The 59,626-nt window shown below is 46.0% G+C and overlaps 3 protein-coding genes across 6 annotated transcripts; all 3 read right to left on the minus strand.

Moving 5' to 3' along the window:
- Positions 1 to 1,693: 1,693 nt before the first annotated feature.
- On the minus strand, positions 1,694 to 9,308 carry LOC135918115 (ubiquitin-conjugating enzyme E2 Z-like). 2 transcript variants are annotated; one of them, XM_065451775.1, is made up of 2 exons: positions 9,116 to 9,308; positions 1,694 to 2,692 (listed from the first exon to the last, which is right to left on the minus strand). In XM_065451775.1, exons 1-2 carry the CDS (start codon positions 9,243 to 9,245, stop codon positions 1,824 to 1,826), a joined length of 999 nt encoding a protein of 332 aa, XP_065307847.1. In that variant the 5' UTR covers positions 9,246 to 9,308; the 3' UTR covers positions 1,694 to 1,823. The 2 variants fall into 2 exon arrangements, with proteins under 2 accessions (XP_065307847.1, XP_065307852.1); XM_065451780.1 differs by lacking the exon at positions 9,116 to 9,308 and adding an exon at positions 5,926 to 6,062.
- A 4,732-nt stretch (positions 9,309 to 14,040) lies between these two features.
- Positions 14,041 to 28,010, minus strand: LOC135918158 (uncharacterized). The gene is made up of 8 exons (XM_065451822.1): positions 27,906 to 28,010; positions 27,004 to 27,057; positions 23,551 to 23,637; positions 23,366 to 23,430; positions 21,348 to 21,383; positions 19,128 to 19,184; positions 18,903 to 18,953; positions 14,041 to 14,102 (listed from the first exon to the last, which is right to left on the minus strand). The coding sequence occupies exons 1-8, from the start codon at positions 27,943 to 27,945 to the stop codon at positions 14,079 to 14,081; spliced, it is 414 nt and encodes a 137-aa protein (XP_065307894.1). The 5' UTR covers positions 27,946 to 28,010; the 3' UTR covers positions 14,041 to 14,078.
- A 2,519-nt stretch (positions 28,011 to 30,529) lies between these two features.
- On the minus strand, positions 30,530 to 57,996 carry LOC135917614 (uncharacterized). Of its 3 annotated transcripts, XM_065451169.1 has the most exons (8): positions 57,839 to 57,995; positions 55,779 to 55,841; positions 51,680 to 51,766; positions 49,554 to 49,618; positions 48,422 to 48,457; positions 42,867 to 42,911; positions 36,841 to 36,897; positions 30,530 to 30,616 (listed from the first exon to the last, which is right to left on the minus strand). In XM_065451169.1, the coding sequence occupies exons 1-8, from the start codon at positions 57,876 to 57,878 to the stop codon at positions 30,569 to 30,571; spliced, it is 441 nt and encodes a 146-aa protein (XP_065307241.1). In that variant the 5' UTR covers positions 57,879 to 57,995; the 3' UTR covers positions 30,530 to 30,568. The 3 variants fall into 3 exon arrangements, with proteins under 3 accessions (XP_065307241.1, XP_065307261.1, XP_065307249.1); XM_065451189.1 differs by lacking the exon at positions 51,680 to 51,766 and having other exon boundaries at positions 57,839 to 57,996; XM_065451177.1 differs by lacking the exon at positions 36,841 to 36,897 and having other exon boundaries at positions 57,839 to 57,996.
- Positions 57,997 to 59,626: the final 1,630 nt, after the last annotated feature.

Below are 59,626 nucleotides of genomic sequence, written 5' to 3' on the forward strand. Positions count from 1 at the left end.
GTTATATTGGAGAATTTGCTATATTTGTTGCAATTTAGTGGCAAGCGTAGTGGTGCCAAAACACCACACATGAGGGGTGTTACATTTTGTGGCAGTACAGAAGGTTTAAAATAAATTTCTCGACATGTGTTTACTAAAACTGTAAACGGCACAACAATATAGCGTGCAAGAAATATAAAACGAGCCATGGCAAACGCATTATAATAGTCGCGTAACCTTGTTTCCTTGGCCACTAAGGCTGCAGCTGCATCGGGCGCAGCTTCAGTAAACACTTGTATAGGTATATTATTAAAGCAAAAACTATTCATGTGAAACAGTAAGTTGTGAAAAATGGATGGCCAGCTTAGCATTATCAGGTACAGTACTTGCAATCTCGGATTATAAAGGACACTGAAGCAAAGAAAACATCCGCCTCGCTTTCTGCGCCATCCATGCTAGGCAGCACCTAAAACTAAACTAATAAATTATCGCTGTGTAATTTTACTAACGTCCCTTGATTCCGCCCAGCAAAGCAAGCTCTAACAGCACAGAACAAGAATGATAACTGAGAGCCGCACACTTTTAGTAAACACCAGTGCGCTCAATCGAACGCCATGGACGTACATTTCATATGTCAGTGCAAAACCCCCGTCTGTCATGACATCACCATGTACCAGATAGTCGCTGATGCCAGTTATTGGTAATAAATTTGTCCGAGGCGTGCCCTCCGTATGCTTTGGAAACCAACATTATAAGCACATTTGGGGCAATCGCTACAAGGAACTTTACGGTGTTATGTGCTTTGTAGCTGCTTAAGGTGTGTGCCGCGGCCATGAGCTTCTTAGGGCGTTGCAAGAACACCTCTGTGCAATCAAGAATGCACGTGGTATCGCCATCCTTATATTCAATTAACGAATCTGGCATGCTGTTTTGAAAGTCGGATTTTGGCAGCCAGATGACAACCTTCTTCATGATCTTGCAGAGCAGGCTGAGCCTGTACGACACGTTGTTGCTAGCGCTCGACACATAGATTTGGAAAATCCGTGCAAGCTGTCCATACAGCAGCCCATGGTGAAGCCGGGTGAGGCGCGTTAGTAACTGATCAGCAAGTATAAGAACACTTGGCTTCTTCACTCGGATCGAAACTGCTATTAGAAATCTGTCAAACACCGTCTGAGATTGACCAGTGCAAAATAAAATGTCCCTGGATAGTGATTCTACAAGGGACTTTCCCTTGAACCAAATGGGGAGATGCTGGGCATATATGTGGTACTCATATGGATTGTCGTCCCGCTGATTCCGCTGGTCGCTTATTCGCACCTGTGGGTAACGAAATGAGCTTCAGAACCCCACAGGATCATTATGTTGAGTATATGCTTAGTATGAACCAGTATGACTCATTCAGCAGACGGAGGAAATACATAAACGTTGGCGATATAATGATGATGTACCGTATCCAGGGCTCATTATAATGTGAACCCGCTGTAATCATTTCTGTTGAGTGTTTCACTTACAACTGAACACTTCCGGCTTCCTGGCCAATCCCGGTGATTGAATAAGCGCCGTTTACGAGAGTTATGAAGCAAGTAGGAAAATAAAGAAGTTAAAATGACATAGAATCACTGGCATGAAGTTACACACAATTATCGTGCTGCATTAGCTTACTACGCGAATGAATAACAAAGAAACGAAAAATAAAACATCAACACAAGGAAACCACCAGTCATTCTCTTTTATTCGCACGTACTCACGTGCTCCCGTGCCATTGTGTACTTCACGCCGTTCGTCGGCTGGTTTAAAATTTTCTCCTCAGGAGTTTAGAATATAAGTTTGCTCGTAGGCTACTAACACAAAGGCATGTGAGTGGTTCCGTTTTGCTGCCCCGGGTGAGATACAGCAGTGACTGCAGCGGTGGTGTTGGTAGCGATGGCGTCCAATTTAAGTTTCACCTGCTCTTTCAGACCCTGCAGTCGTGACAGCAGCCTCTCGTACTGACATGTGCCGCCTTCTCCAAACAGGTCCATCATCTTCGAGCCCGTAAGGTGAAGCCGGGCCTTGACGATGTCTTCGTACTTGCCATACGCCTCAGCAAAAGACTTCAAGATCTGCTCCCGTAAGGGCGCGGGGCACTCGGCACTGTCCTGGAGAGCGGCTTCGACTTGACCACACACGGCGACCCTGATGGTTTCATGCTGGATGAAGTCGTTGTAGCGCTCGACGACGGGCGTCGGCGCGTGTTGAAACCCGGGCTCATTGGTGCATGGTACTTCGTTCATCAGTGATTGTATCGAAATGAGTACGCTCTCGATGCCCTGCGCCGGGCTCCACGGTGGTCCGTGCCAGGTGCCGAGGATGCTGAGGCACACCTTACCGTTGGCGTAAAGGGTCGGGTTGAAGCGCACTCGGCCAGCGTCCGTGGTCACTATGCGAACGCGCGGCGGGCTCATGGGGTACTGCGGCGGGAACTTCATGAAGAACAGAAAGAAGCCTCCTTCGTAGGGCGTGCCCGACGGGCCCACGACCAGCGCATGGACTCTGGTGATGTCCTGTTCCTCGGGCGAGATGTACAGACCCGAGGGCGGCTGGGCTGCGAAGTCCACGATGTCCCTTTTGAGCCGCAGCAGGCAGGCAGGCGTCGGCTCCTCGTACACGTACTTCAGCGGGTCCCATTGGTAGATAGGCTGGTCCAGCGTTTGCCGAAGCATCCTGTGCACTTTTTGGGGAATACGGAAGGAACATGACTATCATGCAGGTTCTCTTTACTAACGTTTCAGACGGGTCACTGAGGCAGAAGCCCAGAGAACCTAATCAAGGACAAAGCCGTGTGTTCCAAGAAGCAAGCTAAACATTGAATGCAACCGGGATGAAAAAATATAGAACACGCACTCATTGAAAAAATGGCTGTGGCTTAGCTAAGGTTAAGGCCAGGATGGGAAGCGTACTAGCCTTTATTTTGGTTGTTGAACCACTGTTTAGCCTGGTGAACTGCTGTTGCTTGGCTGGAGATACGTTCTGTATAAAAGAGTGCGCCGCTCTTTTATACAGCTGTTATGACGCCAGTGCCCTAGCGGGAGGAACGGGAGTTAGGCCGCAGCACCGGCTGTGCGACCGCAGGCGAGCGCAAGAGTTGAGCCCGGCTTGCAGCTGTTGTGACGTCAGTGCCCTAGCGGGAGCAGCGGGAGTAAGGCCGCAGTACCATCTGTGGTGCGCACTAGCGAATGCGAAAGCATTAGTATGCAATCGAACGCCGCTGAGTAATTCTTCGAGCTATGAACTCCTTGCGGACAAGCAAGCACGTTGAGACGCTTGGCGCGTTTTGATTTGGCTTTACCGAGGCGCTGTACGAGTTGAGCCTCCGCTTTTTCAGCTGTTATGACGTCATATGGTAGCTACGCGGCCACGCGCGGCGCAGCAAGGAAGGGCCTGGTTGTGCGGCTAGTATGCTTCGCATAAAAAATCATAAGCCATTCCACTCTGTGAAAATAGATGAGCAGCGAAGCGGCTTAGGTCGCTGGCGCGTTGCTCCTCGGGAGTCCGGACTACACGCGGCTACCCCATTACGATAAAGAAGTGGAATTCACAATGGAGAGCGGCTAGTTGACTTTCTGCTTCTTTATCTACATTCGCCTGGACGCCGGGACCACCACCCCGAGGAGCCGGGTCGGCTTCCAAGAACATTTATTAGCGAAAATAATAAACAATTTAGGAGCGCGTTCTAGTGCTGACAAGGAGTTGTCTAGGAAACATTTCAGAACGCGTTCTTAAATTTGTTATTAAACAGTTTAAGTACTGCGTACGATGCGTACGTAACGGCGTTGCGTACGCAAGATCGCTACGGCCTGCAAAGTGCGCGTGTGCAGAATGCAACACGAACGGTGCGTGATGCGTACGCGGCCGCTGCGTACGCACGCATCCGATTCTTGCGTACGTACGTGGGGAGCCTTGCGTGCTGCTCTTGTGGTTCTCGTTTGTTCGGGAATGCACGAGACAAAAGAGTTTCGCAAAATGGCAGCGTCGAAGGCGACCAATGGAAGCAGGCTGTACTTTTTAATGGCCTATGATATGGCTTTGCTGCATGTAGTGAACGCGTCGAAGCCATTCGCGGATCCTGCACGGTGGGAATACATAGCAAAAAAAATTTAACTTTGTTCTTGAGGAAGTGTTCAGTGTACGTTGTTCGCGCGAAAGGCTCGACCTTCTGTTGGCGCAGTTCATCGCAAATGACCATGGCAGCCTCAGAAAGCGAGTACACGGTTTTAACTTTTCTCGATATGATTTGTGTATTGCATCCGTATTAAAAGTAGTCTCTTAAAGGCCTAAATATAGTTCGACGTTGCGTGAACGTGCCCACACGTAACATCACGTTGACGAGATCAACAGCGTCTACAGTTCGACCGATGGTTCGACGTGCCCGCGGACGAGCCAACGCGTTCCGACGCGCCCGGCGTCTAACAACGCTCGCCCGCTTACGTACGTAGGAATTTCGCAGTACTAAAAGCCCTGACGTGACATGCACTCCTTCGTTCCGCAAAGCGCTTGTGTGCTGCGTACGTATCGGCATGACGCAGTACTAAAACTGCCTATTACCCTAGGTATTAAATGTTTGTGCAAGCCACCCCCGGAGGGAAATACACTCGCGGACAACTTTCTGTGGCAATGAAGGGAAAGCTATGGAGGCAAAGCGCGCACAAGTGACGCCGCGTCTGAACAGATCCCGCGTTTAAATCCACGTTCGTTTAGGCTAGGGAAGACAAAAGATAAACATAAACAAAAACATAGACAAAACATAAACACCTTTCTAGCAAATGTTAAATAAGGCAGAACACACCATTGTGTGTAAATGTTTACTTATTTTGCAGCTTTTCCCTTCTGCGTCTAGGGAAACGTGAAACCGTCGCACGTGAAAGCTGCGTCGATTGAGCGTCTGTTCCGAGCAACCAAAAGCACTGCCAACCGATGCCGGTCTACATGGGGCGGTAACACATGTGCAGCAGGCGCGCGCCCATAGCTATCCTCTCATTGCCGCAGAAAGTTGTCAGCGAGTACAGACACGCGTGAAGTTTAGACGACAACGCCTCACGGGATAGCGATAGGGAAGGAAACTGTACTCCGCTCTATGCGAAGCAGTCGACGCTGTGCAGGATAGAGAGACTTGTTGCTGTGGCTTCGTTCGCACTTGGACATAGCTTTTTTTGACCGCAATTGTGCGCGGCTGTTTTATATAGGCTCAGTATAGAATAAAACAAGGTTTAATCCTTAGAAACAAGCCCACTGTAATATACGGTTGCTAATGCGTTGCTTCAGATCATTTTTATTTTTGATGTTCTTTTCGCGTTTTTTTTTTCTTTTTTTTTGCAAGCCGTGTTGAGGAGCCTCACGTGGCGAGCGAACGCTGCTGGCGCTCAGCGAGGCATGGGAGGAACGCCCAGCAAAGCATAGACGAAACGCGCGGAGTGATTTTTGCCAACCGAACTACTTGCGTAGCTTCCACAGCGTTGACCGCTATGTATGGAATGGAGTATAGATACACAAGCACTTGGAACGCCGACAAAGAGGGGGCTGTGCAAACGAAGACTTGGCCGACGCAGGTCGCACAGCAGCAAATATTTGAGGAACCTTTATTTAGCCAGGAGTCTATACTGATATTGACAATGGTACATACTTAACACTAATATACTCAATATATCCGAGGGAAGCCGACAAGCAAGCTGTTGTGGAAGACGACGAATGAGTGAGCAGTGGCTCGAGCGCGTTTGCGTGCGACCTGAGTATTTGTTGACGCAGAACAATAATGCACGGAACGCTAGGCATAAACAGCTTCGCTGCAATATTACCAGGAAGATACGCTATCACTAGCACACATAGTAATGGCACAACGCTAGAACAAGCGTTCTCTACAGTCAACGTGGTGGCGGCGAAGCTATCAAGGAAAAGCGTTCGTCTCACCCAAAATGTCCGTGGGGCCGACCTTCGCTCAGCGTTGATACCTGGAACTAAACCTGGCGGCAACTTTCTGCGGCAGTGCAGCCAAGGGTGCGGAGCCGAGTCGCACCTGTTTTACTACGCCCCCGCATGTAGTTCCCTTCCAAAATAATACGGTATGCAGGTTAAACAAAATGTTACGTTAACTTGCACTTTTTAATGCACGATAATAATTTTGTTATCAAGAAAAATGTTCCCATGTAGAAGGAATTTCGTTTCTCGCAATTCCACGCTGTGCGGTTTTCTGACGTCCGTATCTCTTTTCCATCACCTCTAAACGAATATGGCGTCGCCGGGTTCGTCAACATCGCCTGCCAGTGCATGGTCCACCACGTTCCGTGAAGCCAGCCGCCGTGCATCTGTGGCAAGATTTGTCGAAGGAAATGCTGTCCACGCAGGCCAAGAAAGTCGTGTACAACGTTTACGCACAAGTATGCAAAAGCGACCCGCAGCTGGCTATCACAGACGCTTGTCGGAAGGTGAGCGAGTTGACTGGTGTTAGCGAACGCAGTGTGTGCCGGATTAAGCGGGACGTACAGTGTGGCACCTTGAAGTCAACGAAGCGCAAACGGCCGTGTATCCCGGCCGCACACAGCAATCCCAGAACCGCAAGAACGAAACTACAACTTCACGACAGTTTCTCCCACGCCGCTCTATACGAAGAAAGGTGCACCAGTATTTCCTGCAAAACGAAATTCCGACAGCAGCAAAACTTGCTCGAAATATGACCAGTGATAGTGACATGGATATTCCTAAAATGTCTGTACGTACAATGCAACGGCTTCTCAGAGACACTGGGTCTTCTTTTCGCAAGCAGAAGAGAAACTCTGCTCTCCTCAAGAGAAATGACATCATCTTGTGGCGGCGGCAGTACCTGAGTACCACACGGGAACTTCGCACCCAAAAACGGTATGCACAATAATTGATCTTTCTTGCAAGTTTTATAGTGTATGGACAAATAAGTGGTTTCCTAACGCCCCGTCAACCTGAACCTTTCATTGTTGCGTTAAACTGTTTTTTCGAGGGGCAAAAAACGCGAACTGCGTTTGGCTGTAATAGCATAAAGAGTGGTAGCGCCCAAGCTTTTGCTGCTCACAGGAGCGCTGTGTGCACAAACGCAAGCGTTGTTGCTTGGCAGTTCGGTGCGTTGTTTATCCTCGCAGAACAGACATTAAGGTTAGCGTTGCAAGTGGCGGCGTTTTTGCGGCTGCAATCGCCACATTTCGATGCCCGCTGTGCAGCTCACGCCAATCACCTGGTTAGCGTTTGTACGCTGCACAGAATAATATGCTTCACTTATTGTGTCTCACGACCATGAGATGCCTGGATATTGCTTAATCATAGTAGCTGAGCAGTGCAAACTCACTCAGTCCTTCGCCCGTCTTGAGAAATTGCGAGCTGCGTATGCCTGGCGACATGCTTCAATTTCTTTCGTTGTTTGTTTGTTTGTTTTTTGCAGGCACATGCATATACTACCTTGAAGAAACTGGGGCCTACAAAGGAAAAGGTCTGGGAAGACGTGAACATCATTACACGCGAGGATAATTTTTGGGAAGTGCTCACAACAGGCCTTCGCACACCCAGCGGAAAAGGTGGCAGGCTGATCCTATTGCACGCAGGTAGCGAGGATGGCTCCGTAAGTGAAGCTTGCCTCGATTCCCGAGCAGCGAAAACAGCTGGTGACTGCCACTAAGAAATGGATGAGCCAGGGTTCGAGAAGTGGTTCTCCGAGCAGCTCCTACCAAGCATCAAACCAGGCAGCGTTATAGTAACGGACAATACACCCTACCACAGTGTTCAACTCGAGAAACTATCGACAGCATCAACACGAAAGGTTGACATTCACTCTTGACTAACTGAGGAACGCATCGCGTTTTCTCAGGGTCAATTAAAGCCAGAGTTGCTGGAACTCGTCAACCAACACAAAAATGGCTGTGGCTTAGCTAAGGTTAAGCCCAGGATGCAAAGCATACTAGCCTTTATTTTAGTTGTTGAACCACTGTTTAGCCTGGTGAACTGCTGTTGCTTGGCTATATTTGGTTCGGCTAGACGAAGAAACAACTCATGCAGGCGAGCGCACGAGCTGAGACCCGGCTATGTAGCTACGCGGCCGCAAGCGAGCGCACGAGTTGAGCCTCCGCTTTTGCAGCTGTTATGACGTCATATGGTAGCTACGTGGCCGCGCGCGGCGCAGCAAGGAAGAGCGTGGTTGTGCGGCTAGTATGCTTCGCATAAAAGACGTTTTCGGCCTATCGCGTGGATGTGATTGCTAAGGCTGCCAGTCACGACGTCGTTAGGCTTCCTCCGTAGCACTGCGAGTTGAATCTCGTCGAACTAATTTGGATCAAGGTGAACGGTTATGTAGGGGCTAACAATACCACATTCGCCCTTGCAGCTGTGGAAAAGTCGCTGCAGGAAAGCATCAGTTTTGTAACGGCAGACAAGTGGCTTAGGGCGTGTTCTCATATTTGAAGGATCGAAGAGGAATCCTGGCAGCGTGACGGCATCGTTGACGCAAGACTCTACAGACTTGAAATTTCACTTCTACCAGATAATCGGTAATCAATAATCTCTAATGCAGGTACCAGCCTCATCGAAGCTGGTACCTGCATTAAGGTACTTAAGCTTTGCTTCACATAGATTCCAACGTCAACGTATGCGTTCGTCCTGCATAAATCTTATAATCCTTCGGATCGGATCGCCTTGTGCGTAAAATATTACGACCGTGTTAGTAATTAGGTATTGTTCACAAAAAGTGAAATCTGAAGTCTCGGTGTAATTCCCATATTAGTTTCACGAAACGAAAATTTACTTACCCATCTGTCACACAAAACCGACATGAGGACGACGAATTCAATTGTGAAACTTCTCAACGTGTCACAAAAAATAAAAGATTTCAATTAATGAATATAATATAGGGGTATTGAAGAAAAAGGATGATCGCCTAGAACAAGAGTTTTCTGCCGTGAAATTACTGGTTGCCGCACACGCCCTCTACGAGATGTGCACCCAAACGAGTGAAGCTAAACGCCTTTACAGAAGGCCTGTAAAGGAATCGTACACAAAATGTTTGTTGTTACGAGTCTTACGACTCCGCGTCGCCACATCGCCATTCGATCCAGACGTTAACGGTCAACTCAGATACAACACTTACCGGACGTGTTCGAAATCTGCTGGGTGGATCGTGGAACCTCGGACGGCCCAATCGTGCACCGCGCGTGAATGTTAGGAAAAAATATAAACGCAAACATCGTTTCTACGGGCACATTCCCGTCTGTCCCCATTATAACAGGCTTACAGCGTTACATCCGCACACGCACGGTGCGATATAGGGTTGAACAAAGAGGTCGACCTGGCACGCGTATCCTTGTTTTGTTGGCGAGCTATACCAGACAGAAAAACAAAAAGCTAGAATAAGAAGAACAAGAACATACGGGAGCAGTAAATGCTAGTCCAAGTAATGAATAAACTTGAACGCTAAGTGAGCAAGTCGCAATCGTTATTGTATGACACCGCTGAAAGACGTTGCCGAGTGCACGCGACTACCTAAGCGAAGTCAGTTTGCAAATATTAGAGCACACTGCATGACCCGGAGGCCTCATATGTCGGCGAGCAAAGTTGATCCGCTGTAACAAGACGTGCCGCAGCTAACTTGTTTAGGTGCGTGCAGTAGTGCTAGAATACCATAGCGCAGTAAACAGAAATGGAACGCTCTGAAAGTAAGGAGCAGCTGGAAGTAGTAAGCCTTCGTGACGGAGCACAACTCGTAAAGTCCCAAGTCTCTCCTAAATAGAGCACTGTAGAGGTAGGGCAGCCGTCCCGTGTACAATTGTCTCACGAAACGTACAGATATAGAGCTAATATAAAGAAGCACGGCTTTGTGCGATTATCAAATGGTTCCCGAGGTGGTGCTCGTGTTAGGTGTGAAGTATTCGCAACGATTATTAACGCCACTTAGTAAACCGCAAATACCGCTCGCTGCAGCATTATACACCGTATGCTATCCGCACGCTTTGCTACTTTGACTTCGTACATGTGATCGGGCGCACAAGGCAGCTGCGCATAGTGCGACTGAACACAGTGCGGTGGTGAGAAAAAACATGGTGCGCTGCCTTTGCTCAACCTGGTCTAAAGCACTTTGGCGCAACGTGACGTGCGATTCGCTTCCACAATATTTTATCCTCAAGTGAGGCGTCATTGGCCCACTATCATTTCAAATCTCTTGATTTCTGCTCGGGAGCGTGAATCGATCATCACGCTAATGCTGTAACCCTATGTGGTCATTGGACCGAAAATGTCGCTTGCTCTCCAATGAGACAGCGCTGCTTCAAGACTGGGCTGCTTACAGAAGCCTCCTATAGAGGGGCTGAAAGGCGTTTAGCTTAGCATTTGGCATCTGACTTGATTTATTCTTGAAAAATAAAAGATCTTGACATTTGCGTATAGAACACAGTCATAGGAAGGTCTGCAAAAGCTCCGAGTTGAGACAACAAATGCTTCTACATTGAGTAGGCCGCAATCCTATCTCACGCTACAGGCACGCGCTTTCTCTCTGAATGCTCTCCTTAGATCCTTTTTTTTTTACATTACTTCTCCTTATTTAGAGTTGTTCTCTTAAACCTCCATAGGCGCTCTGAGAGACCTCTTCATTATTTGTTTCGCCAACATTTATTGTTACCGTACCCGTGCTTTTTTATTTTGCCTTTCTCTCCGTGATATGACTAAACTGTTCCATTAATTTTTTCCTTGACAGTCGCTGTTACTCGCTCTTGTAAAATGTGACGCCACCTCGTTGTAAGTCCTCCATGCCAGAGCGCGCTTTCCGCAGATGGTAGGGACCGACATCTTAATGTCGTTTTTCTTGTGCAGCAGAGCAGCTTCGTAGACAATAGGTACCCCGTCTCCACCTCCTGCGACAAGATTCGCGGCACAATGTGTTCCCACGAAATAGGTTTCTGAAGGCTCCGTTACCTGGCGGTACCGCAAGGCAACGCTTTCAGCATATGCCTTCTGCGAAGAGATGGCTACTTCTAGTGTAGTAACGGTTATTTGAATGAAATACTTCCTCAATCAAAATACAAATAAAGGCTGCTGAAACCCAAACGTAAAGGATTGAATTCACAGCGGACGATAAGTGGAAACAATTTTATCCCTGCATAGAACGGCCAGGCCATCTAAGATGTTAGAATGTTGTGCTCCCACCATGTAGCATCAAAACGCAGACAAAATTTCCTGACTTTTATCCCCTTGCCAAATGAATGAATAGAATTTATTGATTGGAAAGACAGAGAGGTCGACCTGAGCTAGTGCGCTCTAGTCTGCTACTCTGCACTGGGGAAGAGGGAAGGGGAGTGAAAGTATTGGGATGGATGATGATGATAAGAGAAGTGGTGAGTGCTTATGTATACATGAGACAGTTGCCTCGCTAGAGCCGCTCGTCGAGCTTGGTGTCCTGCAGGAACTTCAACAATACTTTTGTTGCACGCACTGAAATTGCAGTGTCGGGCCATGGGCCGAGGATAGCTTCCTCCGACCGTAGTTGACTGCCAACGCTGGCTAGGAAACTGTCTAACGTCCTTCGCTCCAGCATATATGCTGGGCAGTCGCACAGTACGTGTTGCAGTGTTTCGGGCATCTGGCAGTGTACACAATCGGGGTTGTTCGATTGGCCGGTGAGGTGTGCGTAGCGACGGGTGAAAGCAACGCCGAGCCGAATCCTGTGTAGCAATGATGTTTTGCTCCGTGTAAGCTTCGGGGGCAAACAGAATTTACCGTCTGGGTCAATCGTATGTAGACGTCTGTGAATATTATCAGAGTGGGCTCTGTAAGCCTTTGTAAGGTCCTGCATGAGTGCCTTGCCAAACGCTGCAGTTACAGTGTAAGGGGTTCTGGCCGCGTTCGCGGGATTCAGAAAGTAATTTTCTCGCTGCCGCCTCTCGGAAGCACGTGCCAAACAACGAATGCAGCCAGCGATGCAAATCATTAACACAGAAATGCGTAACGACAAACCGATATGAGCGTGGTGCCGCATGGGGTTCGACACGGGCATGTGAGCAGCACTCGTTGCAAAGACGTATGCCCTTTGTCTGCGCAGTACGATGTATTTTGTTCCGTCAAATGCTACCTTACCCGCTATAGTTTTCGTTTATTCGCTCGATTTTGAAGCGAAGTTTTATTTGCCCATTTTCCGGCGTTTGGCGTGGCTGCCTGGCTTCTGGTTGCTACTGATTCGGTTGCTGTCTTGGCGGATATATTTGTGGATTTTATACAAAGGTTACATGTGCAGCGAAGCAAAGTACCAGCCCGCGGGCTGATATATTATTGTATGCTGACCAACTATGCGTACATCTGTGGTGCGGAAAAAAAAGTTCCTGCATAAAATATCAGCACATGATGTCGGGTCTCAGGCATCACTAAAACACAAGTATCTGTCAACGGAATGGGGAAATACATCTATCACGGATTCTTTGATTAACTTTATTTTATTCAGCCGTTAAGTTATGCTCTACCGAGGGCCCGTTCTTGGCCAATCCTCGAGAAGGGCGCGGTATGTCCTACTGGGACACAAGTGCTGCAGAATCCCTAAATCTTGCTTAATGCGGGACGTACTTCTTTGTGCATATTATAGTCGCATACAACTTTAGAAAAAAGGGGGCGTTTACTCCTCCTAGGCGAATGCACACGAGCATCCACCAATGGGCGCGCACTCTGGACCGACGTCATGCGCCGGACGGCCGGTGACTTCGCCGCTTCCGTCATCTGGGCGGGGCCTCCCCTTTTTTCTAAAGTTGTATCCGACTATAGGCCCGTTATCGCCATTCTCCCTTCTAAAGCACCATGCATGGTCTTCGTTATTAATGACATTGCTTAAGCATACGTCTCAGTGCATCCGCCAGATTTGGAGATTTTATTTCGGCATCGACTTTGAGCGATGCAGTGCATTAACATAAAAAATTGCCTGATAATAAACTTGAGATCTTTGTGGTGGATAAGCCTTAACATTCCATGAGATTACAAGTCCTATAGCATGAAAGTAAATGTGTTTGTGTGCATCGCCATTAATTGTATAGCATTTAATTAACCATTTCTCTACAGAACTTGGCTTCACATGAATTCCCACATGTGCGTTGAATCTGCGATATTTTGTTTATTGCTTGTTCGACCATTTCTCCAACGTGCCTTGCAAACCTGAAGTGGAACCAGCGCTGAAGGGGAAGTAAGGTAGGCATAAATGACTCACCGCTAGCCCTGCTTTCGCACTGTTATCATTTCGAGAAATTAACGAATAACGCAGATGGTGGGCGTAATCGAGTGAGGGATATTTTCCCCGCATTCTCGAGTTACTGCACCCAACACACCACCTCGACTGAATTGATGATGATGATTATGATGATGATGTATTAGCATCCCCTATGAAACGGGGTGGTGTCAAATTGTCACCTAGCCTGTTTGGTTTAATCAGGTATGCTATACATGCTTTTCATTCTAGCATGTTTATGCTGCCTTCTCTTTCTCAACACTTCTCTATCTGCCTTGTACCGCCTTCTACCTTTCTCCCTCCTACCCTATCTTTCTTTTAATCCCATCTCCCCCACACTGCTGGCGCTGAGCCATGCTTCCCGCATGGGTTGCAGAAGATAGTGCCAGCCTTTCGTCCTTTCCCACAAGAACCACTTCTCTCCACCTGTCCTAGTAACAGAACCGGCCGTGTCAAACCCTTCCCTGCGTTTTTCCGCCAATAGTCTGAATTTCTCTTGTTTATCTCGACTACTGACCGCTTTATGCTTCCGTCCACTTTAAATACAAGAGCTTCTGGGAGGTGTACGTTGCCTACGGGACTCACTGGGTGAATCCCTTCGCATTCCATTAAGATGTGCTGTATGGTCTCCGGAGTTTCGCCGCAGCATACACGTGCCTTATCTCTATGTGAGTGTTTGCCACGGTATGTTTTTGTCCTTAGGCAACCAGCTCGAATCTCAAGTAGCAAGGCACTTCCCTGCGTGGATGACAAAGAATGTGTATAGCAGCGCCTCCCTTCGTCAGAAGCTGTCAGTGGGCTTCATTGACACTCCACAGCAATTCTTGAGAAGCGTTTTTATTGCTTTTTGAAGATCAATTCACTTAATTTTGGCGATGCATTTCTGAAATAAACCAAAAGGCAGAGCGAAGTTAGAAGGTGGCGAAATTGTGAATGTGGAAATATTTTTACCCGTGGGAAGCTTGACATTACAAGCAAGCAGCAACTCCAGAATATTGGACACTGTTTTTGCAAAAAGATGCAATAGAAGAATGCATGACGTGCATACTATAGGCACTACGATTAATACAAACAGACTAGCACTTTGTCCTGTGTGCACTGCGTAAACTGGGAAAGCTATATATATATATATATATATATATATATATATATATATATATATATATATATATATATATATATATATATATATATCTATATATACAGTGAAGTAGACGCGCGTATGACGCGGTTTAATAAACCGCTTCATTCGCGCGTCTACTTCACTGTGAATATTTACCCGGACCCAGAACTGCTTTTTTTTCTGGTATATATATATATATATATATATATATATATATATATATATATATATATATATATATATATATATATATATATATATATATATATATATATAGAGAGAGAGAGAGAGAGAGAGAGAGAGAGAGATAGATAGATAGATAGATAGATAGATAGATAGATAGATAGATAGATAGATAGATAGATAGATAGATAGATAGATAGATAGATAGATAGATAGATAGATAGATAGATAGATAGATAGATAGATAGATAGATAGATAGATAGATAGATAGATAGATAGATAGATAGAAGTGTCTGTGTAGGCAAAATTCCCAACACAGGTAATACAAGTGCTATCCACAATATTGAAATGCTATGGGCCGTACACACTCTGTGCAAACACTGTCGAGCGCAGACAAGAAATTATTAGTCACATTGAATAGCGCAAAGAAATATTCGTATGCATTACAGTGGCACACCGTCCGCTAAGTAACCGTACTATTATTGCGTCCGTGTGCGATCGCACTCGTTCAGGTAACCTTGCTACCAGCAGAGGGTGAAACGGCAATTCAAGCGTGATTATAATGACGGTGCCTTGGGTTTTTTTTTTCTCGAAAAGAATCACGGCATGAGATGATGAAGTTCACCACCTCTACGTTTAGCTTACTCTGGGCACTATCTTCTGATAATCCTGTAGCTGCTTCAGTTTTTTCATAAGCGCTTCGTATTCTGCTGACGCTAACATGGGTGGAAAATAACCCACTTGAAGTCACTCACAAAAAGACTGAAAATACGACAGTTTCACGGCACTGTGTTTTCCAGCGCCAGTCTCTTTTGTGCACATGCAAGTTTTTCACCGCACCGCAGGCATTTGCACACTCAACTCAATCCAAACGCAGCAGCATAGCGCCCTCCTACGTATATAGGCGCTGGCTACGCTACCATTTGTTTGAAAGCCATTCCCACGTTCTATGTGTACATGATTACGCTGTCTGAGCATAATAATTACAAATAGAAATAAATTTCGTTCTAAGGTCCCCGCTCTGTCATCACCACCGGCCACCTTACGAGTCTTGATCGCCATTGCTTTTACGCAGGCTCGGCTTAAATATGGTCAATCGTTAACACGAAAGCAAGCAGACTTCACTTCTCTGAACGCATTGACTGTGACAGAAGCAGTCTCTCACAACACACATGACCATCTTCTCAATTGCAACTTTCTAACGATACACAGAATGCTTTCCTCACCCACTGCAATATTGTGCGTCTCTCTTTCTTGTCACGTTTTCTGTGGTGTTTTCGGTCTTACCACCATGTACCCAATAGCCCAACAGCACACTCTCCCAAACTAGCCGAAATGCACTTAAGGACGAGGTCGCTCTAGTACTATCTGTAGGGGCGAAAACTTTGATTTGCCCACAACGTCGTCTCTGTGCGCTACAGTATATTGCCTTTTGTGGCCTCCGAAATACCGGCACCAACAAACAAACAAAATCAGCCATTGCAATATTTCAAGATATTAGGCTTAATGAAAGCGCCTTCTTCAGAAAATACCTTCCGAAAGAACACAAAAATGATAGGAGGCACATAATTTACAAGGCCAAGATGTGGACAAACTATGGCACGCAAAGCCAAACAATCATAGTGGCCGATTTTCTCAACCATCATACTGTCATACACACTATTGTAAGCGAATCACCATCTCTAGGAATCCTTAAAGAAATGTGAGCATGTACTCGTTCTCGCTTCAAAGATGATTAATAACAGCTGAGCTGTTCTAAGTCGAGCATTCGCTCTCTTGCATCCAGTGTCATGCAGGGAGGCAAGTTAATGGCACAGACACACTATGTGGGATAGGCCATAGGAGGGGGGAGAAGAGGGGTATATGAGCAGGTGTTTCGCCGGCGCGCGCCCTTTCGCCCCAAGGATTACGTTCGGCGCGAGCTGCAGCGGGTGCTTGCACGAGAGCGGCAGCGCAGACGTCTCGCAAATAGCGAGCTTCGCTAGCGAGAAGCACAAGCAAAATGCAAACGCAGAGAAGCCGCTACCGCGGAGGATCGAGAACGGGAAGCGCAAGCCAAGCGCCGGTGGAGGAAAGCCAGCCCCCCTTTCAAGAGAAGGCAACCCAAGTCAAGCGCCAGCACAGGCAAGTTAAGCACCAACTTCGAAAGTAGGAAGCCGACCAGAGACGTCGACGCAGAGAGATTCCTCCCGCGGAGGGTGCCGATGGACGGTTCAAGAGAGAATTCCACGGCGTTGAGCGCTGCCGCAGCTGCAAGGTTTTTGATAGACTGTGCTTTTATCACAGCCTCACGCGTGTGCAGAGTATGCGCAATTCAGAACCAAAGCTCGACTCTAGCAAAACGACGACGAGACAAAAGACTTTCATGAAAATCGCGCTAAACGAGCTCAAACTTGAGTAAACGACCACCAGCTTCACTGTTTTGACAGCTTTCACTGCGTGGAACTGGCTTCACTTTTTTACTTTGAAACTGCAACTTGCATTCAACATTTCTGTTACGTATTACATGTACCTTCCGTTCCCGGTGTATGTATTCGGTGTGTGTATTATTTTAGTGGTCAGTGTCCTTTTTACCTTCTACCACGCATTCACTTTATGTAGTTTGCTTATCGTGTATTCTTGAGTTTTTTTTTTTATTGAAAAGTGAGACTGAAACTTAGGCATTCGTTCCTTTTTGTCAGCCTCTTAGGCAGAGCGTCTTTGTATTTTCTGTCAAATAAAAATTCATTCATTCATTCACGTACACCATCACTCTCAGAGTCATTTGGGGGCTGCAAAGAACCTACACAGAACGTTACGCGCAAAGGTTGCGTGATGAGATTCATCATGGTTAGCGCGTCCAGCTTCTAATCACACATCGCCACCACAACATTAGTTCTAATCCCAAACGTGATGGCTGGCATGGTTTTGTTTTGCCTAACCCTATTTTTAGCGCTAAACTGAGGAAGAAGCTTTGGCCTGACGATGACGGTTAGATGGTGACGTCGTCGGCGTGAGGTTAAAGTAGGACAAGTGGACATAGCAATCTCATTGTCGGGCTTCTTTAGCTGCCGTCGCAGCAAAATCACCAACCTCAGGTATAAAGTAGGCGACGTACACGTGATAAGAAATATCTTAATCGGCAAGAGTGCATGTGGTGATATAGAATATTCGAAGACTCTCCACACTATCATGGAGGCATAGGGGCAGGTTGGAAGGGAGGGCGAGGGTCCGATGTAAGGAAAGCGCGTTATTTAACCTCGTTGGCTGGTCACTTTGTCCTGAAACATATATGTATGCACGTAATTATGACACCCGTCTATCTCGCAAGCACGTTTGATAAACTTAATTACTGACCAATACCGGTGTCACACGGGCAACTCGGATCTCCTTCAAACTTCCGTCCCTTAAAGGACCGCAAGGGAGCTTCACCTCAAAGGAGTTAGCTCAGTGGCTATAAGCGAGCTTTTGAAAGCTGCCGCTGGGGGCCCATTAGGCGTTGCTCACCTCGTACGCAGTCATGAAAGAAACACGTTATATATTGCTAAAAAGTTCTGGTTACTTGTCTTTTCTTACAAAATACAATTATTTATGCATTGCATCTTAAAAATGTCATCTATCTTAAAGACAAAAAAAAAACGAGCATGTACTCAACATAGCATGTACCTCAGACACAGCGATTTTGTCCGCTCTGCTAGCCAGCATGTGCCTACTCGAGTCGAATGTAGCTTCTCAACTCAAATATTTTCGCCATTGCTCAAATACTATATTATATGCAATAAGAACAGTTATAATTGCTGGTAAAAGTGAAATTAATAAAAATGAGGGTGATTTCTTGACTCGAAATTCAAGCACGCTGGGAACAAGAGTGCTCCCTTCAGTCTGCAAGGGAGATCTTCCATCTCCTTTCGCTAGGAACTTCCTTAAACTTCCTTTGCTAAAGGACTAACGCGTGTGACACGGCGCGCATCTCCCTCGAGATAAAGACGTCCTTGGTTGAAGCGAGATAAAAGGACTTTAGACGCGTCTGTGTGACAGGAGTATTAGTCATCCAATACATTTGAGCTAGAGGTAAACGGCCGTGACCACTGAACCGATATCGAAAAACACGACTACAATCAGCTTGCACGATTTCATGCGGTTGTACCGTTTTCCCTCCGGTTCTCTCGTTCATATCGTTCATTGGTTCCAATGTCTCTATCGCTGGGTGACCGCCCTAGGTGACAAGCCCTTGATTAGGTCAAATGCCCCAGTAATCCGTTATACTCGTATCGTTCAATACGACTGATTATCTTGCTTTAGAAGCGCGATACTATGGAAAAAAATGATGAATCACATTTCTGCCTAATTCCTTGTATCCTGGTGTGAGAAAAGCAAGAAACATTTTACACACTTACTCCAAGTGTGCGGGCCTTCTCAACAAGTTCACGCAGCGAAGTTTTTGAATCCTGGAAGCAGGGAAAATAAACGACAAATTGTCCAGAAAGAATAACAATGAAACGCGTATACGCCATCTGTGAGAAATTCATGGCCATTGCATAATTGCGCCACTCTGGGTATTAGATCAACAATGACCTTCTAAAATTAACGTTACACTTCTTGGCGTAATTCACTACTCTTACCGCAATTTCCGAAAGGTCCTTTTCTTCTACTTCTGGACTGGGACGGCCATTTTTGATCTGTAAATGACGCAAACCCTAGGTAAACGTGTGCCTATTTAGTTTTGTAGATTAATTTTTGTCATACAAAAGACCTCGCAAACATATCCTCAAGGTACATTCATCGCTACTTAATACCTTTATTACCTCTACAGTTTTCGTCAATGTGTTCTCATTGCGATTGCATTGTGCAGGATGAAATGTGCTGGTCTAGTGAGTTTTGTTGCTTGCTCGCCTTATATGGCCCCGTATATTTAGACGTGAACTGCATGGTCAAAGTGACCCCCGTTGTAAGAAAGTGCATGCGCTGAACATATCAGCGAGGCGCAGAACCGTGCATACGTGAGTCAGCTATGGCGCGTTACACTAAAATACGGGAAAATAAAGCCGTGTCTGAAAGGTGTGTCTCCCTGCCAATGGCCATTGGCAGGAAGACGCACCTTTCAGACACAACTTTTGTACGTTTCTTCATGAGCGCGCCGGGACATTGCGTAAGCTCTACGCTTCTAAAATCAGTTTCTCGTTTTCTTTCCTTCCCTGTTATTCTTTTCTCTAGCATGATTTACAACCAGAGGTTCTGACGAACTCTTCTGCAGCATATACAAATGGCCTTGCGATTCGAGCCTGCTTTTCATGTGCGCACCTCATGTATGGACTATGGACATCTTCATTTGTGCAGACTTCTTTTCTCGTTTTCGTTTTAATAGAGTCTTCGCGCGCTCGTGTCAGGCCCACTCTTTCTTTTTCTTTGTTTTCTTTTTTCTGAATTTGCCTCGCGTGCGATTTCTACTTACGCAGGATGAAAAACGTCGCGAGGAGTTGCACTCACGTGTGCCATGAAAGGCTGAGGTTTCCCTCGCCGAAAGAACAAAATTTAAGTTGGCGCCATGCAGTTGCTTGGACGGTGCTGCTTTTAATACATTGGGTACCCGGGAATCAGAATGCACATTTTTTGCACCGAATATAGTGCTTTACTTTTGATCTGCCTCGTGCGGAACCAATATATGCCGTAACCCTCGCTCGTCTTAGCGTTGTGCAGCTCACTGCACCTGTGTCGTCGCGTAGATCAGCGACCGTTGAGTGTCATCCGGTTGCACAGTGGTTACGACGAAAGTGGATGTTCTGGGCAATAACCGTCAAGGACATAACGGAAGATAGTGAAAGTGAATTGCGAGCTTTCAGAATGCGCTTTCAGAGGCTGTTGCGCAGCATACTTATATATATAGCTGAAGCACCGTACGAGCAGCCACGGCACGACATCTAAAGAGCAGAAAATGAATTACGCAAGGTGTAATATGTGTGCAGCCTGCCGATGTGCGTATTGTAGAGACGCTTGGAGCGAACGTTCCTGGGTCCACCATTCCACTTTTCTAGTAAGCAAAAGTCTGCAGACGGCGACACTAGTACGTAGTAAGCACAAAAAGGATTCAATGAAAAGGTTAAAGGTGCCGTTCACAGTGACGCAAATAAATTTAACATACACTCAAAGCTGGTCAATAAAAATCATCATTGAAACAAATATTTGCCTGGACGTCAGCCAACCAGCTGTCGCACCGTCTGCAATGTCAATCGCCATAATTCCTGAATATTGTTATTGAATTTTAACAAATGAAAGCGAAGTAACTTATGGATATCTCGAACTAATCTTCAAGTCAAAGCTGATTGACCGAATTAGCTCAGTACAAATTTTACAGCTGGTGGCAGAACAATTAAGGAAAAGCTCATCATTCACTTTAATGTAAAATAGGGCTACGATCAAAAGTCATTCAATTCAGTGAAATCTTTTTTGTTTGCTTTATCTGCCTCCACCTATTATAGATTTCCCCCTCAAAGTTCGGTTAGGCATTTAATAATGACAACGCATGATTTAGCGGTACCCTCTGCCTGAACAAACACAACCAGTTAGTACGCCCTCGGTAGTTTCTAGAAGAAAATGCGCGACAATAACCATCTGTAGGCGTCATGACATTAGACGGCTGTGATCTGCGATGGTCAGAGAAGTCGATGACATGTAGGCACTCGTCCCCATCTCCTTATCAGTTGCAGACGCGAGCGTAGCTGTTCTCTTTAGGTTACTTGTCTTTCTAGCTGTTTCGCAGCACTTGCTTGTGCGCGAGCAGAAAATTGAAGCAATCGATGACGCTCAGAATCAGAGTGACTGTGCGTATTCAAGCAATTACTCACCTTACTGGATCTCCATTTCCTGACGGCGCTCTTGATCTGAAGAACGATAAAACGAACGCATTCTTTAACGCCCACTAATTCACAGCGTAAGAAGAAACACGGTGAAACTTTTTCACGTTTAGAGTACCAGCAAGAAGAAGTGCATGTTTTGAGGACGTGACTCAATGTGACCGATATCTCAGCCTTTTAGCGTCGATTTAAAACAACCATGTATGGTATTCGTTCAAATATAGGTCAATAATTTTTTTTTCTGAGACGCAGCGTTACGAAACTCTCCGTCCGACTAACATTTAGGGATTTCGTTATATACGAATCACTGAATCTGGAAGAATTTCACACCGCTAACGCCAGTGCGAGAGTATACTGCAGACATTAATCCGCAGCCGCACAGTATTACAGTCTCATAGTAACAGTACGCCATTTTCGCCGTATTCAATGTTGCAATGCAGGTACAGTCGTCTCTTTTTTAATGTTCCGTTGGGCGAGACACTTATATAGACAGTGGCCCCACTGAGCATGCGCAGTCGATACAGAATATTTGGCGCACTTGCCACTGACAGTAAACCGGGGCACGTGCGTGGTCGGCGCTAGACCTTGATTATAAATAATAATAATAATAATAATAATAATAATAATAATAATAATAATAATAATAATAATAATAATAATAATAATAATAATAACTTCTTTATTTCCATCAGTGATGGAGGAGACTGCGGGTAAAAGTCGCTTTGGACAAGCGACTTGACTAGAGCCCACAGCCTCCCTTGCAAGGCAAACAGCGATTGACCAGGAGACATATATATATATAGCAATTGACTATATGTGAAATATGCACAAATATAAACGCAAAAACACAACTTATCTGAAAAACGCTCTTCAAATATTTAAGAAAGATTGAGTGATGGCTTTTGTTTCCCTGGCTGTTGTCATTTGCTATTACAGTAGGCTACAATTATCTCGACCTAGGTTAATATGACTTACCGGCGAATTTGAAAGCGCTTAAAAGTCCCGAGGAGAAACCATACTTTGCTACAGGAAAAAAAAAGAAACACTAGTTTAGTCGGAACGCGAAAGCATGCCGCTTCGGATAATTCGACCTTCACCTGCGCCCTCTCGTGTGCGCCGCGCACCCGCCATTGTGGAGTAGACGCTTTGCCATTGCGCTGCTAAGCCCGAGGGTAGAGTCACTCTGCGGAGGTTGCGAGATCGAATCCCAGCCGTGGCGACCGCATTCCGGTGCAGGGCGAAATGCGAAAAACGCCCGTGCACCGTGGACAGGGGTGCAGTAACGAAACCCAGGTAGCCAAAATTATTCCGGAGTCTCCCTACTTTGGCGTGACTCGCAACCATATCGTGATTTTGGCACGTAAGACCTCAGAATTTAATTAATTTGATTTTAATGCGGGCCACGGTTGCTCACTGCTTAAACACATGGGAAATTGAGCAGACAGCGCTCCTGCTTCTGTAGGAGTGACGCTGCTTTATGTTTGTCTTTTTGCGGCCGACGTTCACTGTGCCCGTCAAGCCGTCCGTTACCGCTCATTTCGTGTCTTATCATGCCCCCACACTAGGCAGTCCGATTCGACCGTTCAGCTTGACATCGCGTCACGATTACACAGCGCTCTCTCTCCCCCCCTCCCCCACTCCCCGCCAAGGGAGGTGAGGAAATAAACACCTTAGGATCTACTTTCCAACCTAAATGTTTTTAAGAAGCTTGTGTTTCTTCAGTTATAATCTAGAATGAAACAACAACACTGAATCCTAGGCGTCGTAATGTATGGTTGAATCAAGAACGATCGGCTGGTTTCCTGTTACCGCCTTCCCGTTAAGCTCACAACGTTCTACTATCTCGTCTGGGAACCACTTCAGCTTCCATTTGGAGCATATTACCGATCTCAGCAACTAAACTTGGCCATCCGTGCTTGTTGTGCATGTTACAAGCGACCACTGCTCTTCTTTGAAGCATACTTTCGGTTAACGCACAAGGGCAAACGACAAGGAGCAACCCACAGTACCTGCTTGTATTGTACAAACGTCAGTCCAGCTTCGTTAATGCACGCCTTTAGAGCCTCGGTTTTATCTGAAAAAGAGAAAGCGCCAAAGCGACCACTGTAGTCTACGAACATTCAAAGTTGCAGAACAACTTTCACAATGACACAGCGAGGTAAAAAGCGATATAAAACTAATTGCGTTGCCTCACTTGGCGCGCAACATCTCAGCAGGCTTTCTTCTTCTTCCGGTGTGAACACATGCTTCATCAGAATATGCCAGTCACGCAGGAAGTTTTCTGCACGGAAGAGACAAAACTAGTAAATGGTGTAAACCAGTAGATGTAGGTAGACGACAGGCGTGCTTTCTCCTGAAATGTTAGTTGGTTCGCCGCCGTAGCAATTAAGCGTGTCGTCAACAAATTTCAAACCAATTTGTCAAACCAATTTTGCTGCACTAGAGCGAAAGACGTTTTTGTTTTCAGCCTCCTAAGTATCGAATTCCCTGCAAACATTACTCGAGTGAAATCCGGTACTAGTGTCTAAGGAAACTGCAAGTACGGCGTTTCAGCCAGACGTACTGCTATCTGCATTGTTAAATTCCAGCGTATTGTCGCTTTCTCCATCTTGTCACCTCTGATTGGTCTACAGGGCTGCTGCGGCTTCTCTGATTAGCTCAAAATGCCACCATTACAGAGTTTCAAAATATGGCGGCGATTGAAAATGGTCTAAAGAGCACCACCGTAGCATGAAAATGACGAGCACTCCATGGATTTGCCTAAACTTTGTCCTTTCGGCTTCAAACGCTTTTGTGAATTTGCAGTTTGATGATCTTCCGCAAAGCTATGGGGGTTTAAATGCTGCAATTCGCCATGGTTACGCAAGTTAGCAGAGACTAACTGCGTTGCGGCGTTAAGAAAACAAAGATCGCTTGGGAATTTACAAGAATATAGCACAATAAGTAATGTTGCAAAAACGTTCGAAGTCACAAGCACGTGGATTAGACAAATCCGTGCACTAACTGCGGACCACATACATTACCCATGATTCCCACGGCGGCGAGACGATCGCAGTACGGGAGTTTCTTCTAGTACTTTTTTTTTCTAGCAAGCTGTGCATTCAAGCCTGATGCTAGTAGAAGGCAACGTATCGCTCGTGGACATTATGATAAGATCATTTTCAAGTTTTCTGAATTTTTTAAAAAATGCCTCACGCAGATAATATAATTCTTGTCCTTGAGCTCGATTATTTAAATAGGCGGAGATTACTTGCACTTACTTGCAGTACTCACGTACGGGGCCGAAACCTGGAGGCTTACGAAAAGGGTTCTACTTAAATTGAAGACGACGCAACAAGATATGGAAAGAAGAATGATGGGTGTAACGTTAAGGGATAAGAAAAGAGCAGATTGGGTGAGGGAAAAAACGCGAGTTAATGACATCTTAGTTGAAATCAAGAAAAAGAAATGGGCATGGGCTGCACATGTAATGAGGAGGGAAGATAACCGATGGCCATTAAGGGTTACGGACTGGATTCCGAGGGAAGGGAAACGTTGCAGGGGGTGGCAGAAAGTTAGGTGGGCGTATGAGATTAAGAAGTTTTCAGGGACAACATGGCCAAAATTAGTACATGACCGAGGTAGTTGAAGAAGTATGGGAGAGTCCTTTGCCCTGCAGTGGGCGTAACCAGGCTGATGATGATAATGACGACTTGCACGAGAATGTGCAAAACATATTTTCTTAATTAAAAATTCACTAATTAACTTCGTCCTTTATTTCTTTACAGCACATATTTCAATTGTAGTGGATGCGTTTGCAAGACGTATCCACTTCGCATGAAATTCTAGAACGACACCAGCTTAGAGATGTGCGCCATCAAGCTCGCCGAAAAAATGCACTGTTGTTCGACTTACTTTTTAACAAAACTTTATCTATTCTTTTACGCATAGAAGCACAAAAGTAACTGGAACGCCCATGTATTTCGTCCCCCGCTTTGAGAAAGGGAATCTCGAAACTGGTGCCATCCTGGAGATTCGTTTTGAACACGTCTTGTAAACTCACCGTCTGCAATTCGTCAATTGCAACGTGTCGTAAATTAATTACGTAAGACGCCAACTAGTTAATTGCTGTTAATTAAATGGACATTTGTTTCGATTGCTCATGCTAGTAATGCCCGCCTCTTCAAATATTCCAGCTCAAAGACAACAATTATGCAACATGCCACAGGCGGTTTTTAAATATTCCGGGAAAAATAAAAATTATCACTCAGTGCACAGTGTACTGCTACTCTAGATATATCTTGTGCCACGAGAAAGACGGCAAAAGGCGGTTCTAACCCCTGAATAGGAAATTTTTCGCCCTTTTTCTCTCATAGACTATGTTTTGAACCGTTGGGCACCTGCACGGCTCTCGTTCCGCCCCGTTATTTGTTTCTTCTCGTCAATAATTTCCTTCCGCCAGCCCCTGTTAGCAAGCCGGACGCGCGTGTGCTTATCGTTGCTGCCTTTCCTAGCCCCTATCCTTAGGAATGTTGCTGGCCTCCCCACAGTCAGACGCCTTTACAACGAAGCGCTTAGGACCTCTAAATTCCTTCGTTATAGATGTCACTTCGTTCAAAAGATCGCGCGCCGTGGAGCTCTGACAGAGCAGGTCAAGTACGTTCACCAAAAGAATACATTTATTCAACAATTAATTCAGGAGATAACCAGTGAGAGAACTCGATATATCGTTTTCGTCTGCCCATGCCCTCCCGCAGAATGTGCGACCGTGGCTGAGCTTATGACACTGAGAATAACTATACATGCCCCGTGGCGAAATCCGGGAGTGACGCAGGGTACAGCCGTAGAGGACTGAGAGCAGCTATTACTTCATTTTTCGCCAAAATACTTAGTACGCCCGTAGGCTCTTCACTGCCTTCGTCGACCTTCGTCTCCGACTTGAAGGTTGCGACTATGTTGTCGGTGGTCAATTCCCAGGAACTCATCTCATGGAGTAATGAAAGGGGGAGAGAGAGTGCGTTCAATGCTATTGCAGCTGCCGACAAGTCTGGACATTTCGGCACAGTCTTTGTTTTTCCCGGCGCCCCATACGCACACCACAGTACAGTGGCGTCTAGCTAGAACCGTGGCGGCGTTGACGTGTGTTCGTTGTACAGCTGTCGAGGAAGCCTAAGTTCTTTTATTGTACGAGCGAATTCGTTGTTGTGGTTCTCCCTATAAAGGTGTTCCCAGTGTATAAGACAAAATATTATAATTTAGCCAGGACATACAAAATCGTTCGTTATAGATGTAATTTCCTAGTAAAGGCGTTCGTTGTCGTGGTGTTCGACTGCATGCTCGAGATGACGGCATAACAAATGCAGCAAGCCAAAAACCGTAAGATGTTAGCTTCCTCCGCTACCTTTATCTGCTCAACAATTTATTCCTCAGGAGTTGCCGTCTTTTTCAACAACAATGAAATGTAGCAATTCCGTAATAAAAAAGTTGACGAAAACAGACGATAGCTTACCTCATTTTGCCGTGTACACAACGGTGTGCAGATGTGAACTCTTTACAACCATTATTTTGAGCGAGATTTGCAGCGGATATATTCCCATCTTGTACGTTAGATTACACAGTAAGCGTGATTTTCAGTGGGCTATGCACAATATCGCAACTTTTTACTCACTCCACTGATGCGACTTTGGTTTCTTGTTGTCTTCGGGTCTCTGACAAGCAGCAGCTGGAAAACAGAAATACGCATCAAGAAGCAAACTAACGCGTCGTCATACGTGTACCACTATCTGGCACTATCTTCCAAGCGATGCTCTGCTCGGCAAACGCTCTGCTATTGCAAAGCGATCACTCCGTGGTTTTCTTCGGCAAAGATATATCACGTGTCTTAGCTCCTTGCTCTAAGGATGGCGTTTTCGTGCAAGATACGCGACTCGAGGTTCATTTCCATATGGACGTAGCTTTCCGCTTCACAAATATTTTTGAGCAATATTATACCGTACATAACATGATCCATAACGTGCTCTGACTTGTAATTTCGCCAAATTTGTATTACCGCGTAATTACAATAGTGATATCGGTAATGACGTGGTCACAATGGATGGCAGTATATGTTTTACTCGCACGCAGGTCTAGCAACTGTGAAAAGTCAAGACTGGAGGCGTTGTATTATCGATACATCGTGACATGCTGCTTAAAACCGAACAGCCCGCAACAACTGCAGGCTCTTAAAGGAGACAGAGTTGTATACTATTTTGCATATTCTTCCTGTACAACATTCCTTCACTGCGCGTACGGTGTCAATTTTTCATAATTCACAAGTTAAAATACAGTCTCCTACCGGAATTCAGGAGAAGGACAGTTATTGTGCATTGTGCCAGAGCCTCTACGGGTTCCTGAAGATCTGGCGACGAAAGCCGCCAACGAAAGCGGGTGAGAGGGAGGGGGGGGGGAGGGATATGAATTTGCAACGCCTTCATAACTCGCTTCAGTAAGACACTCACTTTCTCGAATAAGTAAAACAAACCCACCACGCGCCTTTGTCTCTAGTGGCTAAACGCCCGGCCTAAAACTCACTTTGCAGAAGGATCAACACGACGGCGGCCTTCGCGAGCATTTTCAACGACCGCAAGAGCTCACCTGTTGCCAGCGTCTTGTAGAGCTGCGTGCAATTTGCCGCAAGCGCCGTGTCGGAAGCTCGTCGGCTGCTGGATTATTTACGACGATGCCGTTTTCTTTCTCGCTTGTCGTCGTCAAAGGAAGCCTGGCCTCTGTGATGTTCCCCACGACAACCTCATTATTTCTCAACAGCTCGGAGAAACTTACGCCGGGTCCCCTTGAAACCTTCTCCCGCCGACGGCAAAGGCTCTCTTCGAGTGATGACTTTTGTCAGTGACGGGTGACTGCGAGTACATTTATTTTCTGTCACATGAAGGCCTGTACGTGCGTACGTGAACCCGTGCTTATGTGCGTGTGTGTGTGTGCATGTGTGTGTGTGTGTTTGTGTTTGTGTTTGTGTGTGTGTGTTTGTGCGTGTGTGTGTGTGTGGGCGTGCGTGCGTGTGCGTGTGTGTGTGTGCGTGTGTGTGTGTGTGGTGTGTGTGTGTGTGTGTGTGTGTGTGTGTGTGTGTGTGTGTGTGTGTGTGTGTGTGTGTGTGTGTGTGTGTGTGTGTGTGTGTGTGTGTGTGTGTGTGTGTGTGTGTGTGTGTGTGTGTGTGTGTGTGTGTGTGTGTGTGTGTGTGTGTGTGTGTGTGTGTGTGTGTGAGAGAGAGAGAGAGAGACGGGGTGAGGTCTTTGAACGCGTGCATATATGTGTGACATGTCTGAGTGAGGACAGCTTTTTTTTGCATTGCAGCATCTATGAGAGCGTGAACGTGTGTTCACGTGAGTGAGTGGGCACGCGTTCCTCTAGTTGGTTCGACAGGAATCTGCCTCGATAGTGAGTCCGCGTCGAACTGTCATCGCCAAAACTGCCGAACGCACAGCGAAACGCGTGCTTTCATGCCGTCCCGATATCTTCGGCGCCTCGCCCGTTACGAAGCATTTGGGCGTACCCATTCACATGCTGCTTGAAACATACCCCGCACAGCGTACGTACTCAGACACGTCTAGTCGTTTTACGATGCCCTTATTTTCTGATGTAATGGGTTCCGTGGCACAAAGTGCTAATGAAGAGCCTTGTAGTTGGCACTAGCACTTTCAACCGAATGGAACGCAGAGCCAGAGACGTCAGCGCAAATGGAGCATATCTTTTTTCCTGACTCTTTCGAAGCAAGCAAGTGAAAAATAAAAAATAAATATAAGAACCTCAACTAGACGCGCGAGCAACTCCGAAAGAGGGTTATTAGCGAGAATGTTTGGGTGCCGAAAGAAGCTTTAACCCAGCTCCGGATATAATAGCTATATTTGAATATATCTATATTTAGGATATAAAAATAGCGCAATATTATCTCGTGTATCTGGGATGTATATCATAATTGTTGTTACTTATGGGTGGTTTCTTATTCATAGTTATGTTGATGCATAGCTGGCCCTCCTCCTTGACATTTTCTAAAATTACCTTCTTTACTTGACAACCTCACTTGCAAATGAATGAAGCGACAGCCGTCTAAATGTTTCATAATGCGTTGCGAGTGTGTGTGCCACACTCATTTGAAGCACTGACATCCAGCGAAAAAAAAAAGTTGTAATCTGAGGAGTCACTGCAAAGAAAAAAAAATCTTACCTACAGAAATGTTGTCACGACGAAAGCGTCTGCGATTGCTTAGCTGTACTCAGGCGCGGCTGCTAACTATTATCGCTACTGTCGCAATTGCAATCTTTGGGATCTCCGCTGGCTTGACAGAGATTCGATGGTAGGCCTTGACTGAATCTATCTTGCTGAATATTACCGTTCCAGCTAGGTTGGCTGTGCAGTCATGAATGTGAGGGAGTGGACGGCGATCAGGGACGGCGTACGCGTTGAGTGCACGGTAGTCACCGCACGGGCGCCAATCCCCTGGGTCACGATTTGGTACCATGTGGTTAGCTGAAGACCAACTGCTCGACGAAGGACGAATGATACGCAGTTTCAGCATGTGGTCGAATTCTGCATTTGCGATTGCAAGGCGATCACCAGCGAGGCGTCTGGGTCGGCAGAACACTGGGGGGCCCGCGGCGACAACATGACACGTGCCCGTGACAACATGATGCGTGATGCAACTCAAGATTGGAAGGTTTCGTGATGGCTCGGAAGTCTAACAGAATTGAGGCGAACGCAGAAGATGGTATCTGTGGTGCCGTTCTAGCGCTTGAAGTCATAGGCACAAGGATGCCTTGTATCCTAGTCGTCGTGTGCATGAGGCGACGAGCGCGGAGGTCAACATTATGGGCGAAGTAGGTCAGAAAATCCGCACCCAATATGGCCATGCGTACGTCTGCAACAACGAACACTCACCGGAAGGTGCGTCGGAGACCCAAGTCGATGGTAAGATAGCGCTGGCCACATGTGTGGATAGAAGAGCTGATGATGATGATGGTGATGATGATGCCCTTGATTAGTTTGGAGCTTACCCACTCACGGGGATTGGCCAAGAGTCGGGCAGACTTTGCTTATGTGCAGACTTCGCTTATGTTTTTTTTTTTTAATGCAAGCTACCGGTGTAGTCGCGCGCCAGGGACGGCGCGCGACTACACCGGTATATTATAGAACACTTCCTCGAATCGCTGGAGGAAAATGTACATATTTTATTGCCAGTTTAGTTACGAGCTGTTGTTTGTCCTTTTTTTGTGAACTGTCCACAAGCAGTCCTGAAAGAAACAAAGGAAGAAAGAGAACAAGACGAGGATAGCTTCAAACTTCCGTGTAATACTGTAGTGTTTCCAATTAAAGCTGAAGATAAACAAACCATGCAATGTCGCCCAAGTCATATATTTAGCGCTTCCTGTATAACTATAAAACATCATTATGGCATTTCAAAAATTAAGCTGCGTAAAAATCTAACATCGAGGTCGAGCGTAAGGTGAATGGCAGTGACGTTGGTGCCCGAAATTTGATGCCTCCCCCTCCCCCCCCCCCCTCCGAACAAAAAGAGCTGGCAACTATTTTTGATACCGATATGATTTGACTGGCCGGATTGCATGGGCTTCACAACGGGTGAAAACGAGCAACTTCGAAGTTGGGCTCGATGATGAAAGATAAAACATTACATTTGTAACATGCACAAGTTGTTGGTTTCTGAGGTTTCCGCTAACAGTGGACCTTGACAGTCTTAAATGTAATCCCACGCTCTGCAGTGACCGGTGAGAGGAAGGGTACCTGTGGCAGGGTCATCAAGACGTGGGTTTTGCCTGATTAATGATTAATGACGTGCCGGCGATACCTAGCTCTTTCCCACTTGGTCACCGACACTTCTGATTTTGCGTGAGAGCGCAATACAAAAATGGTGGCTATCGGTTCTTTAACCCGCCGCAAGGTTTCCCGGTATGCACACTTGTTACCATTGGGAAGGGAAGTGAAGGGAACGTCTAGCTATCGAGGACAATCACACCGAGCAAATAGAGTGCAGGGAAAAAAAAGATGCTGCCACTGGTCACAGGCTCACCGCAAGCGTTTCCAGTGTGCTTACTTGCTACCCTTGGCAACGCATGTGCCAATGACGTCTAGCGCTTCCAAAAAAATCGATGCCGCACGCAAAGAATGCAGGACAAATGGGCTGCTAAAATTGACCTCAGGCTAGCCTCAAGCGTTCCCGGTACGCTGACTTGCCATCATTTGGAACTCAAGTGCCTGGCGCGTCTCACGATTAATGACAATTATCCTGAGCAAATTGAATGCAGGGTTAAAGAACTATTACAGATGATCGCATGCTCGCCGCAAGCGTTTCCGGTGTGCTGACTTGCCACCTATGTGAACGGAAGTTCGGGGGACGTCTCGCGGTTGAGGGACATTATTCCGAGCGAATGAAGTACACGACAAAAAAGATGTTACCACCAATCGCAGGCTCGCCGCAGGCGTTTCCACTATGCTGACTTGCCACCCTTGGGAAGGAAGATGCCGGGAGCGTCTAGTAATTGAGGACAATTATGCCGCATGAAAACAGCGCAGGACAGCGGAAGTGTTAAAATTGATCGCAGGCTCGCCACAAGCGTTCTCAGTATGCTGAATTGTCGCCATTTGTAACGGAAATGCCGTGGACGTCTGGAGCTTGAGGACGATTATCCCGGGCAAATTAAATGCATGACAAAGAGCGTTGCCACTGGTCGCAGGCTCACCAGAAACTTCTCATGCTGGCCTGTAAATTGTACTCTAAGAGAAAAAAAGACGAGGCGCGATAAAAGAAGCCAAGTATGGGAGCTCTCACCATATACTCCTCGGCCCCTGGCACCCTCTTGGAGGATCGACAAGAAGACAAAGAGAAATTTTGTAATATTTAATGAGACTGGGTCAACACAGTCGAGCCTGCACGTGCCATGGAAGGTTCTGTTACACTGCCAATCTGCGCGCGCTGACTGTTTTGAAGCAGTAAAGACACTGCTCTTAACGGTGAATTGGTAGCACAGAACTATGCCAAGCGTGGCGCAAGCCCCGAATTCAAAAATTTACATCTTGCTTCAAACCAAAATAAAATGGGGTAATCACGAAAATGAAACACCGAATAAACAGCCCTATCTAATGCACTGTGTGTCATAATTTTACAAAGAGTACCCCATTGCGAAAAGTGTAGATGAAAGTGGACCAAAACCTGATTTTTTATGTATGGCATGATCTTTTCCAAAATCCCCCCCTCCCAAGAGTGTGTTGACATTTAAATAATATTCCTGTAATATACATATCTAAGCCACTTCAGTAAAATAATGACAATAAACAAACGAATGGTAGCTTCGCCACGAAAAAAGGTCAGTTTGTTACATTTTTGTCAGAATTCGGGACTTCTGAGGGACATCTTGTGACCGAAGTTGCATATACGCGCCTGTACATATGGAGCTTGTAGGTTCAGTAGGCGAGGTTTCTAAGCGTTAGGCGCTAAAATAATTTATATATTAATTTCTTGTCAGGACCTTGTTCCGCTCACTGGAGAAAAAGTTGAAACCACATCTCGTGACAACAAAACTTTTTTCAGCGAAAATATTTTCGGGAATCCCCTTCTTAGCAATGTAATAATAGCCAGGATTTTTTTTTTTTTTGCAGAATCTGAGAAGGTCAATTGACGCGTCTGGGACACTTGGCGTGCAATGACCCTTTCTTCAATTGTGCCGCCTCCAGAGACAAATTGCGGCAAATATGTTCTCCCGCGACTTCGGAGGCGAACTGAATCGCAAGCTTATGTGACACTCAAAAAACACTTCACCTTCTTGGCATGCAATTTTCCAGAAAACTTGAACAACTGAAGTCTTCATGATTGTACTAGAGTGTAGAATGTCATCTGAATGCTCCTAATATTCACATCAAGCGTTTTACACTTGAAGGTCAAGATCTCTCGTGCTAAAACACAGAACACGTACGTTCCCTAAGTGTATGAACCAAGGTTTCTGTCGATAAAGAGAAGGGACCCCGATACTCATGGTTTCGTTGGCTGTCAATCTCGACCGCACTGGGTCCTCTATGGCATACGAAAGTTTCGTCATTCGAGCAACCTTGTGCTAACTGGAGTCTTACCATGAGCAGCCTGTTGTCTTATTAGAGAGCAAGGATGCGGCGCATTTATTACAACGTCGGTTGCCCTTAGAGAAGTGTATTCAGTGTACATTACGTACAGTTACATAACTACGTAGCATTTGTTTCATCATCGTTTTACAGTGACTAGCCTCACACATCGGCGTGACAGGCAAGAAGGTTGCTGACAGTCTTCCGCGCGCAGCGTTGGATTTCAGACCAACGATGATTCTCCTCAGGACACAAGAAAATTGATGAATCAGGCTGTCTTAAGCCACTTTCGTTCGCTGTGACCTCCACCGTACCAACTTTGCGTGACTAAGGAACTTTACAAAACTGGAGCCGCTCTCTTTCATTACATCTCCACAGGGTCAGCGCAACGGGGTTATATGGACACAGGTTGGAGCGTTACTGAATTCGACACAAAGTGTAAAAGGCTAAATAATCATGGAGCGTAGTACAACGCCCCACCCGCTAGTGCAAGGTTGTGTCAGCGAGAGCATTTGGTATATAGGAGGGAGGTGTTTCGCCTCTTCAAGTTCTTTCGCGATGGAGAGCAACACTGTAACTTGTGACCCGTGCGGGCGGTCTATCAGCGCGAAGATGAATGAATGGCAGGCACCATGTAGCGGCCCAGTGAGACTCCGTACTTTCCTTTAGTCTTCCCTCTATATTGTGGCAGGCATCTGGCTCTGCTTCAATTGATAAAAGGCACGCGGGCGAAGCAACTGCCGGTAGATTGTCCGCGGTTCGGTTGTTGTTGCCTCAAAACGTGGCTCGGTCCACCTGTAGCTAACGGCGCTCATATTCCTCCTCTTGGTAAGTAAACGTCCCAGGTCGCGCGCGATGCTCTTGGGAAGCGCTGAACCAGAGGCCATTTTACGCAGCAATGAGTCTACAAATTAACTTGGAAACCAAACGGTACTTTTCTTCAACTTTTTGAAATCACTGCTACTTTTTGTGCTTATTGTGACGCGCCCGCAAATGCGTTAGCAGCTGGCTAGACTCCTTTCTTTAAACTTCATGACTCAGCAGTGTCTACAGCGTCTACGGGGGGACAAAAAAGGAAGAAATGCAACGGCAGGAGAGGCAGAGGCACGATATGTTCGCAGAAAGCAACATCAATTTAGCCACACTGTGGCCTCCAATATCGAACGGCGTCAGGAACCGATCGCGGGGGCAATGCAGTGCCGAATATCAACACGACGATAAGCGGGGCAGCGGCAGAGCTTCGAGTGCAGTGATAACGATAAAGAATAGGGTAGGGTGTCGAAAACGCGCTTCCGTTAACACGAGGCGCAAGAGAGAACAATCAGTTTCTAAGGTATCGTGTGATGATAGCAATAAAAGAAGTCACAAGCCGGCGCGGCACACGCAGCACAGTCACAGCGCAAGCTGGCGGAGCGGCTCCACGGGAGCTCACTTTTCGGCCCCACGCACCAGAAGGTCTTCGCGGCGAAGTGTCTTCGCGTCATTTTCGCGAGAACGATCTGAACTGTCCGTCCGCCGTCGACGGCGAGTTTCGGCTTGTCCTCCCTGCACAGCGGTCTGCTGCGCCCCGCGGTGCCTTGCTGCAGCCGCGCTCGCGGCTGTACGATTCGCTCCCTCAGCAGCGGTTCGTACGTCGCGAGAAGGCGCCACAACGCGTACCGAGAGAGAGAAAGAGAGAAGGGAAGACGGAAAGGCAGGGAGGTTAACCAGCCTGAGTCCAGTTTGCTACCCTACAAGTGGGGAGGGTAATGGGGAGTGAAAGAGGGAGAGAGCAAGAACTTAGGTGTAGGGTGTCCATTGTCGGGAACTCAAGTCTGTAGCCCTCAGGTAGCGAAAAAGCGCTCGAGCTGCTTTCTGGGCCAATGAACTGTGAGGCCAGGCTCCCAAGATCTTCGCTTCCGTAAATGACCTGTCATCCAGTCTATTTAAGGCACACTGGAGAGTCTCACGTTGATTATCGAAGCGAGAACAGTGGCACAGAAGGTGACTGATGGTCTCTTCACACTTGCACTTAGCGCACATCGTATTGGAACGCGTACCGAAGAGTAAACACCGGTATACACACTGCATGGCGCACATGTCCCATCCATTGAACCGTGGCACGGTACGTCGTTATTGACAAAGATAATGATAATGATAGTTTATTGTCCTCCCCTTGGAAACGGGGTGGTGACACATAGCCACCTAGCCTGCTCGAGTTCACCAGGTCCAGCTGCGTGTAGCATGCAACTCCTATACGCAACCGCTACATGTCGGGACACCAGATGGAACATAAGGCAACTGCCACACAAAGTTTGTACGCATCAACCCTACACGCGGTGCGCATGTCCCATAGCGTGTGAAATGGCCCGATACCGTGATAATGATTATGAGGATGATTTAATGGCATTTCGTTTGAAACGGAACGGTGACAAGCAGTCACCTAGCCTGCGTGAATTAATCATGTATATCACACGTTTTCCATAACAGCAATATTTACACAGCTCCTTAATTTTTTTCTTCCTCAAGACTTCTCTTGTGCACTACTATAGAACTACTGCATGCCGTGCCAACTGGTGCAATAATATGCAACTGTAATGCAATGGATGCACGTTTAGACGCTACGCGGCGCGCATTTAACATCGCAAGCCAAGTGGCGAGGCGTGGTGGTGGAGGTGATTATTATTATTATTATTATTATTATTATTATTATTATTATTATTATTATTATTATTATTATTATTATTATTATTATTATTATTATTATTTATTGACATCCCCTTTGAAATGCCATGGTGACATAGTCACCTAGTCAGCTTGATTTACTCAGTTGCGCAATATATATTTTTTCTAGCATCACTGTATGCATCTCCTTAAACTTCTTTTTTTTTTCTCAAACCTTCTTTAACTGCTTTGTACATGTGCATCTGCTACATAGCGTTCTAGCTGGTGTAATAAAATGAAACTGCAATGCGAAATGCGCATGTCACATGCGTGTCTCCTGGCGCATTAGAAAGCATTCATACGGCATTATTCCGCTACATGCCAGAAAGCGCTGGCACCGCTCTGCGCACTGACTCCACACAGCGGGCCTGTTTACGAACCAGACGGGAACTGAGTGTCTTTTTTTCTCATTCCCGGCGATAGCTGCTACGGACCCCGGACACCGGGGGCGGCGGACCCCGTCGCCTATCGAAACGGCTATTGGAATTAGCCCATAACAGGCTTACGCAATAGAACGGACACATTGCAACCCGTTTTAAAGTGTCCGAAAGCTCTTTTATGTAAATAGCAAAATAGGCTAAAGGTGTTCATAAGGCACCACAGCCTATCTAAAATTATGACTTGAATTTAGGGGCAGTATATGCGGCATCGTTACCCGAGGATGAAGAAGTGCAGCTGTGCTCACCATGAGTCCCCTGAGCTTCGTTATCAAAACCCACACGGATATCTTCCCTCTTTTCAACTGAAACGAAACGAACACAATGGCGTTTGATTAAGTAGGTGCACGCTGAGTGACATATCCAGGTTGCGCTTAGGTACGGGGGCTTGTATTTGCGTTGCAGAGAGTGTGGGTGCCGATCGATAGCGGAAAAAAGCTGTTTGCTCAGGCATAAGGATCAAACCACAAGGGAGCTTATGAAAGCCTTTCATATTGATGGGGAAGGCGAAAGGTCCGTTAATAAGCCGTCTGTCGCTCTTAATAATAAAGAGTTGAAATATTTGCAAAGAGGCGAATCACGTTGGATTGTTGTTAAGTTTGATGGGGATGTCTCCTATCGGCTTTAGTTGTTGGTTTTTGTTATGACGCACTGGTGTACTCCACTGGCGGTTCGACACGTCACCAACATGGCTAGTGCTGCGCATTTACAGTCACTTAGTCGTTGCCCTGTCGGGCCGTGTTTATACATGCGACATTCCTCGAAATAAACTTCAGTTGTGAATCAGCGCCAGTGTCGTGTTCTTCTTTGCCTATGGCCTTGTCTGTTTAGCGCTGTTACTTTTCGAAACGTGAAGCTCACTATATTCCCTCTCTGTGGTTCAGCCATTTGCCAAGTTCTTTCTCGACTGTTTTTGTTATTTGTCTCGCGTCCAAATATAGACTGCCATATTTCGTTCCTTGCTCTATTTCCCAACTACGTGTCCCATTTTCAAAATGATGCGTTTATGGCCACTGTGCCGCGATAACCGTCCAAATCAAAGATCAGTTCTCTCAACTTATGATAATTCCTACTGTCATCAGACATTGACCAGTGGTCGATTGCCTATTTCCGACTGCGCATGTGATCTGGCCATCACATTTAGTCCCCGTGTTGAATAAGAAGGGTTACGTCGATCGCACAGATCTGGCATTAACTACCTGTTGTTGGCGGTATAGCAGCCTAGACCAGTGCGTGGGCATTCATGTCACCTAACAGGATAATTTCGGCATTATTACCCGAAACGCCTAATATCAGCACTTAGGCATTCCAATAACGCTTCATTTTTCTCTTTTCCATTTTCATTCCGTCCACAAATACGTTACGCCCAGCCAAGTTTTCTTCCCACTAATCGTGCCTGATAACGAAAGATGCTGTTCACACTTTAAAATTATTCTTTCCGATTTGGTCCCCTAATGTATGAGCATGCCAACTCCTCCTCCCTTTCTTTCCGATTTAATTTTGCTGCACCCTTCCCAAACATAATTCTCAATCATTGGTGGCTCTGTTAAGTCACTAAGGTACGTTCCAATAACCTCATACACACCTATTTGTCCCCTATTTTATTTAAGTGCTCCTCAATCTTTTACCATTTTTGCCTTTTCTCTGCCACCCTGCATGTTTATGTAGCAGCGAGATCCCTTCTTTCTACTTCTCCTCCTTTTTCTGCCCTTGATGGCGATGCTAGTCTGTGATTGCCCGAGGGGGCCTTCTTTGTTACTACCTACCCTTGACTCCTGAGCACCGTAGACACCCTCCCCCCCCCTTCCCCTATCTCCCCATAAAAAGAAAAGCAATTGCGCGGCCAGCAAGTCGTCCGCCCACCTCTCATCCAAGCCAGCGATTGAAGTGGATTCCGTCCCGCTGAAAACCATCGTACCTTCTCATTCCCTGTTTACTTCCACAACCTCGATACCTTTCCCTCGACTCACTTTCCATATAGCTTCATTGACAGCCGGAACCACTTTCTGTACATTAGTGTAACGTAAAGGTACCTCCGGCACCGTGCTCACCGCAATCTGCACCAGAGTGCACAATCTGCTGCTGTCATCTACACCCTTCGCCAAACGTTGGGATAGTCCTGATCTTTTTCTGTTTACCACGTAATTTTTTCCCCAGCTATGCGAACACCTCCACTGTCACTACGTGCCCAGCTCTGGCTCTGTTATGACTCAGTCACGTAAACCGTCATAACCACGGAGCTTCCTAAACTGATATAAAGAGGGACAAATTCAATCTATTAGTTCTTTCTGCCTGAGTACAACAAGATGACTGCAGGGATTCTATGCCGTTGCGAGTCGTAAAATGTATTAATGTGTAAAATAATTCCATAGCGCAATTCTGGGAATCCTGCGGTGCCACAGCGCGGGAGCACGCGAGAGCGTGCGAGGATGTACGAGAAATATGTTTGCCAGTTTGACACGATAGCTTCCCTGGGGCGTCGCGTCTGTTGAATTGCAACGTGTTTCACTAGGCGTAAATAGCGGCCCAAGCCATGCACAGGTACCCAGCTTCGCATTCGAGCGTTCAACGTCGCCCGACGAGGCTGGTAGGTAGCAATCGCGAGTATCGCTAACGGGTCGGACATTGCAGCCCAGGTTGGCCACGTGCATCTCGAGAGCTGTGGTCAAGGGCGAGAACTATGCACAAAAAATAACAAAAAAAAGGAGCCAGGTGGGAACAGGAGGACACGGCTCAGTGCAGCCCGGGCAGTGCATGTCTCGGGAAGAGGAGAGGTAGAGGTTGAGACCAGCCACAAGAGGCCGGGCGGGTTCCATTGTCTGATTTGGCAGAGCAACTCACGTAGCCTGCACACGTGTAGAACACTGCAGTGCACCCATCATGCTTGCACGGAATGGGCTAATGCCCTCCAAACGAGTGCAACGCTGGAGCATCGGTGGAAACATCGAAAGGACAGCGCCGCGCAAGCTTCGGTGGTAATAGCAGCAGTCCACAGACGTGGTTTGTGGTGTAGACGTCCACTCTTACACGGGCGGTTATGGCGAGTTCCTGCTCACTCGTTAAAGTGGCTATTCAGACTGCTAAACATACGAGCGCTCTTCTTTTTACCATAATAATGATGGAACAAAAAGCTTTTCGTCCGTAAGCTTTTTGGCCATCAAGGACAGCAATCCGATGCTTCAGCAGGCTGTGCCACAAATTCACTTGGTATGTGCCACTTTTCAATGAACGCCTTTCATGCCAACGCTTTATAGCGAGCTGCGGCCATGAATGCACCCACCCTCGCAGCTGCAGTTGCCCGTGTCGGCGTCACATACTCAGTGACCCAAGTTTGTCCAATGGTTGGTTTCTAATCTCGTTCCCTCAGTCCGATTTCCCCGCCTACCCGTAACCGAGGTAGGCGGGGAAATGTTTAGATACAAACATCGATACATAACATACCTCGATAACACCGAAAAGTGCGTGAACAGGACATTACCCAGAATGCTGCCGCATTAAAAGGTCTTACCTAAGGTAATGCGAGGCGCGCCGAACGTGTTATGATCGAAAAGAGTTATGGCGCACGGAAAAACAATAAATGGGTGAACGTATGAAGACTATACTGGCCATCCTTCGGAGTACGGTAGAAACAAAGCACAATCTGCTATGAAAACTTCCTGAGAAATAGTAAAGAAAATGTAATGGCGACTAAAATGTTTAGGTACGAATACAGAATAAGCATCGAGTCACAGTGGATAAAAAAGTCGTAGTTTCGCTCGAAAGCCTAAGCAATGATAGCGATACCAAAGTATCAAGCAACTGCACAAGGGGAGATTCTTAGTTTTTAGCGGCCATAAAATTGCGGCGAACAAGTAAACAAGCATGGTGTCACGGACGCTCATGCAAACAGGAACTGATCTCACTCGGTGACCGCGAGCACTCTGTTACAACGCTGACGTGATGCAGAGCTCAAGCAGAAGGAAGCGAACATCTTGCTGCCTCTCACTTCCACACGTCTCCGAAACTTGAGAGTACGCGACCTTCAACACTAGGTGCGCGGGAAGATAGCACACATGTAGTGACGTGCCATCTCAGCTCACCCAGTCTTTGCAGCACCAAGATATAATATGTGGGCCACGCGGGGAGCCATGCGCAGCCACGGCCAGACTAAAGGATAAGACGCGGAGACGCACTCACCTGCACCCCCCCCCCCCTTCTTGCACGTGCTTCATCACATTCCCGCGCGCTGAACGTTTCGTCTTTCCACAAGATTCATGACAGGGAAAGCCAGGCACATACAAAACGTGGAGAGGCAAAAAGAACGAGAAGCACAACACGTGTTCTTGCGTGTGGGTTTTGTACGCACTCCTTTACGTACAATGAACGCCTGTCAACTTGCTCATCTTTCTGTCCTATCCCCCATCCTATTCTACCCACCCGGTTATGCTCCTCTCCTCCATAGGGTGGGGATGGCGAGCTACATATGAATCGCGCCGGGGAAAGCACTTGCCACCCTGACAAATACAAGTCTCTTTGTCGAGACGTTCACACCAACGACATGCTTTGTTCGACCTCTGCGGAATAATTTTTATATAATTGAATTGTATACTGGAGTTTTACATGCCAAAACAACGATTTTATTATCAGGCGATCCGTAGTGGGGGACTCCGGAATAAATTTGACCACGAGGGTATATTTAATGTGCCCCCAATAGATGGGCCACGGGCGATTTTGCATTTCGCCCCCATGTAAATGCGGCCATCGCGGCCGGGATTCCATCCCCTGACCTCGTGCTTAGCAGCGCAACACCACAGCCAGTAAGCCACAGCAGAGGATTACTTTATAGAGAGAGAGAGTTAAAAACAAAAAATATGCGAGAAATTACTGGAGAAATCGAATCCAAAGTAAACGGAGATCGCACCCATCAGGACGGCTAAGGGAAACATTAAAAAGGAACGCCCCTTTTTTTTTTATCTGCAGGCAATTCCAGGTGGAGCACATTATTAACTGAGGCTATAGGGTTGGGCAATTGAAGACTAAATGCTACAGGTAGAAGGTTGACAGTATGGGTCATATGTCCCGCTGCTGTGTGCAGGCCTGTGAAACGGTGAAATGCAACTTAAAGGGGCACTAATACGAAACACTGAATCAGTTTACGTTGATACACTATCCTTGAAGAACTCAACTTTCGTTGATTTTGCGGTAACGCATTGATCATTACAAGATAAAATGACGGTCATAGTGTAAATTCTAAATTTCGCACCGTAACCCCAGGGCCGGTACGCCAGTGTGGCATCACTGAACGCAAAGTACTTTTCTTTTTTCAAATTTCGGCTGTTGTAGTTCAGCAAACATTTTGGATACTTTAGAAGTTCTGTCTTTCACTCTTTCAGAATATAATAGTACCAATGCTCCGTACAGTATTTCACTACAAAAACTCAGTTTTTGCAAATTAAACTGGTACTAAGCCCGGCTGGTGGCGTCATAATCCCTGATATCCCAGTAACCTGGTGCGGGAATTTCAATATGGCGTCACCACTTGTCTGTCGTTGCTGTGTGTGCGCCTGTGCGCGTGTGCGTGTGTGTGGGGGAGGTGGTGTCTCTGTGTGCGAGATAGAGCGAGTCTCACGGTAGGGGTCTTTCTTCTTGTATATTTTTATTGCGAAAGAGTAATTTGCTGATACGGCTAAGCTAATTTTCTTCTTTAATGTCCCTTTAACAAAATCTGATTCCCTTTACCCCGAAATATACAAGGCAAGCATTGAGATCACGGGAACAATCCTATTTTGGGGCCATGAAGTGGAAATAAATGTGTAAATAGTAGACATAACCAAGATTAGGCTGGTCGAATGGAGAAAAGTGACTAAACAGACATACCAGTGCACTTTCACATAAATTTCATTTTATGCAAGTGCGACAAAAGTCAACGCCGCTACACAAACTCAGGAATCGCGTATCTTGGCAAATTCGGAATTCACACGATTGCACAACCAGATCGTGTAGATGGCTGTTTTCAAACAATTCGCAAATTTAGTTAGGGAAGCAGCGAAAACATAAAAGACCAGTGGTGGGACAAAACCAGTAGACTCACTTGGGCCTTGTCGTAAACCTACAAAATTGCGTAAAACAAATTGTCACTCATGATGTTCTTTGCGATGGGCACCGCAAACTTGCTCTGTTCTCGAAACAATACTTTAAACCCCGTCGGCCACCACTTCTGTCGTTTTTTTCGTGTTTCTTTTTTTCAATTTTCCCTCACGAACCTGGATTCGGTTTAGGTCGTTTCATGGCTTACCAGTTCGAAGATTTTCTTTTTCTCTTCCCTTTCGTCGACGTGGTTCTGAAAGAAAGCCATGGAACGAGTAATTTGCCTTAATCTGTCCTCAATTGCTCATACGCTATAAAAACCACTACAGCTATAAGCCGTTGTAAAATAAACAAGTTACACAAACAAACCGGTCCTATATCTATTTTAATAATTCAATTATGGAGGCTTTTCGCGAGAGCTTTCGGTTTTATCCCGTATATTACATATCTTGCGTATCACTCTTCATGTTTGCGCGCTAACACTGAGTAAGTATGCAAAGTGCAAATAACACCACCTCATTTGTATTGATCAACTCAGCAGACAATTTCACAAAGGTATGGAGGTGGCGGCGATATCGGCAAGTCTCTCCGTAAAGTTCATTAAAGACCTTAATTAGATATTGATTTATCTAGTAAATATTTATTTATTTATTTATTTATTTATTTATTTATTTATTTATTTATTTATTTATTTAAAGAATTTTTCACGGATGGTGATGTGATGATGTGATAACTTTATTTCCAATCCGGCGGTTGCGAAGCCCGGGCCCAGGCCTAGATGGCCACTGGGAGCTGCTGCTCCCGGAGTCCAAAATATAACAAATGACAATTATATTAGTTTGGAAACGAAGGGGCACCTACTCTGTCCCTTGTACCCCAATGAAGCCCACCAACGCATTTCTTCACTTCACACTGTGGTCGCAATAAATTATGATTGTAATTATTATTACATGTGGCTTCGCTCGCCATGCCACCCCCGACTAACCAAGTCAAACTTGATACGAAACGATTCACACACTGCTTTCAGATCCTGCCGATAATTATGGCTAAGCTCACAATGATAATCAGGACGCGGGAGGCTAATGTACATGAGACAATTGACAAACGGTTCATGGTACCCATCCACGAGTTGTCAAGGTTATCTCGAACTGGCGTACATAAAAAGAAAGTCGCAGTTTCGCCCGAAATGCGAAGCGTTGATTGCGATAGCAAATTAGTAGACAGCTATGCGAAGTAAGGATAGTAGTTTTATCGGCCGTACGAACTCGTAAGCATTCGCTTACTAACTACATTAACAAGCATGGTGTTGCGCGCGCAGAAAAAAAGCACATCTCACTCGATGAGCGCGGACGCTGTCAAAACGCTGGCGCGAGGAAGAGCGGCAGCAGCAGCGAGCGAACTGACCTTCGCTCTGCCTGTCGCTTCAACGCGAACTAAGCGGAGAGAACACAGCGCACACGAAGCTATGGGCCCCCGCCACACCTTAAAATTAAATTATGGGGTTTTACGTGCCAAAAACACTTTCTGATTATGAGACACGCCGTAGTGGGGGAATTTTCTCCGGAAATTTCGACCGCCTGGGGTTCTTTAACGTGCACCTAAATCTAAGTACACGGGTGTTTCCGCCTCCATCGAAATGGGGCCGCCGTAGCCGGGATTCGATCCCGCGACCTCGTGCTCAGCAGCCGAACACCATAGCCACTGAGCAACCACGGCGGGTCCCCGCCACACCTAGACTCGGTACTAATCGCAGATCGCTTTCGAGGTAGGGCCCACGCGGTCGCAAGAGGCCGCCCCGTACGCTGCAAGAGTGTACTAGAATACGCCTCAGTGGGACGAGCGGCTGGAGCGGCGCATGCTTTGCGGGGAGGCGCGCGACGACGGCGAAAAATACTCTGGCAACGCTGCGATCAAAGTGGACTGGGTCGCATCAAGGTCCCACCGTTGGAAACTTATGGCGATATTTCTCGGAAGGGTCATTCGTACTACTTCGCGCGCTGGTATATGCGTTCAGACCGCTCAAACGGTGTTTATAATTGCATCTGACGTATTTACGCCTCAGGAACAGATGCCTTTCTTTCCCTTCTTTATTTCACCTTTCTTTTTCATGCCACTCGGTGATCGCGCGTACATTGCGTACGCAGTGTCTTTTTTCATTGTACTATGTTATTGTACGGTTCCGTTCGGAGAACAAGTATTTTCTTGTTCTTCAAGCGGCATGCATATCTCGTGTCTATTTATGAGAATATAGTTTTCCATCAGTAGGTCTTGCGAAATGTAGACGCAAGAACATATGCAAAATTCCTGCTTGCCACTTCAAACAAATAAAGCCGGCACACCCCACGCCCTGTGGGAATTGATGTTATACGAAGCAGTGTGTGGGGATTACACCAAGTTAACGAAACGACCATGAGAGCACCAAGACGTAGGCGGCTGTTTCAAAACGTATATGACACGTATATGACACGCATATCATGACAATCACGTCATGACCTATCATTTATGTTCGTGATACGCTCTTGTGCTACCATGGCACTTTGGTACCTACCAAGTCAACCAAACGGCCATGCGAGCACCAAGACGTAGGCGGCTGTTTCGTGGTTTAGCTTACACGGATGTGATCACATTCATGTCATGGCCTATCATTTACGTTCATCATACACTCTTGTCATAGTATGCCAATTTTGGTAGATACCAAGTTAACGAAACTACCATGTAAGTACCAAGACGTAGGCGGCTGTTTCATGACCTAAATGACACGCATATCACGACAATCATGTCATGACCTATCGTTTATGTTCGTGATACGCTCTTGTCGTAACACGCCAATTTTGATACATATCCAATCAACGAAACGACAATGAGAGCACCAAGGCGTAGGCAGCTGCTTCAAGACGAACATGACAGGCATATTACGACAATCATGTCATGACCTATCCTTTATGTTCCTAATACGCTCTTGTCCTACCATGCCAATTTTGGTACATACCAAGTTAACGAAACGACCATGAGAGCACCAAGACGTAGGCGGCTGTTCTATGACCTAAATGGCACGCGTGTAATCACATTCATGTCATGGCCTATCATTTATGTTAGTCATGCACTCTTGTCATAGTATGCCAATTTTAGTGCATACCAAGTTAACGAAACGATCATGTGAGCACGAAGATGTAGGCGGTTAGACAGATACGGTCAAAGTGACAAATGTTCGCGAAGAAATGCTTCCCAATTAATAAAAGATATCTGCCCCGCCCGGCACCCTGCGGAAGTATTCTAACAAAAAAAGAAAAAAAATGAACTGCAACATTTTATTCATGTTTCCGTCTTCCTCGGGTGACAGAATGCGGAGTAATTAGTACGGGTTCTCTTACTGCGGTCACACCTCGTGCCCCAAAATAGCTTTCAATAGCCATTATACATGCTAATCTTTCGTCCGAAAGCCGTGTGAATTTTTTCGAGTCCATGCTTAATAATAACAACAACAAAAGCAGCACGGTAGCCTAATTAGTGGTACATTCAGGATATGGCGTTACGATGCTAAACTTGAGCCCACGGGTTCAAACCCAGTGGAGGAATTCGATGGGAACCAAATGGAAAAACACTCCTGTATTTCTGTTTAGGTGAATGTTAAAGAGCCCAGGTAGTGAGAACTGAACAAGGTGCCTCCTAACTATATCGCTGTAAAACGCTAGAATTCGTTCAATAAAAAAAGAGCACGTAGCTGCGTCTCTCGGCTATTTTCCAGGGGTGTAAACGAAAGCAATTATTCTCGAGTCTGCGTTCTCAAGAAAACATGTTACGCTTATTTTATATGTCATACCGAAATGTATTGCCGTTCCCAACTGTACGTCCGCTCAACTAAGCAGGTTCGGTATTAAAAACGGCTGCTTTCAGTTATCCGGTGCACTATCACCACAACAATAATGAAGCAAATAAAGGAACGGCGTGCTTCACATGCACGTAGAGATATTTGTAGGTCTGCTCTGTTTGTTGAAGAGTAAGGGTGGTACCCCATTGGGCGCCCATTTTTAATGGTTTCCATAAGTGATGATACTGTCCAAAAATATTTTGCTTTCCTGAATCAAGTAAGCAGATTGGCAGGCTGCCCTAGAACGCATCGGTTACATCGAATGACAGCTAGGAACTTGTTCAGCAGAACCAATTAGCACCCGTGCAGTAATTCTGTCAGGGACTTGTGCACCTCTGCGCAAACGCCAAGGCTCTCCACCAGCACCATCATTCAGAGTAAGAGTCCTCACTTGCATCGGCCTCTCACCTTCAATACTTCAAAAGTGCTGTTATGAGTTACATTCGAACGGAAACGGCTATTAGATAATTCTTAATAGTGAATTCTCAAGTCAAACACGATTTGAATAGCAGATACCATTCGATTAGACTATATGTTTCTACTTTATTTCTCCTGCTGGCAGGTTAAAGGAGATCGCCAGACAAGCCACAGAGAATACATTGTTAAAGACATCCCGATATCCCCGATTCAGTCTGAGCGCATAGGTAATATATTTTCTATAACTTCAGTTGCCCATATTAACGTCCAATTATTGCTTTGATTCCTTTTTTCAGAAACTCGATTGGTTCACCTGGGACTGGTGCAGCAAGAAGCACGCTTATTCCGGTTGGGAGTTTTCACTTTTTCAATCAGTGCATTTAGAATATTTTATAACTTTGCTCTTAAATATATGCCGTGGATATATATGTCTATGTACCCTTAGATTTACCTGGAAGTGCATTGGCCATCAGCATCTCTTCGCTCCATGCAGTTAATAAACCTGGTTTATTTCACTATAATATTGTTTTCTTTGATCGATGTCGTTCCTGATCAATATTCTACCAACAAGAAGCGCGCGCAATATGACACGGTATCAATACAATTTTCTTACGTGACTGCATGTGTCAGGTAGGCGGCTTCTGTGGCAAAACATGCGTGTTACATTTTGAAAACAATGTTAAAATAGCAATTCACCTCGCTAAAACTACAATTGGTAGCGGCCGACAAGAGTCACTGGCGCACCAAAGCAAGTGAAACCATAAAAAATTTTACTGCACAGTCTTTCTGCGAGGAAAACTGGGCGCACGCCAGCGTCCGGGCAACGAACTCGCGCCCGCTAGCAGACGACGCACATGAGAACGACAGCAAAATCGAAGACGTCTTGCATAACCCACGCCTCAAATTTGTATACGTAGCAGAAAGGTGTCAATATAAATTTGCAGTTGAAATAAACGCCACAATAAGAGCGCCTCAGCGCCCGCCTCGAAATTGCGTTGAATATGCCGCGAAGCGCGTCTCCGACCCAATCCAGTTAGCTCGCAGCGCCCTCGCACAATTTTTCCACACGCGGCGCCTCTGCGGGAGAGCGCCGTTCGGCCCACTCGACCATTGTCCAGTAGACTCTACGCAGCAGCCACCGGAGTAAAACGCCCCCCATCCCCCCCCCCACACACTTTCCCTCCCCTCCTCCCGGTGCCTTGCGCGTGACGGAAGACGGCACGCTTCCTCCCCGCCTTCCTCCCTGGCGCGCGCGAGATTGAGCCGCCATCGTAAGCTCGCCCTCGCTACGCTTTCACTTGCACATTCACCATACTTACGGCGCGCGGCAACAATGTTCTCGCCCTTCAACTTTATGCGGAACATCTCGGCGACGGCGACGGCAGAATCGCACCTGGAGTGTCCACATATTTGCTGTCGCAATAAAATACCATGCAGTACTTCGAACAGAAAAAAGAGCAGTCTAAATTTGTCCTCACCTTGTTATTCCTCCATCTTACCACCGATATCTGCAGCTGCATTTTTGGACAAGAACCAGAACGAGGCTTCAGAAAGCGATATTACATTTCACATGACAATACCGGGCGCTTCATCACGCTGTTCATCATCCATTTTATTCGATATTTGCCGAGGTAAATGGTCGGAATACTAATGGCATGTAAAGTCAGGTAGCTTTTAGGTAGACAATTACTGTTATAAAACCAGGAAGCTTTATTACAGAGTTTAATTGAAGAGGTTTGCAGCCCTGTACGCCTGAGCTAACTTCATTTCGTTTACGTGGAAAATATAGTTACATTAAGGTATAAATAAAATGAAAAGAAAAATATGATGATGATAATAATAATAATAATAATAATAATAATAATAATAATAATAATAATAATAATAATAATAATAATAATAATAATAAAACGGAGAAATTAGAAAACGCTAATACTAGTACATATATACAAGAGCAGGGGGCACAAGAAATGAAACATGAAGAACAAGCGTTAGTCATTGCATAAGATCATCCCTAGCATATTGAGCACATATACCTAGTAATAAAAAAAGCGTGCATGAAGCGTCACATGTGTAAGGTGTCGCATGAGGTGTCACGATGTGTAACGCAGGCTAAAGAAGGTCGCAGGGAAAAAAAGTGCAAAAAGTTTGTTAAGCCCACGCTGCATAGCTCTCAGCTCTTCGCCGCAGATAAAACAAAGTAGGCCCGAAACCGAAAAAACGAGAATGTGAGAAGGAACATTTGCGATTCTTTACTGAATGTGCGTGCGTGCGTGTGTGTGCGTGTGTGTGTGTGTGTGTGTGTTTGTGTGTGTGCGTGCGTGCGTGTGTGTGTGTGTGCGTGTGCGTGTGCGTGTGTGTGTGTGTGTGTGTGTGTGTGTGTGTGTGTGTGTGTGTGTGTGTGTGTGTGTGTGTGTGTGTGTGTGTGTGTGTGTGTGACTAGGCAGTTCCGGAGGAACTGCCTAGTCATGATAATCGTGTTCATAAGTGCGGAGAAATAAACACGAATAACGTTGTCCAATTCAGCCCACTCAAGAAGCACGCGGACTTTTAAATTAAAATGTAAATGTCATGCTACGAGAACATTCCACCGTAGCCTTCAGCAATTACCTCTATGTATTCTTTCCAGGTAAAACTCGATCTCTTGACGCAAAGTTCCACAGCCTTAGACTGTTCTAAGAGGAAAAAGGAATAAAATTATATGCGACGCCATCAAGACCGCTCAGGTATCGGAGTTGAAATCACAATTTCTAATTAATAAGTTCACGTCATAATTCTGCCCTGTGTATACAAAGGAACACATGAGTTCGCGAAAAACAAATCACATCAAAATGAATAAAAACGCAGAACTTTCACGCTTAGAAGGAAAAAAGAACGCCAGCCGCTGCGTCCTTTCGTCCTTCTAAGCGTGACTTGTTCGAGCTTGCAGAATGACGGCGATTTCCAGCGAAGCTTTTTCTCTCAAGCAGCTACAATAGGGATGTTCCTTGCCTATAATTCAACTACATGATTTAAAATTTTTGCCACATTTGACTCATGACATTAACCGCAGTTCGTGCGAATTTAAGCTCGGTGTCAAACGGGAACAACACCGGGAAAACTGCATACAATAAACTTTACGAGCATATCAGAGGTAACGTGCCCCCCCCCCCCCCCCACCCATTTGCACGAAGTATGCAATCATCGCCATTCTTCGATTTGCGAATACTCAGGCGAATACTCTAAGTGCTTCTTATAACACCTGAATATAGCGGGGATAATGAATGCTCTTAAACGTTTACTACACATTACTCCTAAGATTTACTCTATTTTCACCAAATGTGAACTAGGTGCCCTTCACCGTTATATCGGGTCACTTGAAAAAAATATGCGGATAAGGACCGTGCGATGCTTTCAAGCACTTGCTAAAGAAATTATTTTGCCCAGACCGTAATTCGTTCCGACATATTCGACTTTCCATCCGCGTTAGCCATAAGGTAACCTCTCCCCCAATTTCAACCAGATTTGATATTGGTGGCAGTTACAGCTCTCGACGGACTGCGGGCTAAATTTTGCGCCGCTCGTACAGATATAACGCTCTTATATAACGCTCTGGAGCACTGCATAAAGAATTTACTTTGAAAATGCCGCAACTAAACCGTGCACTTTGAAATTTTCCGACATGTCACCGATAACGTGGGCTCTATTAAAAGCAAATCTCAACTAGAAGCACTGATCGGTTTGCCGAGAACACCACGGGAACCTACTCGGCGTATTGTATTACGCATAAAGATGGAAGAAATGAGTTCCGAAATCATTTCAAAAGTTAATTATCAGGCAAGGAATGTCAAACTTTCGTCACACAATAAGCACCGCCAATTTCCACCGAACGTGGACTCGCTATTGCTAATAGTTATCCTCGCACAGTGGAAATGTTGTGTGTAACGGCCGTACAGCGCTTTCGAGTGCTTTCGTAAAGAATGTTTTCCCACAGCCTGTAATTAACTAACACTCTTGAAACGTTGCTCGCACATCACCCATCAGATCGCCCCAATTTTCTCTATACCTCAATAATCTGGCATGTTTAGTCCTTGCAGGACACTGAGTAAACTTCGTACGTCGTTCTCGTAAGATGCGCTTCTATAACGGTGCCACCTCTGGTTTTCCAAGAGCAGCAACTTTGTAAGCGATACGTTTAACGCCTCTAAGAAGGCGGAAAACAAGGAGTTGATCATTCGTATTTAGCCCCCAATTAAAGCACACACTGCAAAATTGGACGGTTCGCTTTCACATCAACCTTTATGCGCCCTTAGTGCCTTTGAAATATTGATACGCCACGAGTGACTAGGTCGGTGGGCACCGTCTGCAGCGTGGGAAATCATCCGCCCTCGGGCGTAGCAGCGTGACGCCAGAGTAACTACGCCACCACGGCGGGTGCTCAAGATGCTTCTCGCCTTGCTTTTGGTATCGTATAGCAGTGCACCGGCTTGACGTTTGCAGCCTCCTCACGCTATGCTACGCTCTAAGTATGTATGAAATAAATGTTCACGACACGGCGAACGCCTAAGTCCTATGGAAGAACATCGTTCGCATTGGCCTGCAACTTTCCTTCGTGTTCTTTCCTCATGAGAATGGGTAAGGGTTGTTTAGAACAAGAACGTGGAGGGAAGTGGAGCTTCTTGGATTTGAGAAAACGTCGCTTTTACATCGAAATGCGCAGACGCTCCTCCCCAATTGAGAATTTTTTTTTAGAATACCTGGGTTACAGCAGTTTGAGAGGAGCACTTCCTCTTCCTCCGTGAATACATGATGCATTAATATATCCCAGTCTCTCTCGAAATTCTCTGAAAAGGCAATACAAGTTATTCGTGTGAATATATTTCTCGCCTCATAGGTAAATGTATCGCTGCTGCGTCACTGCTGTATCACTAATGTGCTTTTTATTTTTTAGGAGACGCCATAAAAAAGTACGATCTCAACCGATTTACAAACGAGGAGCTCTTTTTTCTGTCTGTCCACCAAAAAAAGGCTTGACCGATCGCTTAAAGTTACCCCCTGAAACATTTATTGAAAGCCGCAATTAGTCTTGCACGGTATCCCAGTCCTGGCATCATTGCCGGCGCGCTAAATGATGTTAGGACAGGACTAAAGCAGTTCGTGCAACTCCGGTATATAACGTCATAAGGCGCGCATATCAAGATCATTTGTGACGGCTATGCCTACTGCTGCCACGGAACGTAATGCGCAAACAAAGCAGGCCTCCAGAAATCCGCAAGGTGGAGAAACTTTCATACGGATGATTTTTTTTTTTTCACAGAACGTAAGCAGCACACATGGTCACGGATTACGTTTTTGTGATCAATGCTACGCACATTACGTCTCCGGAGAACCCCATAGTAAAGCCTAACTTATGAAGGTTTCTGTTCTTGAGAGCTGTCTTGTTATTGCCCAGCGACATGCGCCGACCATGCAGTGCTATGTGGGCTATCACAATTAGCCCGCGCGTTTACCTAAACCTTACTAGCGTGCGGACTGCATTGTAAATACGGGCCATGATTCGGGGTTACGCATATGCCCATGCGCGTATGATAAGTTTTGTAAGTCCGGCACTTTTTACTGACCCGTAGCCCTTTTCGGAAAGCGGTGTGCCGACTGATTAAGCATTTAGAAGTCAAGTTTGCCATAATGTACGTCATACGTTGTATGCAGAGCTTACGAATCTAATAGCATTGGTTATTGCATAAAAGTATAAAAAAAGCTCCTCTCTTTCAGGCGGAATCAGGAAGTTACGGGGCCTAAAGTGTTGACTGTATCCTCATGCTCTAATTCGTGCAACCTGCCGCGAAACATTGTTTAAGTTTATGCTGCCAACGTTGCTTCATTAGACCGATGCGGCCGCAATCTGGTACACCAAGCTTCCTGCAAATAGACTAGCGCTAGATAGAACTCTCATTTTGCAATCATCCTTCCTCGGTTGGTCAAAAGCTTTTCTGGGCCACCCCCACTTCACCTGTCTGTCATGTGACGTCACGAAAAGCGCGATAGCTCCTCATCTGACATGATGTGTACACACTGATTATGCATAATTCGAGCGAATGAAAGAAAACTAATTATTTCTGATTCGATGCCTTTTCGCCATTAACCCTCTGCTACTGGTCCAAAAATTTCAGGCTGCACCCATTCCACCTGTCTGTCACTCGACGTCAGAAAGCCGCGAAAACGCATGGCGTCAAAGCGACGTGTACACGTTAAGATGCATTAATATACCAAACAAAACTGGACTTTTTTTTCTGAATAGCCAGTGACTGCCCCGTTCCGAAAGGAATAGAACATGGCTGCCGCCGATCGCTCAGGCACTGGCTACTCGCACCTGCCGGAGAACATGGGTTTATTTGCGTACAACAAAACCTTCTGCGTCGCCGTATAACGTAATCGAGGCCTTTCGGCACGTATACGACATCGCTCTACTAACTGTTCTTTACTGAGGACCCGTTTTAGCCGCATTTTTAACTCTCCGTTGCACGCCGCCGCGATTATCAACAGGCCACCGCAAGCTAAGTAAGGGAAAGCGGACCAATCGCTGACGCCAGAACCACCCTCTTCATTCGTTTATCTATATTTAGTGCGCTGGGTCGGCCCCATTAAAACCTTCTCCACCTGAGCGTGATCCTCGCCTTTGTCAGCCAATTGTAAGTAAGAAAAACCGCTCAATGTAGGCAATGTGATTCGTTTTGAAAACAAACAAAAGTGATCTCCTATAAACGAGGAGAGCGTTTGATTGAGCCGTTCAGGCTGCGCAGTGGGTCACCATCCGATTATTGTGTCGGCGGTTACGTAAATCTGACGCCAGAAGACTGGAATAAAAACATACTGGAATATAGTTTTACGTTATAGGGCCCTAGGAGTGGGTTGAGTAATAAAGAAATGCACAAAAGGGTATCACAGTTTCGCCATAAAGGCGAAGTAATGAATGCGATAGCAACATGTTAGAATAATACACCAAGTTTAAGACTCGTAGCCGTAGTGGCAGTATGAATTGATGTAAACGTAAGCTAAGTAAAATCGAGCTGTTGTGCTAGGGGTCCTCTGTTTGAATCCTGCCGTCGGACACTCTCAGTTATGTTTATTAACTAAAGCCAACGCCTTTCTTAGCGAGTTTACAACCACGTTTCCATATTTCAAACCTCTTTCCTGGACCGATCCAGGAAGTAGTGCCCACAGCCGAGCCTCCCCCCAAGAAATACATCAGCTTCAGGTTTATATTATTGTTTCGCACTTTTAATATTTCAGTCTGGGAAGATTTAACATAAAAGGCATGCCCTGTCGGTTTTCTGTTCCATGGCATATGTTTGTGGGCTGCCATTCTGAAAATTCTGAGTAATAATTTTTGTCGAGGATATAAGACCTCGTATGAACAACTTTAGTGGTAAATGGTGTGGCAATATAACCTGCAAATACTGCATGTCATATGGTATGGCATGGCATATAGCGTGCGTACAGCGTACATATAGCTAATTATATGCGGACGCTCACGGCGACACCGACGCCAACGGCGAGGGCAAAAATTCGCGCGGTGTCTCTGTAATTGCCACCGAAATAAAACAATAGCAATTGGCACAAGCAATGACAACATTGGCGGAAACAACAACAATGAAAAGGCAAGTATGCGTGACGCCATTGCAATCGTAAAGATCACCTAAAAGACGTACACAGCAGTTTGTCGTAATACGGTTCAAATCAAAACCAATTTCATACAAAGCCGTAAAATATGATAAAGATTGCACATTTGCGTCGAAAGAATAACGAACATGTCGAGTAAGGCACTTGCGCTCGTGAAAACGCCGAATCTATACTGCGTCTACTATTGCCCTCTCCGCCAGCTCAAGGAATTTTTATCTGTGTCTGCTCGCAATATAGCGCTCAGAGACAAGTGATGTGCAGAGTACTGGACCAGTTGGATAATCGTCCACTATCAGAACTAAAAGCTTTAGGCCAATGCTCCGAAAGAACATCCGCGTTGAAGGCCTTACTCGCGTTATTAAGGTTCCTGCGGTCTGCGGGGCTTCACGACAGACTCTAAGAATGCCGCCCCCTACCCCTCTGTAGTGTAAGCGTTTTGTTCGTGCTTGTTTCCCTTTCTGTCTATCTCCCCCTTCCAGTCTGTTTTTCTTTTTATCCCCCTTAACCCTTCCCCCTGCGCAGGGTAGCCAACCGGAACAACGTCTGGTTAACCTCCCTGCCTTTCTCTGCATCATTTTCTCTCTCTCTTTCTCTCTCGCTCTTTCTCAAGGAATATTCAGATTGTGCGCTGCTGCGTTGCGAAGCTGTCAGGAGAATTCCATTGCCGAATTGATCTAGGGAAGAAAGAGCGACAAAATATCTTGCTGTGACCAGAATATTCTTGTAATATAGAATCGCGTATGTGTGCCGCGTTTCTCTCGTTTGCCTCGTTTCAATGAACCGCCCGGGATTAATCTTAAAGCTGTTGCGCAGTAGCATAGATATATACTTTAGTCGTTGAAGTTTAGCTCGATTGCCGAGTGAAGTTCAACCTGCTCGGCGCGAAATTTCTGTAGGAGAATCCGTGCGCCGATAACGACTGAAAACGAACCGCACTGCTTTCCGCTGCCCGTTCTCGAGCCTATTGGTAGCGCAATGTGTGAAGGGAGACCAGATTACATTAACGTATTCCGTCGCTGTTCCTACGAGTGTGAAGTGTGTTAAATGCTTGGTTTACCGGGTTGAACGCCGTAACGTTCGCTTTGAAAAACGTAACTTATTAAGGTCATGCGCGTCTTCTTACTGCCCGAAGCTTCCGTGTGCTTCCGACGGTCAACAGAAAATATTTGCACTCACTCCACTGCTTAGACTTTTTCAAGTGGGCTCCTGGTCTTTGGCACAGTACAGTTTCAATGCATCCTGAAAAAATTAAATAGGCAGTTTTCAAAACTGTACATATGTAGCTAGCGTGAAAATGATTACACGCTACATCTTGGCAAACTTTATCGTCCCGGCTAACGTTATTCAAGATAATTAAAGAAAAAGAATCCTAAGAAAACACAGTTAAAGGTGCTGTTATGAGACATTTGGTGCTCCATCGTTGAATGTCTGACGACCAAACACCTTAGGTCTTACATTCGTATCTTCCACTCTCTCTCTCTCTTTCTTTCTTTCTTTCTTTGCTCCATGTATTTTAAATATTTTGTTTAACAGCTTGGCTAACGCTAGCTGGTTCATCCTATATTCGTATATGCGTACCACTATCGCGTATGTGCCGGCAACCACTCGCGTTCACCGTAACGACCCTTATACAAAGAAACAACTAATTATGCGTCTTCTAGAAGGAACGGGGACCACCATCACCACCACCATCTTACAGAGAGCTTGTTACATCGCAGCCAGTACCGGTCCAACAAAATAAGGAATTTTAAGAGAGAATTGACAAGAGTAGAAGACAAGAAAAAAAAATAACTTCAGGAATAGACACCGAGGGACCGGAAGGAAAGCACAGTCAACAATATTTCTCGTCCTCTGACTAAATAAAACAAATCACATTTTTTAAAACATGAAATCTGCTACAAGAAGCAATTAATACTTCGGTCGCATGTATATACAAAGCAAAATTAAATCAGAAATGCGGTGCGACATAAAGATGTCTATTCATGTCGTTGTCGCCTTTCTTGCACCACGTTTTTTGTTTAAGTGTACCAGCTCGCACAACAACCGGTATTATTAAGCTGTAGAACACCGTAAAGAAGAGACTAGCAGTGGCCGCGCAAAGGAAGCATTCGCACGGAGTCTACGTCTCGACAAGAGCTTCGTCGACATGAACTCGACGCGCGCGGATCGAATAAACAGTCGAGTCGACCCAGCCCGACATGACCATGTTTAGATGCAATTTCCCAAGAGGGTTTAGAGAGTCCACCCATTCCTCGCAGGCGGGCTGACGTAACTCGCCTCGGAGCTCAATCGGACTGACCCGAAAGCGTTTACATGAAGCCGACAACCGCTTTTGGGCCCGTCAAGTCGGCACGACCCGACTTCACCGGGTTCGTATAAACATGCGGACTCGTATAGTCCCCTTGTCGAAATGTTGGCTCCAGGCTGAGGCTGCTCTTATTAGCCCACTGCTGATCACTTCAAGTGTCCGTGTTCCTGTGAATACTTCGTCTTCTTCGCATCAAGAAGACATGCCGCTTTGGTGCCTGACAACATCGTCATTGCTTTCGTCATTGGAATCCAACACAATAGTGCCGTTAGTCACCGGATCGCACGTTGTGCTCGTTTTCCAACGTTTACCGATATGTTGCCAATGGTCGACTAATTGAATCGCAGCGAGATTGAACGAGCAGCGCCGAATATATACATCAATAAATAAGTAAATAAATAAATCTGTCAATCCATAGCCTCCTCGATAAGTGAGTTTATCGACGAGTCTATGGTCAATCAGTCAGTCGGTCGGTCGCTTTGTCGGTCAGTCCGTCAAAAATGATCTTTACTTATACATCTATACTTAGGAAATACGTACAGATACTCGGACAAATACCCTAGGCGACTAGTGTCTCGTTTATTACAGAAACATGCGTGTATACGTCAACCGCGCCAACCTTTGCTCAACGAGTAAGAATATCGTTTAAATGACCAAGCAATAATTAAGGTAGAGTTGGAACTTTTTAGTGGACGAGTAGAAGCTTTTACATGCAAGGTCATAGTTTCTGGCAACCCTTATCTCCACAGGCGCAGCGTTCCAAGTTAACACGCCAAACTACTAGTACAACAATCGTTCAAAACATGCATTGCTGCGGTTAGAAAGGTTTAGGTTACCATCACTTGCTTGCCTAGCGTTTTCACATTTGGATGTTTAATAAAGTGTTGGGAAAGGGTTAATTTGCATGCAAACATCCCATGTGGCTTACCGTGCACGACAATCAGGAGGAGAGCTGGCTTCGCGAGCATATCTCAAAGGCCGTGCCTCGGCTTGGTGCCGGCGCATCTGCAAGGACTGAGCGCTCGCGGATTGACATTCCTCTGTCGCGTGAGCGGTGTCTGTCTCCGGCATATTTACGACTGCGACCGTTATTGACTCCTTCGCACCGTTCGAAGTGTGTTGCGAATCACTCACAAAAAAAAGGGCGTTTCCAGTTTCCTCGAGCTTTTCAGCTGACTGCGCCCTCGAGGGATTCAGCTTTTGGGATCCTCAAGCGAGACGTGCTGAGAACTTTCGCGGAAAGAAAAAAAAAAAAAGAACCTACAGCTGAAAGGAAACTGGAAGGCATAGACTGTGGCACATCGTACTCCAACAGATGAATGTATGCACTATTCAATGCTATAAAAACGCGCCGTCACGGTTGACAGCCAGCCAGTCGCACACAAAACAAAAGCCCTCGCACGACAATACCGTCTAGCCTTCTTTCTCTTTTTTGCGTAATTTAATTCGGCTTTCTCTTTGCCGTGAGCCGACAAGCTGCAGAAATTATGCGTTACATTTCCTAGAAGCCTTCACTGACGGTTCAATGGAGGCCCCCAATTAAAGCAACAATGAGCTTCCAGTTTCTATTCCTAATTGTTCTCTGTTTATTTCGATTATACATATGCGCTAGTGCTGTACCAAACCGATATTCACGGAGTCAGCAATGAGTGACAGCTATTGGGTGAAGCTTATAGTGGTGAAGCGTAGTATAATAGCCATGACTAAGTGTAAAGTAATACTAATTACGAGACAAATGAATTCATTCTTACGTGTTTACGTAGCTCTCCAAATCGATTATCTGCCATTTCCCAAATGTGCTTCCTCCCTGACACGTTTTCTTGCAGTGCAGTCACGTTGTTGGACACTGCGACCATGGCTATAAAGTTAAATTAATTCTTTCTTTGTTTCTTACTTTATTCTTCGGATTTTTCATCTTTTTTTTTTAACTAAGAACGAATTCATCTCCACACTTCGCTTTCGTGCACTGTCTAGCGGCTGTTTATATATTTTTTTTCTGAAAACCAAGCCCCTCTAAACATACATTCAAAGTAAGTTCTTTAATTCTGACACTCAATTAAGCGCAGCTTTCTTCGTTATTCTTTTGGGCCCCTCGGAACGGAGTCGGTTTCGGTAAAGCGCTGACAACACCTTGCCTCGAGCTGAAAACTGGGTGGTCGCAAAAAAGAAAAAGTGGCGGACGTTCGTGCTGTTTTGACGATGCCCGACCCCGAAACCTGAGTGGGCCGCCCGTCAGTCCTGCCTTTTACACAGTCGTAAAGCATCGCCCGTCTCCTCGGCGAAAAGAACGGACGCAAACGATCAACATTGTTTCGCGAACCACGCGCGATTCCACTCGTTCGTACACGAGCGAGAAGGGTGAGCAGCCCTCTGTCAATTCGTGCACGAAGAAACAAGGGAGGCTCGAACACGCGCACGCGTGTGCATACGCAATACACGCCACAGGGATACGCACACGTGTCAATATAACTCCGCGCCGTTAAACGAGTGCGACCCGCAGACGACAGTGATCCCGAAGCCATGGAGCCCCGCTCGAAGGCCGTAAATCATATTCCCTTCACCTTCGGCGCCCCAGCCTGCGCGCGCTTTGTGGCTGTGTTGAGGCAGCTGACAGCATAAAAGACTGCTCATTGAGCAACGGCTGTGTATAGGAGGCCGATTCTAACGCTTCTTAAAGGGCCACACAGTCAACAGTGCGTCGAGAGAAACAGCCTCA

This window comes from Dermacentor albipictus, chromosome 2, assembly GCF_038994185.2.
Source record: "Dermacentor albipictus isolate Rhodes 1998 colony chromosome 2, USDA_Dalb.pri_finalv2, whole genome shotgun sequence".
Lineage (NCBI taxonomy): Eukaryota > Metazoa > Arthropoda > Arachnida > Ixodida > Ixodidae > Dermacentor > Dermacentor albipictus.

What these genes read in the sequence shown, in the direction of transcription:
- LOC135917614 (XM_065451169.1), bottom strand. Translation starts at nt 57,878, where the DNA reads ATGCTCGCGAAGCCAGCTCTCCTCCTGATTGTCGTGCACG. An exon ending in GAAAAAGTCTAAGCAGTGGA is followed by an intron (nt 51,767 to 55,778) that starts GTGAGTGCAAAT and finishes TTGCCTTTTCAG; the next exon opens with AGAATTTCGAGAGAGACTGG. An exon ending in CTCAAACTGCTGTAACCCAG is followed by an intron (nt 49,619 to 51,679) that starts GTATTCTAAAAA and finishes TTTTCCTCTTAG; the next exon opens with AACAGTCTAAGGCTGTGGAA.
- LOC135918158 (XM_065451822.1), bottom strand. Translation starts at nt 27,945, where the DNA reads ATGCTCGCGAAGGCCGCCGTCGTGTTGATCCTTCTGCAAA. An exon ending in AGGACCTTTCGGAAATTGCG is followed by an intron (nt 18,954 to 19,127) that starts GTAAGAGTAGTG and finishes CCCTGCTTCCAG; the next exon opens with GATTCAAAAACTTCGCTGCG. An exon ending in AGAAGGCCCGCACACTTGGA is followed by an intron (nt 14,103 to 18,902) that starts GTAAGTGTGTAA and finishes GGTTTATTTCAG; the next exon opens with AAATGCATCGCCAAAATTAA.
- LOC135918115 (XM_065451775.1), bottom strand. Translation starts at nt 9,245, where the DNA reads ATGGGGACAGACGGGAATGTGCCCGTAGAAACGATGTTTGCGTTTATA. An exon ending in GCAGATTTCGAACACGTCCG is followed by an intron (nt 2,693 to 9,115) that starts GTAAGTGTTGTA and finishes TTCCCCAAAAAG; the next exon opens with TGCACAGGATGCTTCGGCAA.